General features: G+C 39.2%; 2 protein-coding genes and 2 long non-coding RNA genes across 4 annotated transcripts in view; 3 read left to right on the forward strand and 1 right to left on the reverse strand.

The window, feature by feature from the left end:
- The window catches only part of LOC131248995 (uncharacterized), a 5,367-nt gene extending 931 nt beyond the window's left edge, over nt 1-4,436 (reverse strand). Inside the window, exons 1-2 of the long non-coding RNA XR_009172579.1 lie at nt 4,225-4,436; nt 1-1,922 (exon numbers count right to left, since the gene is read on the reverse strand). The exon at nt 1-1,922 is cut by the window's left edge and continues 931 nt beyond it. This is a non-coding gene — a long non-coding RNA (uncharacterized LOC131248995). The remainder of the gene's footprint in view (nt 1,923-4,224) is intronic.
- Nucleotides 4,437-15,405: 10,969 nt separating this feature from the next.
- Nucleotides 15,406-16,850, forward strand: LOC131249685 (uncharacterized). The gene is made up of 3 exons (XM_058250461.1): nt 15,406-15,619; nt 15,717-15,797; nt 15,888-16,850. Exons 2-3 carry the CDS (start codon nt 15,729-15,731, stop codon nt 16,848-16,850), a joined length of 1,032 nt encoding a protein of 343 aa, XP_058106444.1. The 5' UTR covers nt 15,406-15,619; nt 15,717-15,728.
- Nucleotides 16,851-33,395: 16,545 nt separating this feature from the next.
- Nucleotides 33,396-40,060, forward strand: LOC131249686 (pentatricopeptide repeat-containing protein At1g12775, mitochondrial-like). Its single transcript, XM_058250462.1, has 3 exons — nt 33,396-33,725; nt 33,896-34,902; nt 39,880-40,060. The coding sequence occupies exons 1-3, from the start codon at nt 33,396-33,398 to the stop codon at nt 40,058-40,060; spliced, it is 1,518 nt and encodes a 505-aa protein (XP_058106445.1).
- A 660-nt stretch (nt 40,061-40,720) lies between these two features.
- LOC131248996 (uncharacterized) lies at nt 40,721-58,051 on the forward strand. Its single transcript, XR_009172580.1, has 4 exons — nt 40,721-41,314; nt 50,898-51,063; nt 57,133-57,300; nt 57,410-58,051. It is a non-coding gene; the product is annotated as an uncharacterized LOC131248996 (long non-coding RNA).
- The last annotated feature ends 14,038 nt before the right edge of the window (nt 58,052-72,089 follow it).

Consider the following 72,089-nt stretch of genomic DNA (forward strand, 5'->3'; position numbering starts at 1 on the left):
TAGAATATGACCCTTTTTGCACAATTAATAACATGTATCTGAAAATCAAGCAAAAAAAACAGTTACAGGATCATCGTCAATAACGACAACTGTGAGGCTCCATTGCAAAAAGGAAAAGCATCAAGGGCCTATTTGGTTTTCCAATTAAATGGTGAATGGCTGTAAATGGGTAATGATTTCTTGTAATTGTGTGGTGACATCACTTACATTTGACTGCAATGATGATTTTGCTACGTTGTTTGTTTCACCCATAAATCACTGTAAAAATGGTAATTTTATAATGTGAAAATGTAATGATTACAATTTCCTTTACGTATCTCCTTTTTATGAGCTGTAAAAAACAATTGGAAATGATAATGATGGCTCATTTACTTTGCATTACATAGGAAATTGGAAAACCAAACAGCCCCAAGCTATGAAAATGGAAATATATATACCTTCTAAGAGACCCTATGCTTAAAATGTATAGAATGTGTAGCAGCTCACATGGGTACGACAAACCCACAATAGAGAATGTTTATGATCTGCATGTGGCCCACATATGAATTTTCATCTCAACTTTGTACCTACGGCTTCGAGCATGAATAACAGCACATAGATATTTCATTTTGATTCTCAATATTCAGTGAGATGATGGATCTAGGAAATCTCACCAATTGCAATAACCTTCAACACACCGATGGATGCTCTTTGCAAAGAAGGGTGGGTGAACAGAGAAGGACAAATTAATACCAGTGATGGTTAATCATGTATGGTTATATTAATAAATTGATACAAACAAGGGAAAATGAATGGTGCAATAGAATTCTTTGATTCCATTGTGGCTAGTGGGGCCCAATCTCAAGTGCAACAAAGTGAATAACACCCATCTTGGAATGGCTCAACATGGCAATATATCTAGACATTCTTGTTCATATCATGCGAGCCAGTTAAATAAAACAGGAAGTGCATGCACCCGTCTAAACATTTCTCGGCCATTATCAGGAGAACTTATAGGTCGACCCAGTAGCCATTTTGCCCCATGTGTGAGAAATGCATGTCTTCTAAAACAGGCTTAATTTACTAAGACGTTGATCAACATACATAAAAATCACAATGGTGGTACTAGGCAGATGTGGGGCTCTTGATGTATTCACACTATCCAACCTATATGTGAATGTGATGTATTCACACTATCCAACCCACCTATCAGATTCATCACCTCCAAAAACCCATAGCATCTAAAACTCAGCCCAATCCAAAACTAAGGTTGGCTGCAAAAGACAAAACAAGCTGGGAGGGGGGCACTCAGCCTAGAATTTCTAAAACAGCTCAAATCTTGGCCTGACCCTTTATATGGACAGTTTGAAGGGTCTGAATGTCCTTGATTATATATACACAACATGGTGGGTCCCCCATGTTATTCAATGGTGGAGATTCCCCATCAATATGCTACCTAATGTGGCCCATGTGAGTTTTGGATAAGGCTGATTTTTCAGCTCTGGATGTTTTATGAGGTGAAGCATCTATGAACGGATTGGATCCCTTGAACACGTCTTCCCAGAAGTACTCTAAGCTTAAGGTGGTACAGTTACCACTGATGCGAACCTCAATCTGTGAGAGCTCACGTCCCATTAATGGTCCCAGTAATGGCTGTGCTCACCAATGAGTGGATACCATTAAGTAACAAATGAGTAGCAAGACTCTTAGCCACTATAGAATCAGAACATCTTGTGGATTGTCTATTTGCATTGATAGCCGTATCAATCCCTAAATATATTGTAGGTGTTTATTAAAACATCATCTGTGATAATTTTATACGCTTCCTTGACGATCCCTTCTTTTGCAAAAGCATCCATCAATACATTGGAGTTACTGCAGTTGGTGAGAGTTCCCAACCGCCATCTCATCTAAAAACATACAACTCCAGCATTTCCATTCACCTGCATTGCATACATAAAAACACGTGAGCAGAAAAATCTGGTGAAATCAATTTACAAACTCTTCAAAAATCAGCAAAACTCTAGACTAAATGATTTTTAACATTGAAAATAAATGTTAAGAGTAGAAAATCCAATTCATCCTTTTATATATATATATAAAGGAAAGTGATTGAAATGGAGCTACAATTTGTGATAAAGGGGTCGTCTAGTATACAACAATCCCACTCAGCCCATATGAACATAGAAATGTTTGACTACAGACATAACGTGGATCAGATGCAGTTTGAACCAGATGGTACTGACCACCAACATGCATGAATGAATGTATAGAATTATAGTAGAGAGGGAACTCTACCTTCTATGTGAATCACTGGAATTTCCACATAAACAAGGAGTACCAACAAAAATATATAAGCCAATCTACACCTCCACAACAATGACGCTTAGGAGATGAAATAAAGATAAAAGAGCAAGAGAAGAAAATCCTCTCAATCAAAGAGGGAAAACCCACGAAGCCACCAATGAACTCTATTATGCAAGAATGGGATTACAAGCTTTCTTCTCAAACCAACACTTGCTTGAGGATCGCCTTAAGCTTGTTAGTTGAGCTGGTAGAAACGTGTGTGGTGTGAGAGTGATCCAGGGTTCGTCCCCTGGTTGTCTTACCATTGTAAACCTGACTACCTTGGAAGTATCCAAGGCTACCAAAAAAGAACAAAAACACTTGCTTGAGGATTGCCTTAACATGCATACAAGAAACCCCCTCTTTCATTCAAGAAGAGAAAACAAGATCTCTCACTTCCTATGAGGAACTCTCTAGCTGGCATTTAGGTTCTTTGCCTTCTCTACTCCTCTCTCTACAACATCTCATTTGTTCTCTTGTAAAAGTGGGGAAAATAAAGGATATATAAGAGACATGCACTCACTCCCACACACATGTAGAGACACACATGTGTGAACACTACTCAAGACCAAGGTGTTCCAACATGGTAACGGTGGCCGTAACGGCCACCACCGTTACTGTTATGATATGGGCCATAATGGCCATCATGGCCTTATTTTTTGAAAAAACTGTTACAAGGCCGTTGCGGGGCCGTTACGGGGCCTTTACGGCCTATTTTTTCCGTAATGGCCGTTACAGCCATTTCGACCCGTAATGCGTAGCCATAACCGATTTTGAATACCTTGCTCAAGACACCACTCTACACAATAAGGTGGGCCACACCATAATGGTCACCTGTTATAAACTTATATCAAGAACAGATCATCTACATGCAAGGTACCACAACTTGTGGTACCATAGAATTATTCCCCCAAATATGCCACTTTGTCGGCCATCGATACCATGAAAATGGTGGGCCCAATCACAAAGATCACCTGGCACAAAATCAACCTGTTCCAATCATCAGGTGAGAAGTGACTGCTGGATTCAATGGACAGCCACAGGGCCCACCTAGTTGCATCTTCATGGTGATAATCTTATTAAAAAATGAGGCTGATCCGCCCATTTGGTGGGCCACACCCATAAACTGAATCATACTATCTCCCTAACAAGTGACTTGTGCAAAATATCCTATCTGTGTCCATTAATTTCTAAGTCGTGTCCTAGTCCACGAGTGCACCAGCTTGATTTTCATAGTGGGTGATCCTCGGATGCAGATTGCCTTCGACAGCCTGTCACAGAACTCCCAGCGACAGGAAGCTAGGTGGGGCTCACCTTCATGTTCGTGAGAAATCCATACCGTCCATTCGTTTTGCCAGATCATGTTAACATATGGGCCCAAAAATGAGGCAGATGGGAAACTTCAAGTGGTCCGCACAAAAGGAAAAAGTGGGTAGAGTAATGCCTACCATTCAAAACTTCCTTGGCTCCATGTGATGTTTATATGTCATCCATACCGTTCATAACATCATTCCTACTGTGATGAACTGAAAACACAAAAATATTAGCCTGATCCAAAACTTCCATGGCCAGACGAATGTTTCAACAGTGGATGATCCATCCTCACTGGAAATGATATATGTAAAAAAGATCACGTACAGCCTCTGTATGGGACTATTTTTAAAGTTAAAAATAAAATAAAATAAAATAATCTAGACCAATGATAATTGTCACATATCTACACGAATCTTTCATAAAGTGACGAATTAGATTATCTACATAAACTGACGAATTAGATTCAAACTTCAACATAACACAGGACTGATTCTTCACCAAAAATAAAAATAAAAATCATTTTGTAAGGACAAGAATCAGATCAAAGCAAAAAAGAAACGAAATGAGGAGGAAAATAATAAATACCCTTTAAGGGGAAGAATCAGATCTGAAAAGCAAAGACTCTTTCCTCTTTGACGACGATGGTACAACGCAGTGACCTAAATCCGCATCACTGTATGCTATATATATATATATATAGACGTATGTATATCATGTCCACGAGCGCGAATTACGTCTAGCACGAAACTCTGTGAGGCCTACCGCGATATCCGTGTGACATCCACTCCGTTCATCAGTTTCTCCGGCTAATCTAAAAATGTGGTAGATTTAGGGCGCGGATTAGATACTGACAAGGTCAGTATCCAAATCGCTCTTGTCAGTATCCAAATCGCTACTGAAGTGACGTCACTAAGCTTTGTGGACCCCACCATGATGAATGTGTTGTATCCATGCCGTCCATCCATTTGGAGAGATAGTTTTATGTTATGAAAAAATAATGAGTTAGATCTAAAGTTCAAGTGGACCCCATCGTAGAAAACAGTGAGGACAGTGACATCAACCGTTTAAAACTTCTTAGGGACCACAGAAGGTTCCGATCAAGCTTATATTTTTGTTTCACTTTATCTATCTCTACGTTAACTTATGAATAGGTTAGATCTAAAAAATAAATCATGGTAAGCCTTATAAATGTTTCAACGGTGGGTGTGACTGATCCCACGATTTTCTGTGGTGGGTCCATTTGTAATTTAGATCTATCTCATTTTTTTTCTCATGCCATAAAACCATCTCTACAAATGGTTGGACGGTATGGATATAACACACGCATAATCGTAAGGTCCACAGAGCTTGGTGACGTCACTTCAGAAGGGATTTGGCTACTGACCTTGTCAGTATTTAATCGCCCCCCGTTAAAACTGATGTGGCAACACCACACGAAACAGTGGGGTTGAACGCTTACCATTGAAACGTTTTTGAGATCCGAAGTATTTAATCCGTATTGTTATTAGTCCTAGTGGTGTGGCCCACCTGAGTGTCCAGTCTGTCTCGTTTTGGGGGTCACATTCTAACATGAGATGAGACGGATGGAAGGAGTGGATTTCACACTGAGAATTTTGTGCTACACCGGCTAAGCTGATTGTACCTCACACCAGCTATACAGCTGCTGTAGGAGTGGATTTCACACTGGATTTCACACTGAGATTTTTGTGCTACACAAGCACTGGCGCTCCTCGAGCTCGAGTTGTACGAACGGTTCAAAGGAGATCAAAGTTACATGGCCCCACAGTGATGTATTTATTATATCCAAGCCGTTTATTTATCTTTAGAAATCATTTTAGAGCATTATCCAAAAAAATAAATCACATCCAAAGATCATAATGTTTATTTTTCATCCAATCTGTTCATGAGGTCACAACGACATGAATTAAGAGGAAAAGCAAATTTCATATTGATCCAAAACTTCTGTGACCCCAAAAAGGATTTCAATGGTAAACGTTCAATCTCCGCTGCTTTTTGCAGTGTGGTCCACTTGATAGTTTGATCTATCTTATTTTTCGTCTCAAGCCTTAAGACAAGCTCGCCAAATGTATGGACAGCTTGGATATAACACATATCTCATGATAAGACCCACAGAACTTACTGAAGTAAATACAGCAGATATGGTTTGAGTTACACTAGCAATCCGCTTCCAATGTACCCGAAGGGGATTGCGGGATGTGCGGTTAACGTCACAAGTTCCGTCACCCACCATGATCCAAATTCTCCCTCCATTTGATAGGATCGTTTTACGGCTTGATCCCAAAAAAAAAAAAACAGTAGACATATCCCAACCTCAGGTACACCACAAGAATCAATGGAGATTTAACATTTATCACTGAAAACTTCTTCACATGAAATTTGTATCAGGATGATATTTATGTTTTTATTTCGTCGTAGCTGTTTAATAGGTTAGATTGCAAATAAACATCATGGTACGGTGGAAATCAATATCCCTGCTGCTTTCTTTAATATGGTTCATTTGAACTATGAATCCACTACATTTTTTGACTCAAGCCCTAAAACGGTTTGACAAATTGATGGACAGTTTTCCACATAACACATACATTATAGTGGGACGCAGATTTCCTGCAAAAGCATTTAGAAGGAAGTTTAGGCACTGAAAACCTTGGTGGGCCCACTGTAATGTTTATAAAGAATCACCCCATGTTTTAAGTTCATCTCAATATATAGTAATCATGATAGTAACATAGATGGCATGTAAACATATGTCTACGCTGGAGGGAGGTTTTAACTGTAGTAATTTCACTAATCACTTTTCCTTTAGTGCAGCCCACTTGAGTCTTATATCATGCTCATTTTTTGTCTTAAGTCTTAAAATGAGCTCACAAAACGGATGGATAGGACACATTATGGTGGGCCTCACTAAGGTTTCCACCTTGGGAACTTCATGTCATATACTAAGCCTTTCCAAGGAAGTTCCTGCACGAGATGTTGGGTGGGGCCCACCGCCGTTCATCCGTTTTGTGAGATTATTTTAGGACATACAACCAAAATCCAAGTGGATCCAAAATTCAAGTGGGCCACACTAGAGGAAACAACAGGGATTTAGTGAGAACCGTTGAAACATTTTTGTGGCTATAAAGTTTTGTATCATGCTAATTTTTTTTTTTTTTTGGGTATTTTCACTTCATCCTAATGTTAATGACGTTATTAATGGTTTGGATGACATATAAACATCAAGGTGGAGCCAAAGAAGGTTTCAACGGTAGGAATTTCTTTCCCCTATTTTCCCCATCGATGTGACCCACTTGATTTTTGAATCCACTTAATTATTTATCTCATATCCTAAAATGAGTTTGCAAAATGGATGAATGAAGTAGATTTCTCGCAAACATCATGGTGGGCCCAAACTAGCATTCTTAGGCAAGAGCTTCCTGCCAAAGGCTTTGTCAGGAAATCCGCCTCCCTGTATATCTCTTTTTCCAAATTATTTAAGAGCACTATCCAAAAATAAAATAGATAGAATTCTCAGATGTACCATGCTAAAATAGATGCAATTCTCAGTTGGACAATACTACAAGAAAGAATGGAGATTGACCATTAACGGGCCATGTGCTCTTAGTTTGGATGGATACTAAAAATTACATAAACATGACGATGGGCCCTAGGAAGTTTTTAATGATAGGGCACTCAATCACTACTGTTTCATTCTTATTCTTTTTTGGGCTCATACAATAAAAGGATATGTAAAATGGCAGGGATAAATTTTTATTTTTTATTTTTAAAAAACATACATCGTTGTGGCCCCCACAGTAAGTGATGCACTATCTTGGGTGAGGCCACTACGCCGCAACTAATCTGCTCCGTAATCTGCAGTGACGGTTGGTCCTTGTTACAATGAGGTCCATTAGATGCATCTCAATCCACCTGACCTAGAAAACCCCTCATCTTCACATTCCATGGTTGAAAATTATTTCTTTTAGTAAACTCTTCTATTTCACACTTCACGTTTGAATCTTTCATTAACATGCTTCAAATTCAAACTCAAAACCTAACATTAGCTCTAATACCACTTGTTGAGAAATTATGAAAGCAAACCCTGAATTCGAATCAAACATAAATGAAATAAACGTAAACAAGCACCATAAAGAACACATGACTTTTACATTAAAAATCCTTGCGTGAAAAAACTACAACACAAGGTGACAACCAAATCTACTATGATAAACAAATCACGAGATATGAATGCACTTAAACATATGAGAATCCCTTGAAAAAAAACATCTCAAGAACCCTAAATTTCTCTCTAGAACTCCCTAATGATGTCTTTAGAATACCTTGATCTTGATTACAACTATATATATAGTGTTACAATCAAAATAGAAAACAAATTGCAGAATTACGTAAAACTGCGTGCACCGCTGATTTAAGCATCGATCGATCGACATTGATTGAGTAGTCCTCGATCAATTTAAGTCCCACATGTTCGATCGCTCGAACATACTCAAAAGTATCCAGAGAGTTTTCAAGTATTTTTAAATTTTTTTGATCTATTGATTTAAAAGTTTGATCGATTGAGACAGCTCAAAACTATCTAAAGACCAATCTATATAATTTGGGGTAATCTCGATTAATCAATAATCGATCGATCGAACCCCTGTTACATGTATATATTGAAGACATTTGACAACACATCTCACTTGAGTTTTATCGGCCTCATTTTTTTAGCTAATATGGGCCGACGAAATGTATAAACAAAGTAGATTTCTAGTAAACATACAGTGGACCTGCATAGGTATCATCATTGGCTCTAGTAGGAAATGTTGTATTTTAAATTATTTCAAAATAATTATTATTTCAAAATATCTATTGGGACGGGTCGTGGCCATAGGTGCGCACGTGCCCTACGGATGTGTCCACATCAGTCCGAAAGGTTGCATCCTTTCGCATTTTGTTTTTAAAAATTTGTGTCTTTTTAAGCTTAAGGGTCACACCAATTGAGTTTTAACCTAATAGTCACAACCCTTTTTCAAAAGGTGCCTCTATACCCTTAAAGGGTGTCTTCACAAAGTCTATAAATAGATTTTTTCTCATCCGTTTTAAATTAGTAAGAAAAAGTTTGCTTTATATTAAAAATATGGTTTAAGTTTTTTCTAGTTCGAGTTAAGACTACAAGTGGTTTGAGCTCATGTACAGTGAGTGCACCACTGGGACCGGTTCATAGTCATTGTATCCAGGAGGTCGATTACTCTGGAAACTTGTTGCACTTGGGACGCTGTTCAAGGGGAGCAAATTCGATTTCAAACGGAGTGACTCATGTCACGTCTCGACTTCTATAAACCGATAAGTTTTCTCTTACTCTCAATTTAAAAATTATTTTGTTTAAATAATTTTCTAAAATCCATATGTCAACAGGAAATCCCCTCCATAACTAGTACACTTGTCTGTGACCCCGCCACATGAAGTTTTTGTGGTCTGGAGATATGTGGGGCTCATAGAGATGTCTGTGTCCATCACTTTTGCAAGACAACAATAGGACGTACTTTAAAAAATTACTTAGGTGGACCACACCACATGAAACAGTGAAAATGGAAACATCCACGGCTAAAAACCTCTCGTGAGCAGACCATGATGTTTATATGCCACCTAATCCTATAAAGAGTGGGCACAATATCATCGTGATACAGAACTTATATGACCCCACAAAGTTTCTAACAGGGAGTCGTGTAGTATGGCATAAGGCATTGAATTTGCATTAATTTTTTGGACTCCTTTAATATTGTGATCTCCATAAATGGATGGGGGTGGATTTATCACAACTAATTCTGTGGGCCCACATAACTTCCAACCACCCAAGCGAATAGTGGACTGAGTAAGTCTGTACAATAAACTCCGTTGGGCCTACCTTGAATATATTTGGCTTATCAACACCATACATCCAATTTTTTCAGCTCATTTTATGAGTTGAGTCCAAAATTCAAGTATACCCATATTCAAGTGGACCACACCATAGGAACTAGCAGGGATAATGACATTTATTTGTCAGCCAACACACAAACATGGATGAAGGAAAACACGAATATCAGTTTGATCCACATCTTTTGTGGCTCATGAGAAGATATCAATGGTTGGTGTTCAATTTACATTGCTTCTTTTAGTGTGGTCCACTTAGTTTTAAATATGCTTCAATCTTGGAGTCATATTGTTAAAATAAGTAGTAAGATGGATAGAAAACATGGATAAAACATTAAAACTAAAGTAAATTACGGTGTAATGCAACTCCGGCCACGAGAACTTCCTGCAAGTGGGAAGTGGATTGGCTGGTGTACCTTAGCAAGCTATGTGGGTCAAATCATGAGGTATGTGTTATATCCAAACCGTTCATCTATTTTGCGAGCTCATATTAAGGCTTGAGCTGAAGAATAAGCCAAATCTAAAGATCAAGTGGACCATACTACAAAAAGTGGTGGGGGGATTGAATTTCTACCATTGAAACTCTTTTAGGGGTCACAGAAGTTTCAAATCAATACTATTTTTTTTCCTCCTCATCCAGGTATATTTGACCTTATGAATAGATTGGATGGAAAATAAATGTTATGGCGGGCCCTACTAATTTTTTAACAGTGAAAATCATTATCCCTGCTGTTATTTTTGGTGTGGTCCATTTGAGCTATGGACATGATTATTTTTTAGGTAGTTCTTTAAAATGATCTCAAAAAATGGATGAACAGTGTGGATATAATAAATACATCATTGTGGGGCCATGTAACTTTGATCTCCTTTGAACCGTTCGTACAACTCGGAGCTGGAGGAGTGTCGGCGCTTGTCTTCGCACGACACGTATCTACATCAGCTATATAGCTTGTGTGTGGTACACCAGCCAATCCGCTTCCCTGTAAGTGGTGGGGCCCACCTGGAATTTTTATTTGTGTCATGTTTGGGGCCATGCTCCACAATATAGTTACAAAACATATGGACAGCGTGGATATATAATACATACATCGAAGTGGGTCCTTTAGTCAGGGTCGCACCCACATCAAGAGAAATTTAGGACTATGGACCCCACCTTTTAGCCAGTTGTTTTTATGAAAGAAGAAAAACCTTCTTTTGCAACTTAGACCTGCATGTGCGGATTACGAATTTCAGGATGAAAATACCCCTCCTTTTCACTGTTGTTTTTCTTTTCCCTTTCAACTGTTTCCTTTTCCTTTCCCTTTCCACTGCTACTTCACTGTCGTTTCACCCCTTTTCTTTGCCCGGTTAGAAAGACAAAAAAAAAAACCCTTTTTGTAGGCCCCCCTTATCAACATTTGTCTTCTGAAAATGGTAGGTCCAGCGAAGAAAGCACGCAGCACAGGTATATTTTAAACTCAGTTGGGCCCACATTGAATGTATGGGTATAGGAAACGGATTGGCTACTCCTCCGGTGCTTTGTGGGCCCCACCATGATCTACATGGTTGGTGGTCGATACTCTGTGGGCCCCACTATGGTATAAGTGGCTGGTGGTCGGTGCTCTTTGGCCCCACCATGGTGTACATGGCTAGTGGTCAGTGCTCTTTGGCCCCACCATGGTGTACGTGACTGGTGGTCGTTGCTCTGTGGGTCCCACCATGGTGTACGTGGCTGGTGGTCGGTGCTCTGTGGGCCCCACCATGGTGTATGTGTTTCATCCATTTCGTTCATCCATTTTGTCCGCTCAATTTCCATCTAATTTAAGGGGTTGAGCCCTAAATTAAATGGAAATTTGGCTGGTGGCCAGCTAGAGGAAAACAACAGTGATTGGATATCCATCATTTAAATCCTCCTGAGGCCCACTGTACTGTTTGTCTGAAATCCAATCTGTTTTTTAGGTGATAAAGACCCAGAAGAAGGCTAAAAACAAAGATCATCTTGACCCAATACTTTTATGGCCCCCAAAAAGTTTTTAATGGTCGATATTCATTAAACACTATTTCCTGTAATGTGGTCCAATTGAGATCAGGATATACCTCAATTTTTGTATAATATGATAAAATAATCTATAAAAATAGATGGACGACATGGATGAAACACATACATCATGATGGGGCCCACAGAGCACCGAACACCAGCCATTGGCTGGTGGCACGGGGAGTAGTCAATCCGTTTTCTGTAGTATATCCACGCCGTCCATCCATTTTTCCATCTAATTTAAGGGGTTGAGCCCTAAATTGAAGCATATCAAAATATCAAGTGAATCATACCACAAGAAACAGTGGGCATAATGATTTTCTAGTTTGCCTCGTTGATTTCATGTTTTCCTGCTCAATTTCATGTTTGCCTCGCTGATTTCATGTTTCCCCTGCTCAATTTCATGTTTGCCCCGTTGATTTTCCAGTTTGTTCCACTCAATTTCATGTTTGCCCCGCTCAATTTCATGCTTGCCCTGCTCATTTCCATGTTTGCCCCGCTCAATTTTATATTTCTCCCGCTCAATTTCATGTTTGCCCCGCTAAATTTCATGTTTACCCCGCTCAATTTCATGCTTGCCCTGCTCATTTCCTAGTTTGCCCTGCTCAATTTCATGCATGCCCCGCTCAATTTCTAGTTTGCGCCACTTAATTTCATGTTTCCCCCGCTCAATTTCATGTTTGCCCGGCTAATTCTCTAGTTTGCCCCCACTCAATGTTTGCCCCGCTCAAAACCTAAACCTAAACCTAAACTAAAACCTAAATGTATTCTCAAATCCCTAAACCTAAACCTTAACTTATTCTCTATTCCCTAAACCTTAACATATAATCTAACTTAAACCTAAACCTATATTGTACACTTGTAACCTAAAACCTAAATGTATTCTCAAATCCCTAAACCTAAACCTTAACCTATTCTCAATTCCCTAAACTTTAACCTATAACCTAACTTAAACCTAAACCTATAACCTACACTTATAACCTAAAACTTAAATGTATTCTCAAATCCTTAAACCTAAACCTACACTTAATCCTAATCTCAACTCCTTAACCTAAACCTAAACTTGAAAATCCAAACTTAAACCCGGTCTCGAACCTGATTTCCTAAACCTAAACCTTAACCTATTATCAGTTCCCTAAACTTTAACCTATAACCTAACTTAAACCTAAACGTATAACTGACACTTATAACCTAAACCTAAACCTGTAACCTAAATGTATTCTCAAATCCCTAAACCTAAACCTACACCTAATCATAATCTCAACTCCTTAACCTAAACCTAAACTTGAAAACTCAAACCTAAACCTGGTCCCGAACCCGATTTCCTAAACCTAAACCTTAACCTATTCTCAGTTCGTTAAACCTTAACCCATAACCTAACTTAAACCTATACCTATAACCGACACTTATAACCTAAACCTAAACCTATAACCTAAATGTATTCTCAAATCCCTAAACCTAAACCTAAACCTACACCTAATCCTAATCTCAACTCCTTAACCTAAACTTGAAAACCTAAACCTAAACCCGGTCCCGAACCCGATTTCCTAAACCTAAACCTTAACCTATTCTCAATTCCCTAAACCTTAACCTATAACCTAACTTAAACCTAAACCTATAACCGACACTTATAACCTAAACCTAAACCTGTAACCTAAATGTATTCTCAAATCCCTAAACCTAAACCTACACCTAATCCTAATCTCAACTCCTTAACCTAAACCTAAACTTGAAAACCCAAACCTAAACTCGGTCCCGAACCCGATTTCCTAAACCTAAACCTTAACCTATTATCAGTTCCCTAAACCTTAACCCATAACCTAACTTAAACCTAAACCTATAACCGACACTTATAACCTAAACCTAAACCTGTAGCCTAAATGTAATCTCAAATCTCTAAACCTAGACCTACACCTAATTCTAATCTCAACTCCTTAACCTAAACCTAAACTTGAAAACCCAAACCTAAACCCGGTCCCGAACCCGATTTCCTAAACCTAAACCTTAACCTATTCTCAGTTCCCTAAACCTTAACCCATAACTTAACTTAAACTTATACCTATAATCGACACTTATAACCTAAACCTAAACCTATAATCTACACTTATAACCTAAACCTATAACCCACACTTAGATGGGCCCACATTGAATGTATGTAGTATATCCACGTCGTACATCTAATTTTAGCGGTTGAGCCCCAAATTGAAGCATATCAAAATATCAAGTGAATCATACCACGGGAAACAATGGGCATAATGATTTTCTAGTTTGCCCCGCTGATTTCATGTTTCCCTCGCTCAATTTCATGTTTGCCCTGCTGATTTTATAGTTTGCCCCGCTGATTTCAAGTTTCCCCTGCTCAATTTCATGTTTGACCTGCTGATTTTCCAGTTTGCCCCGCTCATTTCTGTGTTTGCCCCGCTAATTTTGTAGTTTGCCCTGCTCAATTTCATGTTCGCCCCTCTGATTTTCATGTTTGCCCCGCTCAATCTCATGTTTGCCCCGCTGATTTTTTAGTTTGCCCCGCTGATTTCATAGTTTGGTCCGCTGAATTTCATATTTGCCCCACTGATTTTCTAATTTCCCCTGCGCAATTTCATGTTTACCCCGCTGAGTTTCTAGTTTGCCCCGCTGAATTTCTAGTATGCCTCGCTCAATTTCATGTTTACCCAAGTTGATTACATGTACTTATTCGATCTAATACGAATCCAACCCATTTCATGAAGAAATTGTGACCAATTAACCAACCAACAAAACCAATTACAAATAACATCTTCTTGTTGCATCGAAACATATATGTGTTCACTAATCTGGCTAACGTTGAACTTGGTAAAATGATATGGTTGAATAATTGAAAAATGAGATTAATCAGGAATACACATCGATCAGGAGATTATGCATTGAATTTTTTATAGTTTGCCCCATTGAATATATAGCTTGCCCTGCTCAATATGCAGTTTGCCCTGCTTAGTTTCATGTTTATCCCGATCAAATTATAGTCTGTCTTGCTTACGTTGGTAGTTTGGCTTGCACAATTTTTGGTATTTCCCATTCCAGTTCTATCTCCATTTCATATGAAGCTTGTTCAAATTAATGAAATGCTACATTCTTTTCAACGTAGTCTGATTTTGTCCACAACGTTTATCTTGTGAATTTTATGTTTGATATGTTTTTAAATTCATCTTTGCAGGCGATGAATATTCTGCCATAATCCCGATGTAGGTGTACACTCACATGGTGGTTTGACAAGGTGAAGGGTGGAGTGGTTAAGCATGATAGTCGTCTAAATTTGTTTAGGCAATCTCCTTTCTCGTTTCTATTGCATGTTACATCCTTTAGATTTTTAGGGGCTCTATTTCACCTTCATTTTATAAGATACAAAGGTGATCTAGTATTTGAGATCAAGGGGAGGCGATTGCACTTTACCGAGAAGGACTTTGCCCTCATTACCGGTCTTAAGATTGGAGATCTAACTGTACTGAAGAATCATTGCAGTACGAGTTCATTAAGAGACAAATACTTCAAAGAATATCCAGTATTAAAGAAGCAACTAATGGAGGTGTTTGAGAGATTAGTTGACACCAATGAGCATGAGGATGTCGTGAAGGTTGCTCTACTTCTAGTTGTGGAGCACTTTCTTAGGAGAACTGAACCGAAAACCATGTGCAACATGGATTATATTTACTTAGTTGACTCTCTAGATGATTTCTATAGGTATCCTTGGGGTAGTTTGGGATACTATACAATGTTGCAAGGAATCGAATCTGCTGTTGCTGCATCAAGTTTCCCTCGGTACACTGTATGTGATTGTGTCCTTCCTCTATAAGTAAGAACACCTTTTACTTTATAAATGTTTTCCCTCTATAGTCAATTATGGATTTTTAACCTGGTGCAATTTCATTCTAACAGGTATGGGCAGTAGAGATATTACCGGCCCTACAAGACTGTGTTGTTTCGTACGTTTCGCATCAAATTCTACGCTTCATTCAATATCGAGGCTGGAAGGGTTGGAGGTATAACAGAATACATGCTATTTTCGAGAGTAAAACTGTAAGTTTATATATATATATATATATCCCCATCATTTACTTTGCTTAACTTAATGTATATGCTTTTTTATTTAACATTACTCTTTGTTCTTTTGTAGACAACAGTAGTAATGAAATTAGAACCAACGCTACAAGAATGGGAAACGGATGTCGTTCACTCTGTGCATGACAGTTTTCAGGTGAGATGTTATGGAAAATGAACTATAATTTCATGTCTGCCATTGTAAAGTTATCCTTACTCTTACATATCCATCTATATATTTTTGTAGCTTACTGAGACCCAGGAAGATGATGAGGAGGGTAATGAGATTGATCACGAGGAGGGTGACGAGTCAGATGTTAGCGATGAGAAAGGCGTGGAGGGAGAGGGACCGAGGGGTGGTATACCGAATGTTGTTCTTATGGAGGAATTTATGATTGAGAGGGAAGAGTTCAAGAAGGAGAGAGAGGAATTGAAAAATGAGAGGGACAAATTGAAAAAAGAGAGGGCAGAGATGAGAAGGAAAGAAGCACTGTTTGATGACAGCGAAACGTTACTGAGGAGGGAGAAGGAATTGTTCTTTGTGGACAAGGAATGGTTCTTTAAGGACAAAGAAAAGTTAGCGAATGAGATGGAGGAGTTTAATAAGGAGAAGGAAGGTAATCGTACACAGAGGGGACGTAATGTGATGGAGGAGGAGGGTGAGGAGTTGAGGAAGAGAGTGGAAGTAAATGATATTGAAGATAAAGAACTTGGACATGTGGATCTTGATGTACAATCGTATAGTAATGTCAAAGGTAATGTATGGAATGAATCCACTTCTCATGCCGTTTATGAAAGGAGAGCCAAAAGGATACCGAAGACATCATATTACAAGATTTCTCTATATTTGTCCTTGTCTGCATTCGATACAACCCCTGGGGCGAACAAGGAAAAGTTAGCGAATGAGAGGGATGAGTTTAATAAGGAGAAGAAAGGTAGTCCTAAACAGAGGAGACATTTTGTGATGGAGGCGGAGGGTGAGGAGTCAAGGAATAAAGTGGAAGTTAATGATATTGAAGATAAAGAACTTAAACATGCATCCACTTCCCCTCCCATTTATAAATGGAGAACCAAAAGGATACTGAAGCCATCATATTACAAGGTTTCTCCATACTTGTCCCTGTCTGTATTCGATACAACCCCTGGGGTGGTTCGTGAACCCAAGCAAGTAACAGCTTTTGCTACTTCTCCGATATCATTTCCTGTATAGATGGATCCTTTTAGAATACTATCCGCACAGGAGGTGAAAGAGGCAGAGGACTGGTATGAAGCAAACAAGGATATGTCAGAGGGGAAATAGTTCAGAACGATATGTATGAAGGATGCCTGGGTTGATAGCGAGGTAAGCATTACTAATTTATTCTCTATATGCATCAATTACCATGTAATTAATTGTTATATGAATCTATGACGAAATCGTACTATCTTATTAATTAGGCTATTGACACATACATCAACTTCCTTGAGAAAAGGCATAATGCCCTCTCAATAGCATATCCTCAGGATTGCAAGTTCTGTTCTACGTATTTTACGGTAAATGTTTATTACGACAATCCTTAATCTGTTTGAAAATTTTATTTTATTACATGTATTGAACTTTGATCATGTTTGTAACAGCAAAGCCTCGAGGGGTGTTTGCCGGTTTTGATCGCATACCGGGCCTCCAATTCAGCGTCAGAACGGTCGTCGCTAATAGGCCAGCTGACCACAGCCTACGCAATTGCCAAGCAGCAAGCTAAACCATACGCCAGAGCGATTTGGTGTTATGAATGGCTAATGCACTCGTCACAAAATATCATCTCTTACTGTTATATGTTCTATCATGTTTTGACAAATATATTAATTTGTGAATCATGGACAGGTTTATGCGCTAATAAATCATGACAATTCACATTGGTTTTTGCTTATCATCTATCCTAGAGAAAGAGAAATCGTTATTGTGGATAGCTTATACACATATCTAACGCCGAAGTTCAAGCATAAGATGAAGAATATGACCGATGCACTCCCCATTCTCTTCCATGCCACTAGAAACAGTACTGCACTTGAAGGGAAGAAGTGGACTGTCAGATTCGATGAATCCGCACCAAAGCAAGACAATGGTTATGACTGTGGCATATTCGTGATGAAATTCATTGACATTTTGTGTAGCGGTCTCACCTTGGAGGGAATAGACATGCAAAAATTCACCTCTGATTGGAGGAAGTCAATGACATATGATTGCTTGTCTGTAGTCAGGAGGTGATATTTATGCAGTGCAAGGGAGAAATTTTTTGTAAGAATGTTTTATTCAGAGGTTTATAGTAATCTTGGAGTGCTAAAAATATTCAAGTATGTGCATTTAGTGCGAGTTCCTTCTCTAATCACGATAGCCTTGGGAGGGTTGATCCGAATTCCTCTCAAGTCTATCGTGATTAGAGAAAGAACTCGCACTGAAATGCATATACTTGAAAATTTTCTGCATATTCACTAGAAGTGCAAGTTTCGATGTATAGCATACTCTATAATTTTAGTGAATGATGACATGAACTTGATACTGTCCCACAATATTTTCAGTTTGTCTCGATATGCTCGTCGATCAAGTACAATGCATGTGGAACTCGATGCTTGGCAATTGCTCTAGATCAAGTTCAATGTTTCGATATTACACATTGTATGGATTTTATGCACAATGATGCAACCACTGTAGGGCACTTCCTACTCTTTTTTACTTCAATGGGGTGATTTTTAAAGGATGGTCAAAGATGTTTGTGTTTTCTCTAGGCCATGTTTGGAAACTATGGGTTCATGCCAAACTGCAGCAGGGGAAACTGGGTGAGTATTATGTGGGGAATATTAAAATTGAAACCTATATGATCATTGTGCTCATTCTTCCATTGCACCTAAGTGGAATTGTATGATCCTTGTATCCATTTACTCTTAGTTGGATGCTTTTATTCACTTTTGAGATGGGACGAGGGGTTGTCATTCAATCCCATAGACACATGACAAGAGTGCAGGGGATTAGGTCTCAGGCTATAGGCTATATTAGTTCTCTGAGTAACCCCTTGGAACTAGCCTATCAAGACCTTTATTAGGACCTGTACAAATGATGCTCTCCTCAGAGGTATCCTCGATAATATGATCCTTGCCAGATATTCATAGAAATTGATGAATTTCACATTTCTGCCTTGGGCATTATTTTGTTTTAGATTTTTTTTATTTTTTTAAAAAAAACTGATATGGTCCTTGATAGAGTGGAATGGTGGAACAGGATTCATGTTGCCAGCCCAATTAGTTGGGATGAGGCTTATACAAACTGAGATTTGTTACTTGGTTCATACCATTACAAAATACAACCTAAGATTTTACCTTCACAATAGAAAAGTGATCTTCAAACAACAAAAGTATTCGAGAAAATGTAAGGATTCTGCACTTCTGTTTGAATTTTGATTTTTACCTTTCTCATTCAAAAAAGCTCTGATTAGTATTTTCAGATTTAAGGAATTGTTTGATACGCCTTTTCACAATATACATAAGTTTTAGAGGCTGATGTTCGAGCTAGGGGTAAGGAGCCAATGCATTCTCTGCTTTTCTTTCTCTCTTGAGTGTGTATGTTCAGTAGTTCTGTTTTGGCCAATAGTTGTTGGCTGGGGCTCATCTTCAATTGGAGATTTACTTAGTGTTTCTCTTCAACAGTAGTTGGCTATTCATTAGTTATTAAGTTGGCTGAATTTGATGCTTTTTTTTTCACTAATAGTTGACTGGATGCAAGTGAGCTTTGTAAGATTACAAGTTCTAAGTAAGGAAATCCAAGGAAAATAAGCATGCTTAAACATCAATGATGAGCCTACACAACTTGAAAGGATTTTTATTATCATGATTTCAAATTCATGTGATCATTCCCCAATGAAGACTTTTGAGATTTTTTTGATTTTTTCTAGAAAAGTGTAATTATTACCATAAGCTTAAATTACTGTAATCATTCCCTAATGAAGATTTGGGCCAATCTATCACAAGCAGTATCATCCTATCTATCCCCTTAAATGACAGGATATAAACTTATTTGTATTTGGAACTATTCAATTGATTGCCCATGTAAATATTATTTTAATATTCAATCTATCACAGCATCTTTCTGATGTTTTGAATATACGTCACTTCGACGTATGTTTTTCTTTTGTGTTTTGCATGATCAAGTTCAGGCGAGACCTAATCTCTGATCAAATAGCTTGTGGGGCCCACTCCTGGGCTTTCATGGAACCAACTCCTAGGCTGCACCATCACGCGTCATCGAGTTCAAAATCAAAATGGAGATTTCCTATTACACATTTCTTAAGTTGCTTATGTTTTATAGTTATTTGCTCTAGGAATTGGCATGCTTTGATTCCTTTTCTTAATCAAAGGAACCAACTCCTAGGCTGCAGCATCACGCGTCATCGATTCCTTTTCTTATTGAAAGGAATCGGCATGCTGTGATTGGTAGGGCAATTGATGATCATGATAAATGGGGGGGAGTGGTGCATATTATTTAGGACTGTCCATCCATCTAGTGGTTTCTACTGTGGGTAGACAATGGCTAAAAATCAATACGGATGGACTAATCCTACCTAATCTGATAAATGGCCTTCAAAGCTAATGGTAGAAATAAAAGTTGCCGCCGACTATCAACCATTCGCCCATGCAAAGCTAGTGGCTAGGGCTATATGATGCGTTCACAAGAATGAAGAAAACGGGCTTCGGTGAGTGTGTAGCACGCTGCTGTTGCAGAAGACCCACTCATCTCATGCAACTATGCTTGTCATTCCTGCAAAGAAACATTTTCAATTTGAACAATCACAAGCATGCATTCCTATAATTTGGCAATTGTATATGAACCCTTAGATTTCTTAACACCCAGTACATGTCCCCATCGCTTTCAACAATACATCTAATAGGTCTTAAGTACAAAACATACCTTTCAATGCAATGTGCTTATTGGAACGAACATTTCGAGCATCATTCAAAGCATTGCTCAGAAGATCCATCAAAATTTTCTTTTGGGACACCTCCATAGTTTAGTAGTGAAATTAAAGTGATATTTAGGTATGTTTTCCTTGGCTGGTTGCTAAAAAATACAAGCAGTAAAAGCAAAAAAACTAATCTAAACATAAACAATGATAGAATTTATTCATGTTCGTATCGATCCCTAGTGGGGGTGGCTAACATGGAGGGTATGTTCAACAAACTAACCCAAACATAAACAAAAAAATACACCAACAAAAAGGTACATGAATAAATTCCCCAAAAAAAAAAAACACAAAAAAATAGCAAAATTTGCATAAGTCGATATGATCTACATATCATCGATTTTATCGATGTAAGTCATAGATAATATCGACACATTGTCGATAATATCGAATATAGATGACAGCAGTCCAGCAAGCTTTGCTGAAATTGCAGTGTATATTGATATATCGACAAAATGTCGATATATCTATAGCAGAAGACATGTCGATATATCGACATATTGTGGATAATATCGAATTAAGTCCTCATTTGTCCAGCGACCAAACCCAAAAATTTCGAATTTAATCGATATATCGACAACATGTCGATATATCGATAGCAGATGACATGTCGATATATCGACATTTTGTGGATAATATCAAATTATGTCCTCATTTGTCCAGCGACCAAACCCAAAAATTTCATATTTAATCGATATATCGACAATATGTCGATATATCGATAGCAGATGACATGTCGATATATCGACATCTTGTGGATAATATCGAATTATGTCCTCATTTGTCCAGCAACCAAACCTAAAAATTTCATATTTAATCGATATATCGACAACATATAGATCATATCGACATAAGTGACGATACATCGACAATATGTCGATGATATCTACGAATTTAACAACCAGAAATGTACGGTCGATGTTATCGATATATCGTCGATATGATGCACGTAAGTTGTAGATATGATCGACATATCATAGATATAATCAACGTAAGTTGTCGATAATATCGACAAGTATCGAAAATATCGAATATGGAGTGCAAATGTGCAGTGAAGTTTTGATCCATTTTCATATTATGTCGATATAACGATAGATTATCGATATATCTATTGTAGATTTTTCGCCACTTATCGATATATCGATAGATTGTTGATAATATCGAATTACGTCTGAATGTATCTAGTAACAAAACCCCAAGAATTCCATTTTTACTCAATATATCGACATGTTCTAGATACTATCGATAACATATTGTCGATATATCGACTAGTGGTCGATAATATCGATTAAAGAACTGAACTCTCCAGTGCTCTGACCGTTGAAATTCCGATAGTGTCGATATATCGACAACTTGTCAATATTATCAACGATGATCCGTTTTGAAAAAAAAAAAACAACATTAACTGCTTTCACCAACTATCCTTTATTTCTCTCAAATTCCATTTTTAGAATCCTTCTTCCAAAACGTTCCCTCCACTTCATCTCAATTGGATTTCTCCACATTAGCAACGGGGCTCTTCGAGGAATTTCTTCTTTGATGATCTCGGTATGTTTGTCTTCATTGCAATCGATATGAAATGCTGTGTTGTGTTCTACAGGTTCTTGAAGCACTGATGGTGGATAAGTTCTTGATCTTCTTATCATGGTTATGATTTGGGAAACGTGCCATACAATATATATGATGGTCGTGTCCCCACCATTTTTGAAATGGTGGTGAAGTTTCATTATAGTCTATCTCATTCATCATTCCTATAGAGAGATGCCCCTATTACAAATCTATGAGCCTATGATGATGGTCTTTGGTTTAAGAATAGAGGAATGTGGTCTAACATACCTTTGTCGTTGTAAGTTATGTGAAGAAAATCCAGAAATAAAGGAAAAAAAATCATTGCTGCTGTTGGGTGTGTTTGGTTGGACCAAATATTTGAAATTCGTGTGAACTGTGATACCGACGCTGTCAAGATTGCAAACATTAATCATACGATTTGGGGAGCAATGAATTGACTATGTGTCCCCGGATTACCTTAATTGCCTTGGCCGGCAAATGAACAGTTTGGCAACAGTAGGGGCACAGATCTTCATTGGGCTGATAGGATGTGAATGTTGAATATGTACCATTCTTTTATTCTAACAATCTGTTTTTCTCGTATATGTTATGTCAATCTGCATGCATATGTTGACAGTGCATGTTTTCATCAATATACTTATTCACAATATTTCAGAGGTGAATTAGTTTATTTAAAAAATAGAGAATTATTTTCCAACCGTTGTGTTCTTTTGTTACAATTTGAATGTATTGAATGATATTGTTTAATTGAATTGTTTCTGCTTTTTCATGTCTCAAGTAATATGGGTGGTGAGTGACCCATTAGTATTGTCGATCACTAACTGTGGGAGTAGGTGGCTCATAAACATCATTGATTCATTGATTGAGCTTGCCACAGGCCAAAAGTTCCAAATTAATAGAAATATAATTAGGGTTGTTGGAACCAATCCATTTCTCTTTTAAACTTTGGTGATCCAATTCTTTTTTTTTTGAACTCCTGGTGATCCATCATTGGTTTGTTATGTTTTGATTCACCAAGTGTTGTTTGATCTGTTGTTTTCGAAGGGACTAATTTGGTTCGAGGGTGTGATGGAAAGTAGTATTTGACCATTGCAAGGATCCATGTGAAGCAATGACGATCGTGTTTTGTAGAGATGCTCATCAAATGGCCAATCTCGTGGATGGGGGATTAGCCATACCTTCCTTGTCATTGAGAATTCTTTCCCTCCATTGTGATGTGTTTTCCTTTCTTTAATGAGAAATTTCTTAATTGAATATAAAAATCTTTAAATGTTTCTTTTTTAAGAATATGGTTGCAATCAAATTTTATGCATATGAACCACTGATTGACTTTGAGTAAGTATTGAAAAAAAGGAACATTCTCACACATAATATCGACAGATTTCCTTCAGATGGTTTTATTACCTTAATTACCTTAATTGCCTTATTTTATCATTTTCTTTGTTTGTAACAGGCACTATCATCTCAACCGTCGTAATGCCTAAGGATAAAGGAAAAAAAGGTCATGGTTGGAGAGTCATCCAAGGGAGATCGTACCAAACTCTATTCAAGACGTAGATCGGAATGGGCAGAGGAACGGACTTCCCCGAATGAATCGCCGGCTAGGCGAGCTCGTACTCAAAGGAGTACTCCAATTCAGGATCCCCCTCCACCAATACAACCAGAACAATTGATCCTACAGGTTCCTCCTCCCTCTGTGAACATGTACGACAAATATCGCGTCCGAAAAATAGTATATGAGAAAAATGTCGAGCGAGCGTGCATCCAACAATTTGGGATTCCATAGATTTTGGAGAATGTTGGGTAGAGTAACCTGTTAGATTTTAGAGGGACAGTTAGAAATGAGCAAGTGATCATATTTCTATCATACTATCACTCGCCGGTAATGCACCCTGCTTCATTTCAGGTGACCATTAGAGAGACAACCACCACCATTGATACTGGGGTGGTTGCACAGCTTTTAGGGATTCTAGCCACAGGTCGAGGCTTAACGGATCACGACATTGATGACCCAGCTGTGCGGCTAGAAATGACAAAGTATTTTTGTAAAGGACAAAATGTTCCTTAGCATAGGGGTAATGCACTGAGAGCAACACACCTAGAAGACAAGTATAAGGTGCTATACAATATCTTCACCTGGAATGTTTATCCGAGGGACTCGAACAAGTCTGACATTACTTCGTATATGTTAGATATTCTATACAGCATCTGTCATGGTATTCGTCTGTGTCTGCCCACCATCATTACTCAAATAATTGCAGACAGCATAGTAACCACGAGAAGGGATGTCATTCCATTTCCACACCTATTATGTTTACTCTCTCGTCATGTTGGCCTGATGCCCACCACTAACTGACCCAGACCCGTGAAAATATTTACACAAAACAACATCAAGCGCATGAAACTGGGGTTGAAAGGGGCTTCGACATCAGTAAGGCACAGTGAAGATTTTATGGGAGAGACAGAAGCAGAGGCAGAGGAGACAGAGGCTGTAGAGATGAACGCGGCTGAGACAGAGGCAGCCAACACCGACTATCCTACAGAGGGAGAGCAGCCACGATCCTCGTATGGTCATTCTAGTCGAAGGATGCCATACCGTAACCGCAGGGCATACATTATCAGGCACATGGATGAGCAGGACAGACGACTCACGCGACTAGAGCGGCTTTCTGAGGCCATCCAAAAGGGTATGGAACGGGTCGAGCATAAGATTGACACCCTTATTACCACAATCACCTGCCGGCGTGATGATGTCGCTCCACCAAATGGCAGTCCATCCAGCTAGACTGCATTTAGTCATGTCTGTTGGCTTGTGCATCAAGTATCTTTTTAGGATGCCATGCCTATCGGATATTATTGTCGAACTGTTTCTTTAAATAGTGGCATTAATTTTACTTTGACTGATGTAGGGGACTATGATTTTAGTGTCTAAACTTGGGGTACTTATTTTGATTATAGTATTTGGTGTTATGATGAAATTTATTTATGCACTTCCTCTGGACTGTAGATGGACTCAAGAATCTCAACCATGCCATTCACCTTTATCAAAGAATTCATTATTCATAAACTATCCCCTCAATCCTCTACCACACTCGACTGCCACTCTTATATCTATCTGCCCATTTGGCAAAACTGAAAAAAGAACTCAGCCTAGCCTTAAGTTTACTACAGCCCGCCATCTAAATTCTTTTTTTGGTGAACCATGTTGCCCATGGCCTCACCATGTCCCCTTCAAACTATTTATCTCTGACAACAACCAAGTGTGATTATAAATGAACTTCCTCGCTGGCCTTGCATCTTCACCTCATGACTTTTGTGATTACAATACATGGTGTTATGAATTTGTTGTCTACTTGGGAATTTTATATGTTTTCTCATGATATGTGAACTTGTTGCATTTGATGCCATTTGGATGCTTATTATCTTCTGGCTCTGATTGATTCCAGTCAGGTTTCGGATAGTTATCAATGTGCATAATGAAGTGCATATATGATTTCTTTCCCTGAATTTGGTAAAGATTCAACTTGTTCGTTTCCCTTACATATTTTATATTTTTATTATACAATGAGAAATTTCAAATTTGGATCTGATCACAACAAGATTACTTGATACATGCTATATCTCCTGTTCATGCTCTCGATCTCTTCTCAGCAGTAGACAAATTACCCATCTAGGAACCCTACTACCGAATCAGTTACAAGTTTGCTTGCTTTCGTGGTCTAGGAATGCCGATTATAGCATTTTATTCTCCATTAGGAATGCCGATTAATGCATCAACAGCAACAATGGTAGCAGCAGCAATGGTGAGCTTCAAAACCCTCTTCCCTTCCCCTCCTACTAACATGCGCCTCGGGTGCATTGATGTTTTGGTTATCTCTCATTTTTCTCTTAGCAAGGTATTTCCTTTTTTTTTTTTTGTATTTTTTTTTTAAAAATTTTTTCATAAGGATAGAGTTATTTTGGGTTTCTATTCTTTTGTCATGGGTGTGCAAGTAATGGCCATTTTTGCTTTGCCTTGTTATTATTATTTTAAAATTTTTTGGAGGTACAAGGGTAGAGTTGTTTTGGGTGTGTCTTAATTTGTATTGGTTTGAATTTGATTCATATAGGTTATTGTATGTTGTCATCAATGTTTTGGTATCTCTCATATTTTTCTTTTGGTAAGTTATTTTCCTTTTTTTTTTTTTTTGAATTTTTTAAATTGTGAAAAGGATAGCTGTTTTGGCCTTTTGGGTTCTGTTATTTTGTCATGGATGTGGAAATCTGACATGTGTGTGGCATGAAAACTGTCCTGTAGGGTCACATCCCCACTGTGAAATAGGATGCCTTAAAAGACGGACCAATCCAATCAGCCAGACCATACAGAACAGTGGACAACGGCCCAAAAACCTTCAAATTCATGTGGGGCCATTCAATAGTTGTACTGGCCAGGTATTTAAAGGTGTCCTGTTATAATGGTGGGATGACCCACTGGAGGATGGGTTATAGTTGCAATCACCTCATTAGCATTTCCATCACCCATCCAAACTGTTCATCAGGGCTAGTGAACTCTCTAAGGCTTCCTCAAAAAATTAGACTAATTGATGATTTATGTAGAACAAGTGACATAACTTCATGGATGACCATGATCAAAAGAAATCATGCAGGAAAGCTGGATTTAAGGCAAAATTAGCCTAAACCCGAATTATAACTTCAATATGGAATTGATCCTTCTATCTGTTATAAGCAATTCATTGAAGTAGTAATTTGGTATCCTACTATATATCAAAGGTGTTTTCTTTAAAGCCATGTCATATGTTCCTTCCTGATTATCTATACTCCACATTAGCAAATGATTTCAGATAATCTTTATGTTAATCGTGCATTCTGATGCAATAATGTGCATAATGATTCTGTACTGAATGATGTAATGTGGCATAGAGAGATGCTATTATGTTGTGCTTCGTGAAGTTCTATTAGGTGTTGCTCCACCACCACACCCATCGCAAACATGTATGCTGATTGGGACCATTGATCTGGTCAGATGCCTTGCTGATGGGGCACTCGAGACCTAATTTAAATCTCTCTATCTTTAGGTATGAAGGAGGTCCCATTTATCTGTTGTTATAAATGCAGTTTCCTAGTTGCTTCTCAATGTGAAATTGTTAAGTTGGATTCATTCTTGAAAACTTTTAATCGAATTTTTTTTCCAAAGTTGAGCCAGTGATCAAATCTGCCTTTGATTGTTACAATGCCTGCATCTTCGCATACGGACAAACAGGTACCGAAAAATGGGTGGAAAGGTGTGGTTGCCCATCGATGAGAACTAAATGGTTTATTTGAACTTTCAATTAAGTTCATCCAATCAGTTTGTGGAATCCCTAGCTAATAAGAGCGTAAGAAATCTTCTAATTGGATTAATGATCTGTTCTTGCTTTTAACATATGCATGGATAGCAATGGGCTAAGTGGTGAGATTCCTTCAACATGTTCTAACGTGAGAAACATGAAGATCAACTAGGAGCAATACAATACTTTCAATTGTATGTATCATACAAAGTATGAGGAGACACACTCACAGGTAAAGCATATGCATGATTTCTTTTTGATTGGTGATGTCAATTTTTTTTAGATGGGTGGTTCAACCAATTCAGTTGCTTTTTCCATAAATATTTCAATGTGGACTGTGACTCAGATCAGACAGACACATTTAGTTGCCCCTCTTGACATGCATTTTTCGGAACTATTTAGTATTCTCATAGAGCATATATCAGAGGATATTGACCATAAGGTATGCATCATTACTTCGTAACAGTTGCCGGAATCAATTTTACTCCTCTTGCCAAAATTCTTCAGTCCGCAACCTCTAGTTTATACCAGTCGAAGTTAATTGCAGTTTCTTGTCTTTTGTACTACTGCAATGGTCACAAGACTAGTTGCTAACCTTCTTTCCAAGTTGAACCTGAGTGTGCAGGAGATCCATTCTAGAAAGCCGCAAAGCTATAGAACCAGGGTTGGAGATGAGTTCCGGAAGTCAAAAGGTCTTATTCTTGTGACTTCTGATGTATTTGCACGTGGTGTTGATTATCCAGATGTCACCCTTGTTATGTAGGTAATATAGTGGATAATTTCTTTTTACAATACAAGGGGGCATTATGGAATGCATGGATAGATAGGGCTGGCAATTAGTGCATTTTTACACAATATGCTATACATGAAGATCAACTAGGAGCAATATATAACTTTCAATTGTATATATCATACAAAGTACATAAATTACACGATATGCTACACACCGGGTATCAGAAACTTACACGATTGGCGATTATGCCCAGTTTGTTTGCATTACCCACACTTTACTGTTTTCGATTCCTCTCCACGTGATGAAATTCTAAGCTGTTGGGTCTTCCAGCTGACCTCCTCTGTCTTGGGGGTTTAATCTGCGCACAATACTCCTTCATCCCTGCTGAACTTTTCCACTCGCTATTGTCGCGTACTAGATACACCGATTTACTATATGTGGCCAGGTAATTATGCGCCATGTAGAATGGGGAGCAGTATAAGTAGTGATCCAAATTGTAGTTTATGCAGTCTGACAGGACATGCATGCAAGGGTACCCCTTCACGCTAAACTCACGACATGTACATGAAAACTCACTGAGCTTCACCATATCGTTATAATCTCCAACGACATAGTACTCATCTCGAGAAATAGCATGGCAGCGAACATCTCGCACCTTCTGCACGATATCCTTTAACTGTTTCTCCGCCCATGGCGTCAATGGACCCACAAATGATGCCGCAGATTCTTGTCTCTTGTAAAACAATTCCTGTATCTTCAGTATTACAGCCTCTATCAATTTCGTAACGGGGTATTTGCGTGCTTCTTTGAAAATGGCATTAACGCACTCAGAAATGTTCGTCGTGACCAAGTTAAATCTTCTTCCTGGAAAGTGCGAAGATGCCCATCTCTCGTACCCAATTTCTGTCAGCCATGCATGTACTGGGGGATTGGCCATTTCGATATCATGCATTATTTTTTCAAATTCGGCCCTCCTGCAAGTTTTCACAGCCATCCAGTAATACATCTTCAACAACTTGTCCTTAAAAGTGTCCACCAAGTTTCTGTAGATGTGGTATGCACAATACCCATGGATCGCACGCGGGAAGACTTGGGGAACCTCTTTCATTAGACCTTTATGTCGGTCGGATATAATGGCAAGACCCTCCACAGACCCTAACATATTGTTAAGGTGGGTAAGGAACCAATTCCAACCACTGTTGTTCTCTGATTCCCCAATGCCAAACGCAAGTGGAAATATATGATTGTCCCCATCTAAGGCTGTGGCGATGAATAGCACACTCTTGTATTTGCCCTTTAAGTGTGTCCCGTCAAAAGCCAATACCCTCCGCAATGATTTCTGAAAACTTCGTATGCATTGTCTGAGAGCTAGAAAACATCTCTCGAACCTCCAAGTCTGTTGGTTTACAAAAACGGCAGTAACTGTCCTTGGGTTGGCCCTCTTCAACTCATGCAAATACAAAAGGAGTTGATTGTAGGAGTCTTCGTAAGACCCTATCACGTGATTAATTGCAAGCTCCCTAGCTTTCCATGCCTTCCAATAACTGATACGAATATTATATTTCTCTTGTATGGTGAAGATAATGTCAGCTGGCCTCAATCCTAGGCGTTGTTCAATGTGGCTAATAACCAGATCACACGCTAGTTTACTGCTAGCTTGTCGGTGATCGCTTTTCATCCATGCCATGCCGCACGGGTGTTTTGATTCATAAATCCGTATTTTGAATATACCCGTATCATTTTCCCGATATGCATGAACTCTCCATTCGCATGCATATTCGAAGCACACCACGGTAAATCTCCTGGAATTTGAGTATATTACTCTATATTGAAAATTATTTCGAATTGCAAACTGACTTAAAACATACTGGCACCGACTCTTGTCCTTAAACGTTTGCCCAACAGCTATATCGGTCGGTTCACATAACAAATCAGCATATTCCAACATTTTTGCATTGGTGAATGCATCATCATCAAATGGCACAAGAACTTGACGACTTATGAGGTTTGATGTGTCAGGAAGGTCTCGAAGCGGAATGTCGCTTACACGCACAGATGGGATGGTGGATGATGATGGTAGATCCGTTGTTGATGCTAACGGTGGTGTCTTGTATTCATAATTACTTTTAATGTCAACTGCACTACTAACTTACGTAGTCACGACGTTTAATGTTTGCGATGGCTCGGGTAATTAATCATTGCTTACTACCACTTATAGTGGAGAGGGATTGTATTTGAATTTCACGCCATACTCATCAGCCACACTATCCACGTATGTTGTGGTATTGATGTATTGGATTGTTTCGATGACTAACGGGATGAATTTATCCGAATGCTCAAACTGGTAAAACAAGAACTCTTTTACGTCATCGTCATCTTCGATTTTGATTGGAGGTATTGATTCGTTAGTGCAAGGATTCAATACTTTCATCCTAATATCACAATCTTCTAGTCTGTTCTTAATAATCTTGTAAATTCTAGATCGAAGCTCCTCGTACGTAATCTCGAGACGTAACGTCATTTGTTTTGATGTTCCACCCGTGTACGAGTATTGCTTGTTTTCAAATTCTAACTCCCTGCCAAAAGAGCACATGATTCTTGCAACCATTATCTGAAAACCAATACAATGGCACATTATCAGTGAATCATAAATCAATGGAACCATGACATATGACAAAACTCGATTAAATAATGAAGGATCTTCGTCGTTAACAAATGGTTTCAAGTGGTGCTTGTTTAATTTTGTGACGCTATCTATCATGCCATTGAGCGAGGGAGGCATTATCAGTTTGAGCGGAGCACACATGAAATTCAGCAGGGCAACCTGAAAATTGAGCGGGTCAAAATAGAAATTGAGCGGGGCAAACTAGGAAATGAGCGGGGTAAGCATAAAATTGAGCGGGGTAAACAAGAAATTGAGCGGGGCAAACTAGGAAATGAGCAGGCCAAGCATGAAATTGAGCAGGGCAAACAAGGAAATGAGTGGAAATGAGCGGGGTAAGCATGAAATTGAGCGGGGCAAACTAGAAAATGGGCGAGACAAACATGAAAGTGAGCAGGGCAAACTAGGAAATGAGCGGGGCAAGCATGAAATTGAGCATGGCAAACTAGGAAATGAGCGGGGCAAGCATAGAATTGAGCGGGCCAAACTAGGAAATGAGCGAGGTAAGCATGAAATTGAGTGAGGCAAGTATGAAATTGAGCGGGCCAAACTAGGAAATAAGCGGGCCAAACTAGGAAATGAGCGGGGTAAGCATGAAATTGAGTGGAGCAAACATGAAGTTGAGTGGGGCAAACTAGGAAATGAGCGGGCCAAGCATGAAATTGAGCGGGACAAACTAGGAAATGAGCGGGGCAGGCACGAAATTGAGCAGGGTAGGCATGAAATTGAGCTGGGCAAACTAGGAAATGAGCGGGGCAAACTAGGAATTGAGTGGGGCAAGCATGAAATTGAGTAGGGCAAACACGAAAATGACCGGGGCAAACAATATTTCAAGGCAGCATAACGTGATATTGAGTTGGCTAAACATTTCTTCAAGCAAGCATAGCATGATATTGAGCAGGGCAAACATTAAATTAAGCGAGCATTGCATGGATATTGAATGGGCAAATTGTAAATTGAGCGAGCATAGGATAATATTAAGCTAGGCAAACAGTAGATTGAGCAATCCTAACATTATATTTATCACGGCAAACATTAAATTGACCTTATCTACCATGAAATTAAGCTGGGCAAACATTACATTGAGCGATCCTAGCATGAAATTTATCGCGGCAAACATTAAATTGACCTTATCTACTATGAAATTAAGCTAGGAAAACATTAAATTAAGCGATCCTAGCATGAAATTTATCGTGGCAAATATTAAATTGACCTTATCTACCATGAAATTAAGCCGGGCAAACATTAAATTGAGTGAACCTAGTATGATATTTATCGAGGCAAACATTAAATTGACCTTATCTACCATTAAATTAAGCTGGGCAAACATTAAATTGAGTGATCCTAGCATGAAATTGAGCAGGGTAAACATGGAATTCAGCGAGCGTAGCATCAGATCAAGTGAGCCCTAACATAGAATTGGGTGAGCTTCAAATTGAATTGAGCAAGTTTGACATGGATTCAATCGATCAACACATAAAATTAACTAAGCCTAACGCATGAAATTGACTAAGCCTAACACATGGAATTGACCAAACTTCGCATGCAATGCCATTGTACGAGTGTAGCTTTTTTTTTCAAGATCTATACCTCCGACTGCTGCAGTACTGGTCAAATGTAGGTTGAAGAGAGGTGCTTTGGAGTGAGGGAATATTTGAACCTTTTCAAGGAGATGCAACCAGTTCGTTGGATTTCACATAACCCTAGCCAAGATGAAATATGGAAAATGTAGAATAACAATATCTAGATGGATATCTAGATGCTTCACTGAGATTTCAGTCAGGAAAATGAGAAAAAAATCCTTCGTACTTCACTTCTTTGTTTGAAGAGAGTGTACCTATTTTTTTCATTAAGGGGAGTGAAAGCAACACTGAAAAGTAGCAGCAGTGAAAAGAGTACGAAAAAAGGAGGGGTATTTTCATCCTGAAATTCGTAATCCGCACGTGCAGGTCTAAGTTGCAAAAGAAGATTTATCTTCTTTCATAAAAACAGCTGGCTAAAAGGTGGGGTCCACAGTCCTAAATTTCTCCCACATCAATGGTTCTGGGGTTGCAGCCGCACTCCACAGGACCACAACAGCTACCATCCCCTCTTCTGTTCTCTCATTAGGAGTCGTTTGGCACCCACAAAATCTTCGATTTTGTAAAATGTCATCGAGAAGAGCTGCCGCTGCTGCTGCTGCTGAAAAGGGTAAAACTCTCTCCTCTCCAGCTTCTATTGAAATTACCATTTCTGCCCATGATTCTAAAATCATAGAGAACGAGATCCCTACTCCCGTCAAATTCAACCATTTAGTGAATGATCTATCCAATTCGATTCGAGCCGGTGCTTTTGTGAGGTTAGAGGATGTAGTGGGCCTCTTCAATCGTATGGTCCGCATGCAGCCGCTGCCTTCAATCCAGACATTTAGTAACCTGTTAGCTATACTATTGCCAGAATGAGACACTATTCAACTATAATTTCTATGCATTGAGAAATGAATCGGTTAGGGATCCCATCCGATATCTATACTTGGAGCATTCTTCTCAATTGTTTCTACCGCTTGAATGACATCCGTTTCGGTTTCGTTGTTCTCAGCAACATCCTGAAACGTGGCCATGAGCCGGATTCCATGACTCTGGCTACTTTTATTGAGGGGTTTTGCATGGAAGGGCGGATTAGGGAAGCGAGTAATTTCTTTCTGAAGACAGTAGAAATGGGATATCCTTATCATGTGGTGATGTTTGGGATACTTATCGACGGTCTTTGCAAGTTGGGGAACATCGGAATGGCTCTTGGGTTGCTTCGAAAAATGGAGAAGGGAGCGGTAAATGTAGTCCTAGCCTTACTATTTATACCACAATCATCGACAGTCTATGCAAAGATGGGCTCACAAGGGAGGCACTTAACCTGTTCTTAGAAATGGGTGGTAAAGGGATTCGGCCGGATGTTTTCACTTACAGTTCTTTAATTCATGGACTATGCAATTTAGGGCAGTTGAAAGAAGCAATGAGTCTGTTTGAGGAAATGTTGGTTGGAGGAATCTCTCCAAATGTGACAACCTTTAGCATAGTGGTGAATGTTCTTTGCCAAGAAGGAATGGTTAAAGAAGCCCATGGATTACTAGAATTGATGACCCAGAGAGGTGAGGAGCCTAATGTAATCACATATAGTGCATTGATGAATGGCTACTGTTTTATTGGCCAAATGGATGCCGCCTTAAAGATATTTGATTACATGGTGTGTAAAGGGCATAACGCTTCTGTCGTGACTTACACCTTGTTAATCAACGGCTATTGCAAGAATCAGATGGTAGACAAGGCTATGCAGCTTTTTCGAGAAATGCCTTGCAAGGGATTGAAGCCCAATATTGTTACTTATACCACTCTTATATGTGGGTTGTACTGGGTACGGAGAATTGTGGCTGCACAAGAGCTCTTCAATGAGATGCAAGCTCATGGACAATGTCCGGATCCCATCACATACACCATTTTGATGGATGGGCTGTGTAAAAGTGATTGTCCTGTCGAGGTAATGAAACTACTTAATGAGATGCAAATTAGAGGAATTCAACCAAATAATAAAGTTATTGGTGTCCTTATCAATGGGATGTGCGAAGCTAGGGAACTTAAATATGCGAAGAAGCTTTTCAATTGGGCCTCTGCCAAGGGCTTGGGGAATAATGTTAGGACATATAACACGTTAATCAATGGGCTCTGTAAAGAAGGGCTTTTGGAGGAAGCTAATGGATTGTTCTTGCAAATGGAAGAGAAGGGTTCCCAACCAGACAGTGTCACCTTCAATGCTTTAATTAGGGGCTTTCTACAAAAGAATGAGACCCTCAAGTCAATGCAACTTCTTGGGGAAATGGCTAAAAGACATTTTTCTATGGATGCATACACCGCAACTATGTTAGTGGGCTTGCTCACAGAGGATGAAAAAGGTCAAGAATACTTGGGAATGCTTCGTAAATTTATGCCCTATGGAGAATGTGAGGCGATTTGGTGAACCTCTCTCTCTCTCTCTCTCTCTCTCTCTCTCTCTTCATAACGGCCCATACCATAATTTTAACAATAGTATCTGTTATGACCATTATTACCGTTAGGGATTACCTTGTTATAAGAGGTTGATACACATTCAACTCCTCCCATGTTCCTTTGAGTTTCTAGTAATATTCACCTAGCGATTTATCTCCTTGTTGGAAAGTAAAAAACCTCTTCAAATAATTGGTGTGGATTGAGTGATGTTTTTATTTTTATGAATCCATCTCTCATGGATAGAGATGTACACGAGTCAAGTTAGCTCGGTCAGCTCGCTTGACTCGTCTCGGAAAAGCTCGACTCGCCTTGGCTAGAAATTGGATTCGGACCGAGTCGAGTTAGTTTTTGGAGCTTGAAAAAATTTCAACCTGAGTTTGATCTTGCCCGAGCTCGACTCGACTCGAATCGAACCTCAACTCGAATCGACTCGGATCGATTCAGCTCGATGACTCAGTTATTTTTTATATTAATGCTGCTCACCGAGTGTTTGATGAAATGACTCAACAAAGTGTTGTTTCGGGTGCATACATTCTCCGCGGGATCAGCTGGTGGCGAGGAAGGAATGGATATGAAACAAATCACTAAAAAAAAAAGAAGAAAGTTTACATTATAAGATTGCCCTCATATCTTGATTTTGATGTTGCTCGCCGATGTTTGATGAAATACCTGTAAAGTGCTGTTACTATTTTGCATTATGTGTGATTTGAAGATGCACCCTATGTGTTTAAGAAAATGTCACACAGGCTCAAACTGGCCCGCACTATTGACCAAATTGAGCCGAGTTGGCCAGTCAGGCTCAAGAACCGAGCCGAGCTGAGTTTGAGCTGGGGTTAGCTACTGGCAGAACTGAGCTGAGCTGAGTTGTGCCAAGCTCAACTCGGTTTGACTCATGTACAACTCTACTCATGGAGAATTCTAAACCTTATTTGCCATATCTAGAAACATCTCTAACAACATTTCCATACTATTCTACAAGCACGTCATAATCTGAGCATTGTCCTAAATCCATTCATCATATTTACTTCTTTTATCCAATTTCTCCTATTGTTCCCCTTGGCTGTTGAGAGTTGTATAGGTTTAGAATACTAGCCATTTAATTTGATTGTGGATATTTGAACCCTCAAAAAGTTAGATAGATTTATGAACCTGATTTTTGCGTAGCCTTCATCTCCATTACAAATAGAGGCAATAAAAACCAGAAGAAATGGATGTACAATGCTTATAGAAGTAAGGGCTAATGCTTTTAGAAACTTGAATGCTTCAGCCACACAATCCAACACAATGCATACATAATACAGGATGCACCAATCAGCCCATACACCTTAACCAAATACTAGAAAGAATTATGATCGCGTACACATCACCAACACCATTCACACATAGGCCGTTGAAGAGGCGAGTGCACTAGAAATAACCCTAAGTTTCTTAAAAAGCTATGAACACAAGAGAACATGAAAGAAAGGAAGAGGAGGTTTTTGATAGGTACGGGAAAAGAAAGTGATTAGAACTTGATCGATTACCGCTCTAATACCATATAGTTTGATGTAAGAGAGAAGAGAAAGAAAGGGAAAGGAAGAGAGAGTTAGTGTTGGACGCCCCCCACCCTCTTGCTTATATTTACTCAAATCATAAAATAATGTTTGGATCCAAATTTGGGACCTCCCTTTGGAATTTTGGATAAACAAAGTGTTCACGGAAATCGAGGCTTGTATTGAAATGGTAGTGGAGATTGATCTACTGTTCGAATATTGTGAGAAAATTCAGGATCTAAATAAGGAAGAAAAAACTACAAATGCTGCCAAAAAATATTCGAATTAGAGTCGAAAATGATAGCATTTTTGTAAAGTTGTAGAAGGAATCTCAGGAGTTTGTTATAAGTGTAGAGGAAGATAGCTCGAGCTCGTCGTTGATGGAAAATCAGGATGTCGAAGATGATGGAATGATAAATCATTGTGCTGTAAGTCCCTCATTGATGGGCAGAAAGGTAGGGGGAATAAAAGAGAAGAGGTGTTGATGCATGGCAATAATCAGGGTTGTACATGAACCGAGTTAGCTTGGTTAGCTCGCTCTACTCAACTCAAAAAAGCTTGATTTGAAACTGAGTTCGACCCGAGTCGAGCTGATTTTTTTAGCTCGAAAAAATTTTGAACCAAGTTCAAGCTTGCCCGAGCTTGACTCGACTCGGATCAAACCCCAACTCAAATCGAACCAGTTAGATGACTCGGTTACTTTAATATTGATGTTGCTCACCAAGTGTTTGATGAAATGACTCAATAAAGTGTCGGCTGGTGGCAAGGAAGGTATGTATATGAAACAAATACCATTTTTTCTTGATTTTGATGTTGCCTACAAGGTGTATGATGAAATTCTTGTAAACAGTTATTGTTGTTTTACATACAGTAAGAAATTGAAAGTGCACTCCTCATTTGTTTGTGAAAATGCCGCACAGGCTCGAACTAGCCCGAGCTGCTGACCGAACTGAGCCGAGTTGGCCAATCAGGCTTGAGGACTGAGCCAAGTCAAGTTCGAGCTGGGGTCAACTAGTGGCCGAGCCGAGTTGTGCCAAGCTTGACTCGGTTCGACTTGTGTACACCTCTAGTAGTTATGATACCAATGTCAGTCATGGTCGAAGCTTTCAACAGGTGTGGGTCTCTTTTTAAAGCGCTGGGGGGGGGGTGGGGGGGGTGTGTGAAGATGCTTTAAATGAGAGGTCAAGCAGTAAGCTTACTTTTCTTGTTTTAATGAAGGAGAAGAGAATGGTGACATCATAGGAAAAAAGAAAAATGCCTTTTCAACGTAGTGAAGTTTCAAAAGGAACTTTTAATGTGGGCCTCTCATCGCATGTGGAAGGTGTCTTGCGAGTGGTTCTGTTAACACAACTGGGAGCCACACGTGGTTTGCTTCACATAGATGGGGAAAAGTTTAAGTGATGGCACGTGCTTGAAATTAATATATAACGATATGGTGGTTTGTCTCTTTCTATTCTTTTTCGACTTCAGATTACTAAGAGAAAGAGAATATCTTCAGGAGCAATCGAACGTTTCCATCTCAAAATTATTGGAGGATTAGATAGAGTTAGGAGAGTGCAATGGGGTCTATATTGAGCAGCAGTCAGTTAAAAGTTTCGACCAAGCGATGATGATTCGTAAAGGTATAGTGTCGTCAGTGTCAGATCTACAGAGGCAAGAGGAAGATGAAGAGGCATTGACAGGGAGTTTCGCAAGGGTTGATCCAACAGTTTCTCATGAGGTGAAGAAGAAAGAGAGGAGCTCAACAAAGAGAAGGGCAAGCGTAGTTTCTCTATCAAGATAATAAGTTGGAACATGCATCATCTGGGGTGTCCATAAAAGGGTACAAATGAGGTATAATTGTAAACAATACAAGGCTCAGATAGTAGCTTCCAGGCAAGGTATTTCGTATAGGTAATGGTGGCTGTAACGGTCACCACGATTACCAATATGGGCATAGGCCTTAATGGCCGATACTAGGGGCATAACGACCGTTACGACCCTTGTAACGGCTGATTTTTTTTTTCCTGAAAAGTTATGGAATAATATTTAAACAATTTAGAATAATATAAACATTCCAATTATGTATTCATTTTTTAAAACATGTTTATGATAGCATAACGGTCTACTCTTTGGTGAGAGTGTTGTATCTGGTTGTTTGGTGAAATTATGAACATGGTTTTGTGTATCTAATATTTACTCCTCATAATCAAGCATTAGAACTAGAAATCGAAAAAAGGCATAAATAGAAATTTATTTATTTTTTGAAAAAAATGACCCTCAGAGCTTTTATTCACCTAAATCAATTCAATCTATGATTTTAATCCTAAAAAATATAGTAAGAGTGGTGGAAATCTGTTGTTGAATAATATAACATTTGAAAGAAAGTTACAAAGTTAGAAGAGAAGGCACTTGTGTTTGGGAGGAGGGTTAACGCTAATTAAGGCGGCCTCTTTGCAATAAAATCATCAAAGTTCATGAAAAAAAGAAAAAAAAGAAAAGAGAAGAAAGAGAAATAAATACCACCCACCTATTGCAATTTAACATGTACATTGTAAGTGTACCAAATATGACTAGAGGCTGCATGATAAATAAAGAGACTAGGTCGGTTGTACAACTTTACGGTACTTATTACTATCATCTAGGTGGGCTATACGATTGTACGCTCACATTCATCAACGTTAACATAATTGATGCATGCGGGTTTCTTCTTCTTCTGTTTGCAATAATTTTTGTTTGTTTTAATTAGTTTATGCATGTTTAATATCCTTCAATGTGACGAACAATTGATTTTCATGTTTGGTTCGAAGTTACAATCTAGTGGTAGTAATCGGCCACTCCAATCTTTCCCTCTCCATCTTTGTTTTGGTGATTCTCTCTTTGTTGAGCTAGAATTTATCTCCCCTTTTAATGTTTTTTAATACCTTTTTCTATTGAATGTGATGTCCATGATTTTGATTATGATGATGGTAGTGGTGAATATGGTTATGATGATAATGTTGGACTATGATGAAGAACGTAGCATTGGGATGTGCATGTTGGGCAACAAGGAGGGGGATGATGTGGGCCTTCTCCACCCCACCCCCTGCTCTCTCTCTCTCCTCGTTTCCAAATGTGGTAGTGATCAACTGTTGTATTGTATATAGTGGCTGGAATTTATCATTTATTGTTTATCTCTACTGCTATTATTTTTCAGATTCATGATGAAAGTCAGGCCCTTGATTGAGTGGAATAGCTGAACATTATCCATGTAGCCATGGGAGAGGGCGTTAAGTTCTGAAATTGTGTTAGTCATGAGTTTTGGTTTTGATGAGGATAGAATGTGGCTTTTGGTTTAAGGCTCCATATTTGATTTGCAGCTTCTTGTTTTGACAATTAAAGAGCTTTAATTGCCCTTTTCAAGAATTTGCACTTCTATGCTTCATATGCCTAGTTGGTTTGCTGTTTGCTGTGGGCTTCTATCCTTCAATCCTTCAGCTCATGGGAGTGAATTTGGTGGTGCTATGCTTGCCATGAGCGGTGGGGTTTTGCTGGGCAGTATCCTATCAAATTCCATGGTTTTAAGTTGTGGTGCAGAATTTCAGGCCAGTAACATCCCCAAGGATCTGTTCTAATTTTGATTAATTTATAGAGTTTGGTTGTTATCATCAAATCGAATTGCCCCATGCGTTATTTGTATGGGCTGCTCAGATGTCAGACACTGTTTTGGTGATTCATGCCTTGCAGTATCATTTGGTTTTCGAATTAATGCAGCTGGAGCCGGTTTCTTTCTTTCTTTTCTTCTCTCTTTTTTTTTTTTTATATTAGCGGAGTGCAGATGATGTCCAATGTTAATGGTCAATCTATGCATTAGTGGCTAATTGTTGCCGTCTGCTCGGGATAGTTTATTTTGCAGTGGATTCATTGATGGAGACTAGGTGCAGGCCAGTGGCAACTTGATTTTTCTCCAATTTTCGGTGCATCCATGGCCTTCTGATGTTGTTATGGCGATGTCTTAGATATGGGCATTTTGTCTAACTTTCGACTAATCAAAAGCAGGTCACTTGTTTATGCATTGTCAATTTGCAAACTTCATGTGAGAAGCTTTTCCAATCTCCTTCGTATAGGTTTATATCCAGGGCTAGCAGCATGTGGAATTAGGTGCTCTTGCTCGGGTGGTAGACTGTCAGGAGTTTCCAACTCCCGGTCAAGGGTTCGAGTACCCATAGGTGGTGAAATTCCCCCTAGCGTGAGTGTGTGGGGTATGTGTGCGTGTGTTTAAAAAAAAAATGGGGACGGAAATGCTCATTCCCACCGTTATGATCATTTTACTATTAAACTCAACTACTGTGGCTTCTAGTGACCAACCAACTCCTAATAATAAGTCATAGGTAGTAGTGGACGATTCAAAACAACTCTATCTCACATCTGTTTGCTTTGCCTGTCTGATTTTTATAGGAAAACTCTGCATGTCCCACTTCCATGGTGATTGGAGTAGATTGATCTGGAAGAGATCCTGACTACTTAAGGACCTGTTTGAGTCCAATCACGAACTGTTTATGATGAATATATACAGCTTTGTTACTCAGTTCAGCTCACATCAAAACAAGCTTTCTATTCCTTTCATTATTCCTACATTCCTTGACTGTTGCTCGTTTGCTGATTTTATACAGAGAAATTTAAATCAATACAGAAGTTATTATGTTCAAACCAGAGATGTTTCTGATTCAAGTGCAAGCGTGCATTTGCGTGCGTTTGACAGAATTCATGCTGCCTAGTAGAAAATTTCCAAGAAGGCTGCATGCATGTAACATCCAGTTTCTCTGACTACCTCAATCAAGAAATAGTTCAGAATTCTCAGATGTACTGAAGAACATGAAAGAATTCAGGTGGTCGATGGTTTTTTTTTTTGTTGAACGAAACAAGATGATAACTCTCTCAACCTGTCAAGATTAGTAATGAAAAACTCAAAAGTAGAACCTCTCCAATGTATTTGTCTGAATAACTTCCGACCATAGTTCTAAAACTTGTTGACTCGACTTGAAACTTGTGAGATTTCTGCAGGAAACTAACACTTGTTGACTTGACTTGAAACTTGGGAGATTTCTGCAGGAAACTGGAATTTGCCGGTGACTCGGCCCAGTTACATGGAAACTTGTTGAGTTTTCCCACTAATTCTGTCAACTCGACTCACCCTGACTCAGTCTGTGTCAATCATCTAGTCAGAAGTATTTTTAATTAAAAGTAAAAAAAGATTACTAATGCTAGATTCAAACTTGCAACCTCTTTAACATGGACTTGGATGATTGGATAGTGACCCCTCGTGGACTGACCCAGGTACTGGCAAAGCTCTGTTGGCCCCACCATGATATATGTGTTTTATCCATGATGTCCATCCATTTTGCCATGACATGAGTTAAAAAATTAGCCATTTTGCCATCTCATTTTAGGACATGAGTTAAAAAATAAGGTAGATCCGAATCTCTGGTGGACCACACCACAGGAAACAATGGCAGTTGAATGCCCCCCATTAAAAACTTCATGGGGCGTAAAAGTTTTCAATCAAGCTGATATTTATGTTTTCCCCTCATCCAGTCCTGTCCCATGAACATGTGAAGTTTTATTTATTTATTTATTATGGTGGGTGTCAAGCACCACTGTTTCTGCAGTGTGGTCCACCTGAGATTTTTGGGCATGAGCCGGCAAAATGAATGGACGCCATGGATAAAATACATGCATCATGGCGGGGCCCACATAACACCGACTACTACTGACCTTAGTACTGTTAAGGGTCACTACCAAATTCCACTCCCCCACAATCGGTGTCCATATCTACCAACGCGATGAATGCGGCTAGTATGTTGATGTGTTGCAAGCTGTGGGGCCCAACATGATGTATGTGGTTTATATCCAGATGGTCCCTCCATTTTTCCGGTTCATTTCAGGGCCTGAACTCAAAATGAAACATACCCTTAAACTTTCTAAAGCCCCGTTTGTCTTTTATCCAACTTCTTGATAAGGTTAATGTGAAAGCCTCTTCCCATGCCCACAAGGCGGTGGCCTCACTTCCTTAGCTTTGGTATTGATTTATTCGTATACCAAGATTATGTTATTGACTCGGGTGTAAAAATGTATTTGATTTGGAGTCGCCACTATCCAAATGCAGCTTAACATCTATGGCTGGCTAGAAACCGTAGAATTGCTTAGGGATCGAGGAATTACACGATTCATTAATTCAAGTGACTCTCACGATTGGATCCTTACTCTTGCTCAGGTGGTAGAGTACTCTCGGGAGTTTCAACACCCGGTCAAGAGTTCAAGTATCCATAGGTGGTGAAATTCCACTAGTGTGAGTGTGTGGGGTGTGTGTGTGTGTGTTTAAAAAAAAAAGTGACTCTCACGATTGGTTTGCGATCGAAAATTATGAGTAAGGGCCTCAATGATGAAAAAGTAGAGGTGGGCATGGGACGACTCGATTCGGCTAACTCGACTCGTCGTACTCGTTTAGATCCGACTCGACTAGAATCGAATGGGTGAGTCTGTCTGAACCGAGTAGGCTTCGCCCAATCCAAACTCAAACCAAGTCGAGTTCGAGTTACCTAGTAACTCGACCCGAAACTTGATTTGGTTAGAACCGACTCGATTTGAAACCCGTCTCCCTAACCCTACCCGCTGCACCCTAACTCGACCCGATCCCAAACTCTCTATCTCCCTCCCTCATCCTCCTCATCTTCCAAGCTCGACCTCTCTTTCTCTCACTTCCTCATCTTCCTCATCTTCCAAGCCTGACAACCACCCACCACCATCACCCTCCTCCTCTTCCTCATCCCCTCTCTCCTCTCCACTCTCTTGGTCTCTCCCTGCCTCACCTCTCAATCCGACTTGGTGCCAACTCGACCTGACTTGGTACTTCTAACCAGATTGGACTTGGTCCGGATCAGTCCAGGCCAGACTGGACTCGGTATCGAGTTCGGGTCAGGCCTATTTCAAAACCGGAACGAGTCGAGCCAGCCCTAACTCGGTCCGACTCGACTCGTTGCCCAGGTCTACAAAAAATGAAGGAATTAAGTATTTTTTCTGCCCGCACAATGTGCGGTCTCTACTTTACAAGATTTTGCAGTTTTTTTTTTTTTTTTGCAGATTTTACAGATTTTAAAGGGAAACTCTCGACTTCAATGACTTCTTTAATGACCGTTTTTGCCTCATATGTCGGACAACATGTTAGCATGTTGGAAATCTTCAAGATACCTCGAGCAACACCTTTGGATAAACTCTAACTCTTGGACCCTCTCTGTATTTTCCTCTCTATTTTTACTCTCTCTCTCTCTCTCTCTCTCTCTCTCTCTCTCTCTCTCTCCTTCTCTGTCTCACTTTCCTCGTTCCTCTTCCTATTTCCCTTCCTTCGTCCTTCGGGTTCCTTATATAAGAGTTGGCAGCCGCATTATGCTGCCAACGGCCACAACTCATCGGGTTACGTTGTGGGCGCCCATAGTTCAAACCATAATATTATACACACACACACACACACACAAAAGTTAAAAAGTAATGATGACATATATATATTAAGAAACGTAATGATTAGTTTTTATTTTTTTCTACAAATTGCTTCAATACTTGTTTCTTATTTGCTGTCTATCCATTTTTCGTAATCTTAGTTTCGTTAGAAAGATAATCAGATAAGCTTATTGACAAGACTAAAATAACTTCGGTCGGATCTCGTTTGACGTATCAAAAGTATGACCGTTTTCGACCGTTTTGTATATGAAATCGCTTGTTTATAATTTGACCGATAGTCTGTTTTCAATAATCTTAGGCTCATTGGAAATGTCACTTGATAATCTTTTCAATGCAATTGAAATCACTTTAATCGGATCCCGTTTGACTAGTCAAAAGTCCAGTAAGAAATTTTATGGCTTTAGCTGCTCGGCAAGGCGTGGTTTCGGTGAATGGGTTGGTTCTTCCTCCTCATAACTTGGATCGGAGGAAACTTAAGTTCGTTAGGTAGATCATTTGACTTCATTTTTAATGAACCATAAATTATCTTGATCGGTCAAAATTTGCTCTCAATAATACCATGGTCACTTTATGTACAAGGATGACCGTACTTTCATCAATTTTGAATACATGACCTCTCACACCTCAACACAACATTATTCAGAAAGACTAAGTAGTACAGAGAGTGATCATTGGGTAGAGTAAGTTCTTTTTATCCTTTTTCACATATCAGTTACGATGTATAGAGAGTTTCCGGGGTTTTAGAATTCAGATGCACAGCCATGACCGAATTGCTGCTGGATTTGACGCTAGCCGATCGAGTCCATTGATAAATCGCTGCTCATAGTTTGACCTGTTTGGATTTTCAATGATTTCTAAGTCAGTAAGAGATAATTTATTAAAGTAAAGCTGAAGCTCAAAGACTGGCTTGTCCTCATTTTAGGTGTGGTGTCTACAATCGTTCATACCCTTGCGAAGAACATACAAATATCAACATTTTTGAAGTTTTTATTTTTAATGGTGGGCATTTGATCACTATTGTTTCCCATTGTGTGGTCCACTTGAGCTTCGAATTTGCTTCCTTTTTGAGTTCATGCCCAAAAATAAGGGGATAAAACGGATGAACGGCTTAGATATAAAACACAAGCATCACACATTAGGTCCCACTGTACCCAACACACTGACAACTAGGGCTGGTGTTGCCTGGTGTCCGACCAGATGGGAAGTGGATTGCGTACTCAATAATGCAGTAGGATATATCGTACAGAGTAAACTTCATGGGCCCACCATGGATGCATGTGTTTTATAATCGTGAAAAAGAACTTATACAGCCCCACAAAGTTTTCAACAAGGAGTCGTGTGGTGTGGCCTATTGTAGCCTTGAATTTACCTTAATTTTTTGGACTTCTTTAATACTGTGATCTCCAAAAATGGATGGGGTGGATTTATCACGAGTACCTCTGTGGCCCACATAGCTTCTAACCACCCAAGCGGATAGTGAACTGAGTAACTCTGTACGATAAATGATAAACTCTCTTTGGGCCTACCTTGAATATATTTGGCTTATCCACACCTTACATCCATTTTTTTAGCTAATTTCAGGGAATGAGCCCAAAATTGAAGTATACCCCATGCTTAAGTGGACCACACCACAGGAAACAGTGGGAATAATAGAGTGACCCGGATAACTCTAGCAAGCACCATTGATCTCATGGCTAACCATTTGTTTTTGCCAACCCTATTCATAAGGACACATACACATAGATGAAGGAAAAACACAAATATCAGCTTGATCCACAACTTTTGTGGCTCCCGAGAAGATTTCAATGGTAGGTTTTCAATTCACATTGTTTCCTTTGGTGTGGTCCACTTGAGTTTTGAATATGCTTCAATTTTGGGCTCATATTCTTATAATAAATAGTAATACTGATGGACAACCTTGATAAGCTACATAAATTAGGTGCAATTCCCTTCCTCTGGCTACAATACTTCCTACAGCTAAGTAACTTCCTGCCAGTGGTGTTGGTGTTACCTTTTTTTTTTTTAGCTTGTTAGCACACCCACTGTAAGATCACACTTCACTATTAGCCACCCCCACTAGGGAATCGATGCCAAGACCTCATTGTTGAAACGAGGAATCTTTCACTCAGTCTACCACTTGAGCTATGGATCTGGTGTTACCTGATCCTAGGCACACTTCCATATATACATTGTATATCTACATCATCTTATTTTAGTGCATGCACTAAAAATGAAACAAACGGCTGTTGCGCAGTCTGTGCAACAAGAGTAATCATTCTCAGAACTGGTTTGATTATTGAAGAAAAGGTTGATCCTTACCTTTGTTCTGTGGGGATTAAACAAAGGAAGGATCAAAGGGGGCATCTGTTAGAGTATAAAAAATGAAGAAATGATGAGAAGAATCAGACAAAGAAGAAGATAAAATTTGAGATAGCAGGTGTTGCGCATGACCACGCAATGAAGAGTGGTTGCGCCGGTACGCACAATACTATGAAAGAGGAAAAGTTGTTGCCCACCAGAGAGGGTATTGTGCAATGTGAGTCCCATGGCACAAAAATCAAGGGCTCATGCATGTAAATGCCTATAAATACCCCATTACTTCCTTATTTGGAGGGACAAAAGAGAGATTAGAGCTCCTCTCTAAGTACCCCTGGCAAGTACTTGGATAAAAAAAGAAGGAAGAAGAGGCAACAGTGGGTTAAACCCATTGTGCTGGACCGTGCAACAGGGTCTTGTTGTGCTGATTAGAACACACAAAAAATTTTATTTTATTGAATAACCTTCCACATAATTTTTAATGACCATCCAACGTATTTATAAGAATATAAAGACAGATAAAAGGAAAAAACAAATATCAACTTGATCCAAAACTTTTGTGGCCCACAAAAGGTTTTTAATAGTCAATAACTATTGTTTCATGTGGTGAGGTCCACCTGAAATTTTTATCTTCTTCATGTCCTACAATATACTTACAAAACATATAGACGGCGTGGATATACAATTCATACACGAGGTGGGCCCTAATGGACAACAATATAAAATTTCATTTATGCCGTTCATCTATTTTTCCAAATCATTTTATGGTATGATACCGAAAATGAGCTACATCCTAATCTCAAGTGGACCACATTACAAGAAACAGTGTTGAATGAGCGTCAACCATTAAAAACCTTTTGGGGGCCATAAAAGTTTTGGATCAAGCTGATATTTGTTTTTTCCCTTCATCTGGGCCTGAATGACTTAATAAACAGATTGGATGTCAAATAAACAGTATAGTGGGCCTTAGGAGGATTTTAATGGTGGATATCCAATCACTATTATTTTACTATGGTGTGGTCCACCTGAGATGTATATCCCTCTCAATTTCATATCAAACCCTAAAATGATCTTTAAAAATGGATTAACAGAATGGATGAAACACATACATCATGGTGGGGCCCATAGAGCACTGATCATCAGCCATCAGGCTGGTGGCAGGGGAGTAGCCAATCTGTTTCCCATCCATCCCCTCGTCTCCCAGGGGTCGTTTGGCACCCCCGACAAAATCTTGGATTTTGCAAAATGGCGCCGAGAAGAGCTGCCTCTGCTCAAAAAGGTAAAACTCTCTCCCCTCCATTTTTTATTGAAAGTACTATTTCTGCTCCTGATTCTAAAATCATAGAGAACAAGATCCCCACTCCAACCCAATTCAAACATTTGGTGAATGATCTATCCAATTCGATCCGAGCCGGTGCTTTTATGAGGTTAGAAGATCCAGTCGGCCTCTTCAATCGTATGGTCCGTACGCAGCCACTGCCTTTGATCCAGACCTTTAGTCACTTGTTAGCTACGATTGCCAGAATGAGATACTATTCGACTGTAATTTCTATGCATCGAGACATGAATCAGTTAGGGATCCTATCTAATATCTATACTTGGAACATTCTTCTCAATTGTTTCTGCCACTTGAATGGCATCCGTTTCGGTTTCACTATTCTCGGCGACATCCTAAAAAGTGGCCATGAGATGGATGCCACGACTCTGGCCACTTTTATTAAGGGGTTTTATATTGAAGGGCGGATTGGGGAAGCGAGTAGTTTCTTTCTGAAGTCGGTAGAAATGGGATATCCTTATAATGTGGTGTCATTCAGGATACTAATCGACAGTCTTTGCAAGTCGGGGAACATTGGAATGGCTCTTGGGTTGCTTCGGGAAATGGAGAAGGGTGTGGGTAAATGTAGGCCTAACCTTACGGTTTATAACTCAATCATCGACAGTCTATGCAAAGATGGGCTCACAAAAGAGGCCCTTAACCTCTTCTCAGAAATGGTTGGTAAAGGGATTCGGCTGGATGTTTTCACTTACAGTTCTTTAATTCATGGACTATGCAATTTAGGGCAGTGTAAAGAAGTAATGAGTCTGTTCGAGGAAATGTTGGTTAGAGGAATCCCCCCGAATGTGACAACCTTCAGCATACTGGTGAATGCTCTTTGCAAAGAAGGAATGATTAAAGAAGCCCATGGATTACTAGAATGGATGACCCAGAGAGGTGATGAGCCTAATGTAATAACATACAATGCATTGATGAATGACTACTGTTTTATTGGACAAATGGATGCTGCCTTAAAGATATTTGATTACATGGTGTGTAAAGGGCATAAGCCTAGTGTTGTGACTTATGCCATGTTAATCAACGGCTATTGCAAGAAGCAGATGGTAGATAAGGCTATGCGGCTTTTCCGAGAAATGCCTTGCAAGGGATTGAAGCCCAATATTGTTACTTATAACACTCTTATATGTGGGTTGTACTGGGTAAGGAGAATTGTGGCTACACAAGAGCTCTTCAATGAGATGCAAGCTCATGGACAATGTCATAATGTCTTCGCAATCACCATTTTGATGGATGGGCTATGTAAAAGCGAGCGTCCTGTCGAGGCAATGAAACTACTTAATGAGATGCAAATTAGAGGAATTCAACCAAATAATAAAGTTATTGGTGTCCTTATCAGTGGGATTAGCGAAGCTAGGGAACTTAAATATGCGAAGGAGCCTTTCAATTGGGCCTCCACCAAGGGCTTGGGGAATAATGTTAGGACATATAACACGTTAATCAATGGGCTCTGTGAAAAAGGGCTTTTGGAGGAAGCTAATGGATTGTTCTTGCAAATGGAAGAGAAGGGTTTCCAACCAGACAATGTCACCTTCAATGCTTTAATTAGGGGCTTTCTACAAAAGAATGAGACCCTCGAGGCAATGCAACTTCTTAGGGAAATGGCTAAAAGGCATTTTTTTGTGGATGCATCCACTGCAATTATGTTAGTGGGCTTGCTCACAGAGGATGAAAAAGGTCAAGAATACCTAGGAATGCTTCATAAATTTGTGCCCTAGGGCGAAGGAGAGGTGATTTGGTGAACATCGATTCAACATCGACTCTCTCTCTCTCTCTCTCTCTCTCTCTCTCTCAAGCTATAACGGCCCATACCATAATTGCAACAATAGTATTTGTTCTGACCACTATTACTGTTAGGGAATACCTTACTTGTAAGAGGTTGATACACATCCAACTCCTCCCATGTTCCTTTGAGTTTCTTGTAATATTCACCTAGAAATTTATCTCCTTGTTGAAAAGAAAAAAACCTCTTCAAATAATTGGTGTGGATTGAATGATGTTTTTATTTTTATTTTATTTTTTATGAATACATCTCTCATGGATAGAGCTGTATACGAATTGAGTTAGCTCAATCATCTCGCTCGAATCGACTTGGAAAAGCTCGAAATTGGATTCGGACTGAGTCGAGTTGGTTTTTAGAGCTCGAAAAAATTTCAAGTTGAGTTTGAGCTTGCCCGAGCTCGACTCGACTCAAATCGAACCTCAACTTGAATCGACTCGGATCGATTCGGCTTGATGACTCGGTTATTTTGATATTGATGCTGCTTGCAAAGTGTTTGATGAAATGACTCAATGAAGTCTTGTTTCAGGTGCATACATTCTCTGCAGGATCGGCTGGTGGCGAGCAAGGAATGGATTCGAAACAAATCATTACAAAAAAAAAAAAAAAAAAACTTTACATTATAAGACTGCCCTCATATCTTGAATTTGATGTTGCTCACTGAGTGTTTGATGAATCCCTGTAAAGTGTTGTCATTGTTTTACATTCTGTTTGAAATTGTAGATGCACTCTATGTGTTTGAGAAAATGTCACACAGGCTCGAACTTGTCTCTAACATGTCTGAGCTGTTGATTGAATCAAGCTGAGCTGGCCAGTGAAGCTCAAGAAACGAGCCGATCCGAGTTCGTTTGTTTGGCATTTTCTTGGATCTTACTGTCTTGTTGAACAACTTTGTCAACCAAGATAATCTGGTGTCCTCCATAAACTACCAAACATCTACTGGTCTACCATCTGGTTCAGGGGCCTTTCCTACTTTGTTCTTTCTCAAGCTTCTTTCACTCTAGATATCCCAATCCTATGAAAGTACCTATGGCATCCAAGGTTGTTTGAGTTTATGGTTCCTTCTATCCCCATGCTCTCAGAGTGGTTGTCATTTAACATGTTCTGAAAATAGCTTCTTCACCTTTCTCATTATGAAAATAACTCTTTGTAATTGTGGCTTGATTGTAGATTTTGAGTAATGAAATTGTTTAGTGGACCATTTCTACATCAGAGATGTTTAGACAAGCTTGTATTCTCCTGAACATCAAAGAAAAATATGCTATCTCATAGTTGGATAATCTTTATTACTCAAAAGCCTTTTTGAATTCAACTAGTGCATAAACGGTTATGCCACCTTCATGTGATATTTGAAAACATTTGGATCTTTAATACTCTTTGATAAGTCTTTTCTCATTGATCCGAATTCCTGGAGACATCGATAAACCTCTGATTGGAATCATATTACACTTTCTTGGTTCCAGTTTGTTAAGTTTTAGCAGCTATGTGGCAGAGGAATAAGTTTCTGCTATCTGCATATTTTCTGCAGCACAACTAGTGAAGCTACAGCTAGCGAGCAAGATATGGTCACACAGAAAGACTTGGAGCATCTACTGCGTCTCCTAGATGGTAAAGTTGGAGAATCGACATGGCAAAATTTGATGGAACGCTCCACCCCTAACATGTTATACGAAGCTTGGCGTCATGAACCTGAGGTACATGTGTTTTGTCTGGACTTGCATTTTTCTTTATTACAGTCAGTGAATTTGGGCACTTTTTTTTTTAAACATCCAATTTGATGGCCACTGTTTCAAAGTTAGGATAATTTGTTCATTATAATTTCTTTACCATGAGCCATCTATGATGGGAACCACTCTTTGAATGGTTCTGATTCAGGCACACAAATGCCCTGTGTTCGGCGGTCACCTGCATGCAATTGGAGTATTGGACAGTCATAGTCCGCCAAAGTATCAAATAACTCCTCATTTTGGAGAAGTGTTCTTGGATCTTCTATAATTAGGGTAATAAGCTCTTGTTAGCAAGACATCCAATCATCGCACAGGGTGGACCCCACCATGGCCATGACCTGACCCAGTCATCATAGAAAACTCTTGAATATTGTTTTCTTCTTCTCCAATGCGCATCGCGTGTGCCACATCCTACTTTCATAATGTTAAAACTGCGCACAGTTATAGAGTTGTTATAGAATGTAAAAACATATCAGCATGTGGTTCCATACACAATCTCGAGAGCAACCTGGCTTAAGGAGGGGAATAGCAACACTAAATTCTTCCACTGGTTAGCTAGTGCAAGAGCCAGAGTTGATAGAATATAGAGTGTGGTGGTGGATGGGGGGAGGACAAAACCGAGGTTTGCGAAGCCATTATGGGATTCTATAGGGACTTACTCACAAGCAATGTTTTAAATATCGACGATAGCGGCCAATATATCCCACAATATATCTTGTATCCCACCTATGCTATACGAAATGCACAGGTAGTGCCGATATATCCCCCATGTTTGATCTAGTGAGCATTTTCGATTTTCGATCCCTTTTTTTTGTTGAAATTATGTTAAGTCGGTGTCAAATGGTTATAAACCCATTGGTTCTTCATGTTTTGTATGAAAAATCACGGACTTGGAGTTTTGATTTCAATATCCATTGGTTCTTCGTGTTCTCTATGTTTTTTTTTTTCCAAAACTTTCCTTCAACCAGCTATCAATTGAGACTAATTTCGAAGTATTTAGGAGTATTTGATGAAATGATCATCACATGAACTCTAAGTTTGAAATTTGATGTAGGTGGTCCGATTCGAGAAAAATTGAGGAAAATTTAAAAGTTCCCCAAATTTTCCCAAATTGCTTGGATTGTTGCACTCCAAACATGAAATCAAGCATGTATGAGGGTTGATCTATTGATTTGTTATGTCCTTGTTAATTTTTAGAAAATAATATATATATATATATATGAAAATTTCCTCCAACTGGTTGTCAATTGAGTCTAATTTTGTAGTCTTTAGGAGTGTTTGATGAAATGATCTTCACATACACTCTAAATGTTTTGCATTCAATTTGAATATAGTTGATTAGTTTAGTCAGACAACATAGCTTAGGACCCTACACAAAGGAAACCTATTGTGTGCACTTCTTTTTTGAGATGTTATGATTTAAAAGTATGTATTAAGGTCTTTTTTATTTTTTATTTTTTATTTTAACAATCCCTGAAGTTTCATTGAATAATTCAACAATTTTCGCAAATTTCCCCATGTTTCCCAAAAAAGTGCGATAAATTATCCGATACAAACAATATATCCCATGTGATAACCGATACATATCTGTATACTAAGGATGTGATACCAATATTTTGAACATTGCTCATAGAACCAGGATTTACTAGACTAAGGTCAGAGGAGGCTGCTTCACTAGAAAGAGAATTTATAGAGGAGGTTGAGGTTAAGTTAGCAATCCAGGGATAAGGGAGGGACAAAGGAAAGAAAAGAATGTTGTGGTGAAAAAACAGGAATTTGAAAATGGAAATTGAGCGTAGGAATCTTCGAGAGGAGATGTTCGGTTAGCAGCTACAGGGTTGCAACAGGTGGAGAAAGGAATGAAAGTAGTATCAGATTGTGAGATAGAAGTGGAAGCAAGGGAAGAAGGGGCTGAGGGAGCTGGACAATAGGTTACACAAGAAAGACTAGAGAAGGGAAGAATGGGAGAGGCCTAGACTAGATAATCTTCCTTTTGCTTCATTGTCAAATTGTGCAACGGCCTTGTTAGAGAAAAAAATTTCAGAGGAGGAAATTAAGATGAAAGTTTCAGAATTTGGAAGTGATAGAACTCCCGGTCCGGATGGATTCCTGATTATCTTCTATTAATTTTTTTGCGAGATAGTTAAATTAGATGCAGTAAAGTTTATGAATGAATTTTTCGGTAAGGGTTGTCTTGCATTAGAACTAGGTGCAGCATTTGTTGTTCTAATCCCTAAGAAAGATGCGGAAAGTTTGCGAGATTTTAGGCCAATCAGTTTATTGAGGGGTCCGTATAAGATCTTGGCAAAAATTTTGGCATCTAGATTTCAAGTGGTTCTAAGCAAAGTGATATCATCATCTCAAGGGGCTTTTGTGGAAGGAAGGTAGATTGTGGATAATGCATTAATAGCTCACAAATGTATTGATTCTTACAATAGGAAAGCAAAGAGGGGCGTTATATGTAAACTTTGATATTGAAAAGGCCTACGATCACTTGAATTGCGATTTTCTCAACTATATGTTGGGGTGGTTGGGGTGCATGGAAAAATGGCGGGCGTAGATTTGAGTTTGCATCAGTTCGGCAAAATATTCAGTTTTAGTTAACGGTTCACCAAAGGGGTATTTTTCAGCTTTTAGAGGATTGAGGCCAGGGGATCCATTATCTCCATATCTGTTTGTAGCGGTGATGGAGGCCCTAGGTAGGATGGTAAATAGAGGAATAGAGGTGGGTTTGGTGGAGGGATTTCAGCTTGATAATTCAGAGTTTCAAATCTCACATTTCCAGTATACGGATGACACATTGCTTCTATGTGAGGCAGATGAATCGAAAGTGGACAATCTGGGAAAGATAATAACATGTTTTGAGGTAGTTTCGGGGCTAAAGGTCAACTTAAGCAAGATTGAGTAATGGGGGGTGGGTCTTTTAAAGGAGGTAGTTGGTGATTTTGTGAGGCTATTCGGATGTAAGGCGGGCTATTTTCCTTCAGTATACCTCTGCCTCCCCCTATGCATAAGTAAATTGGCTAAGGGTCAAGGTGGTGCCGGTTTAAGAAGTTTAGAGTTAATGATTTCGACTCTGTTAAGAAAGTGGATTTTGAAGTGTGGAGTGGAAGAGGATAGTCTTTGGAGAGAAGTGATGAGTAGGAAGTATGTGGTAGAGGAAGGGGGTAGATGGACAAAATCTTCATCAATGTATAGGGCTTCTTCACTTTGGAAATTTGTGGCCTTGCTAAAAAGCAAGCTTTGGGAAGGAGTGGGTTTCTCTTTGGGAGATGAAAGGAATATCAGGTTGGTTTTGGGAGGATGTCTGGTTCTATTATCAAAAGTTGAGTCATGTATTCCCCTGACTAGAAGGAATCTTCGTAGAGGCAAATATATCAGTTGCCCAATGTTTCTCTTCACATGGGGAGGAAACTATTTGGGTTCCTCCTTGCAAAAGAAATTTGAATGATGAAGAGGTGAAAGAATTGATTAGGCTATTAGATATGCTGAGCAAGGTGCATCCATTAAGTCTAGAATAAGATTCGTTGGTATGTTAAAAGAAAAGTTGGGCAAATTTTTGGTAAAATCATTATGCTCAGTGGGGAATCTTCAATGCATGGTGTGTGCCATACAGCTCACATGTGGATTGTTGGTGCTCCTACAAGGGTGGCAGCGTTTGCTTGGCTAGTGGATAGGAACAAGGTTCTTACTATGGATAAATTGAGCAAGTGAAAAATGGTCATTCCAAATGTGTGCTTGATGTGCTATAAGGATGAGGGATCTATTGACCATCTTTATATTCATTTCCTTTTGCCAAAAATTGTGGTAGTGCTTCCTCAATTTGTTTGAAAATAGCGGGTTTCCTCGGGTGCTATTGAGCAGTTTTTCTTTACTTGGCATGGCAGGGGCACTAGGAAAAGTGGGAAGAGAGTTTGGCGTCTTTGCCTATTAGCTTGGATTGGGTTCATTTGGTTAGAGGAACAATTGGTGTTTCAGGAATTGGAAGTGTCAAATATTGGAGGTCTTCAACATGGTGAAACTGAATGTTATGGAGTGTGCTAGAATACCTTCCAAAGATGTTGTCCTTTTCCTTAAATATGGTTTAGTTGTAAACGGTTTTTGTATTTGTTTTTTTCCTTTTTGTTTTTATTTCTTTTTTTTTTTTTTGGCTTTGGCATGCATTCAATAAAGGTATCATCGTTTAAAAAAGGGGGGCCGGTTTTCCCTTTGCATTTTTTTTCCATATATATTGGGATTTGGTGAAAGATGTGATGGGCTTCATTCGAGAATTTTGTAAAAATAGTATGCTCTTAGTAGAGTTAGGAGCATCCTTCATAGTGTTGATCCTGAAGAAGGGGTATATTGTCTAAAAGATTATTGGTCGATAAGCTTGATATGTGCTCCTCACAAAATACTTGTTAAGGTCCTAGCATCCAGGTTTCCGGCTATTCTTAGGCATAACATGTCCATGGTGCAAGGTGCATTCACGGAAGGAAGGCAAATTTTGGATAGCTCTTTGGTGGCCCACAAACATATAAACTTGCAACACAAGGAAAAAGCGGCATAGTGTGCAAGTTAGATATGGAAAAAGTGTATGATCATGTAGATTGGTCATTTATGGATTATATTTTGAGTTGGATAGGATGTAGAGAGAAATGGAGAAAATGGATACAAGAATGCGTCAACTCGGTCAACTTCTCAATCCTAGTTAATGGATCATCCCAGGGGTTCTTCAGGTCATTTAGGGGACTCAGGCAAGGGGACCTGCTATCTCCTGATAGAAACCCTGAGTAGGATGTTAGATAAGGGGGTTGTGGAAGATCTGCTTTGTAGCTTTAAGGTGGACAAAGGGGATTTTAAAGTGTCCAGACATCATAGTAGCTTGGTGCTTCTCATCCCAAGGGGCCAAGGGGGATTGGACACCCCCATGTTGAAGAAACCTACAAGATGACGAATTTGAGGAACTCGTGGCCCTATTGAAACAATTATCATGGGTGATCCTATCAGCAAAGGCCAACACCTTGCATTGGAGGGAGGACAAGTCAGGTAAATTCTTGGTGAAATCTCTCTACAAAATGCTAAGCGGTGCTTCTCATGATACTGACAAGGTGCATACCTCATTTCCTTGATCCTACGGTGCTCCTTCATGCTGCCTTCGCTTGGCTAGTGGGCTGGAACAGGGTGCTAATGGTTGACACTGTGAAGAAGAGGGGTTTTATACATCATCAATGCTTGCATTATGTTGGTGCAGGAAGGAGACGGCCAAATATCTCATCATGCACTGTCCATTTGCAAGGGAGGTGTGGGAAAACTTCTTTAGGATTTTTGGAGTGTCATGGGTGTTGCCAAGGACACTCGAGGGGTTTTTTAGGCAATGGCATGGAGGGGGTAATGGTAAGAAGGGTGGAGGAGCGTGGAAGATGGTATTGCTAGCTGGGCTATGGGCACGGGGGGGTATTGTAGGGCGTGTCCGGAAAGCCACGGGGGGTATTTTATAGGGCAAAAGTCAATAAATTTGAATTGACATCAGCATCCGCCAGTGTTTTCAGTAGCGAAAACGCTACGTAGCGTACACATGTAGCATAATAATTCTTTGCGTTGTGCCCCCCCAAAAAAAAAAAAAAGAAAAAAAGAGTCAGTGAACAGGAGCAATTGCTTTCTTATCTATGAAACAGTGAGGCACATGTATCCCGTAGGGGGCTTAATCTCTGTCGTAGGTTTGAAATACATTTTGGAAGCATGATCTGTGTGTTTGTTTTCAACTTAAAAGTGTTTTCTTCACAATTTGATCTGCACTTAATGCAAAACCAACGGGTATGCTAGCCAGATCATAATCTTTCCTGGGTTCTTCTATCTAATTTTTACTCATTCTCATCAGAAGTTATATTACTGCGATGTCTGAATATCAATTGAAGCATCCTCTTCATTTCATTCTCAAGGATCTATCAAGTATCATATTCATTCAAACTCTGAATATGTTTCTTTGAAGTTTTTTTTTTTTTTTTTTTTATTGATAATCTGCTTAGTGTTCTCAGGATGCTTCTTATTTTTCAGGTGGGTCCCACAATATACTGCAGCAGAACCATTTTCGAGGATGCAACTCCAGAGTTGGTTAGAGATTTCTTCTAGGATGATGATTTTCAAGCCAACATGCTTGCGTACTTTAAACTTTTGGAGGAATGCCCTCTTATAGGGATGACAATTGTTCACTGGATAAAGAAGGTGAGTTTAAATTATCATCTATATCATTAGACTTCTGCATTCTTATTCATGTTTTAGGTCTCTGGAGTTTTCTGTTTTGGTCCTTGATTTATGTGTCTACCATTTCCAGTTCCCTTTTTTCTGCAGTGATCGAGAATATATCATTGGTCGATGAATATGGGAATCTGGGAAGACATTTTACTGTGTGACAAAAGTATGGGTTGAGACATAATATTCCTCTAAACAAATCTTTCTTCAAGTTGTTCATCACTTGTACTCCAGATTTATGGATTATGCCCTTTGTATTGGTTATTTTAACCCCTTATATAAATACACACCTGGACCATGTTCTCTTTTCTTGTTGATGGTACTTTTCTGCTCATGGATTGAAAGAATATCAATTTGATCAGTGACATGGGAGATGTGCTTTATTAGAAATGAGAAATGCATTTAAAGGAAATGGAAGGGGACAAAGACCCCACAACCTCCTTTTCTAATTCTAACAAGAAAGGTGGTCAGTCAACTTCTAGATCATAATGAACAAGGTGTAAGGCCTTGGGTACCAGTGGTGTTAGGGATATATGGAGCCTGTCTCAAATATCCAAGTACGTAAGTGCCGATATCTACATTATAAGGGTATAGTGATTCTGCCCACTGAGAATAGTTAAGGGTGGTTTAATGACTCGGCAATGGTGGCCGACAGCTACATTCAATCTGATATGACATTCTAAGTTCTTCTAGGTCCTTTCTATATAAGAATTACAAAAAAAAATCTTGTAAACAGAGAAATATGAAAATGAGAACTTTATAGTAAAAGAGAACGTTACCACCTATTCATGTACCAATTGTTTCAATAAATTCACCCAAAATGCCATTGATTTATGTGAATGAGCTTTGTTTTCCAATCTTTCCACTCATGAGTTTTTTTTTTTTTGAAGAGCTTTGTGTGTGTGTGTGTGTGGGCGTCCAACTACTTGGCATGTGTGGCCCACCATGGTGTCCGTGAAAATAGGATGCTCCAAAAATAAGGTTAATCCAACTATTAGGTGGGGCACATCATTGAAACTATGAATGGCCACCCAAAACAACTTACATTCATGTTAGACCGGCAAGATGTCATACAAACACCATCTCTCAAGGATGTCCAACAAGTAATGTGCAAGCATCTCTGTGTGTGTGCGTGCGTGTACAAAGGAAGAAAGAGAGTCAAGGCAACCCAAAACAAAACAGCCACAAACCTCTCCACTCATGAGTTATCGACCCAAAATATTGAAAGTAGTCATTTTGGGAAACTTCTTGGTCATCAATCTTAACAAATTCCTTGTTTCCACTCCTTTTGTTACTAAAATTCTATTCCATATTCCATATACTTTGTTCTAAGCTAAATTTAAATCCTTTGGATTCTAAAGCACCCCTCCATAAATCAATCTTTGTTTTATGCCCTCCTTGGCTTGTTAATCAAAACTATCTCGCCTGCAAACAACATATACAATGGGATCTCTTCTTGCAAATGCCTCTTTATTCGCCCATAACCAATGGGAAAAGGTATGGGCTCAATGCCGACTCCTAGTGTAAGCCTATAGTAATTGGCAACTGACTTGTCTCTCCACTAGTGGTCTTCACATTTGTTACACTCCCTCATACATATCCTTAATCATGTCAATGTTATCCTCTTGAAACTCCTTTCTTCCCAAACGCTCACCGGATTAACTCTCTAAGGACCCTATCGTAAACTTTCTCTAAGTCAATAAAGACCATATGGAGATCCTTCCTCCTCTCCCTATATTTCTCTGTCAATTGTCTAGGTAGAAAATAGCTTCAATGCTACACCCTCTCTAGCATGAAACCAAACCGATTTTCTGCTACTTTTGTCTCATGCCTAGGTCTTGGCTCAATCATTCTTTCTGAAAGTTTCATAGTATGGTTCATAAGTTTAATCCCATGATAGTTAGTGCTGAAACCCAAGAAGCCTACATACCTTACTCTAAACTGAGGAAGAAAATTGGTAATGTAATAGAATATGCTTAACAGATTCTTCAGCCCTCAAGCGTGAGTAACAACCATTCATCAATATTCTGTTACGGTGCCAGAGATGATCGATGGTTAGGATCTTGTCCTTGCCTTGAACTCAGCAAAAAGCCACAACAACATACAAGCATTTAGCTTTCCCAATAGCCAAAACAGAAGAATTATTTGGATCCCAACCACACATCACATCATAAAATCATTTCACCATAAATCTTCCCAGATCCGATGATTGCGAACCCAGATTGCTTTTTCCAAACCTGATCTCGGAATGAACATCTCTTCAAACCAAGCTAGCAGATCAGTGTAGTGATGATTTCTTCATCCCTGAGATGCCTTCTGAGCTGGATATTCAACACAAAATGTCCACTAGATCTTAACAAGCAGCTTGCCATGGAAGCACAGCCAATTCGTATAAAGCCTAAAACTGGGCCAAGAGAAGCCTGTCCCAACACCAAACGTCAGACCAGAAAGAAACTCTGTTCCCACTGCCCAATTGATTCCTGATTCCAGCGCTAAGTACATGCTTCATCTGATGGATAGACCTCCACATAGCTGATACATGATTATGTGGCCTGTCGGGAATGTCCCAACCATTTGTCTCATCCATACTTCTCCACAAGGAGTTGATTCCGCAGATTATTACCCTCTGTGGACACTTTCGAAGCCATTTTCCTAGGAGAGCATTGTTTAATTTTTGAGGCTTCTGATGTCTGGGCCCTCCAATCTTTTAGGCTTGCAAACCTCTTTACATTGAACCAGGTGATACTTGCCCTTTTCTTCTCTTTCTTTCCACAGAAAGTCCCTTGGAATATTTTCTATATGCTTGACTACACTTATTGGACATTAGAGTAGTGACATAAGTACACGAGCGTATTTTCCATGGCTACTTTGATCAGGGTGATTCTCCCACCAAAGGAGAGATATTTGCCTTCTGAGCTGATAGCCTGCACTAGATACGCTTAATTACAGGATCCCACAGCTTCTTTGAAGATCGATCAATTAGCAGAAGCCCCAGGCTTTAAATGGTAAAGATCCAGCTTTGCATCCAAGAATACCTGCAATAAGGGAGACAACACTATCATTTAGCCTCACCACCATAACTTCCGATTTCGCCCAATTAATTATTTAGCCAGAGATAACTTGGTACCAGCAAGGATGATTTTCAAGGTTTTTTTTTTTTTTGAAAGATGAAGGATGATTTTCAAGTTGCCAATGTATTCTTCCTTTGGATCACACAGAAGCAAAGTATCATCTGCAAACTGCAAATGAGAAGCTTGAAGACCCTTCTCCCCAATTTTGAATCCCTTAATTAGTCTCACCTCTACACCTTTAGACAACATTCTACTCAAAGTTTCAGCTACAATGATAAACAGGATCGGATAGGGTATTTCCTTGAAGGAGGCCCCTTGATCCCTGGAAGAAACCTTTTGGGGATCCATTAGCGAGTACCAAAAAAGATGACGAAGCAACCCATTCTCTAATCTAAGCGCTCCATCTGATGAGTGTTGAAGTTCCGGCATTGAGAACATTAAATAAGAGTATTCTGAGTGTCCAGATTTCAGAGTTGTGTACGCGTCATTATTAGAGAGTTTGTCAGGAGCTAGCAGTGAGTATTTGATTTTAGACGGATATTTGTTTAGGAGTGACCGTTTGTGCATACCACGCACCTCCCTCCGTAATTTTCTTATCTGGGAGTTACATTTAGGAGGGTTGCAGGTCATTTCGGTCAAGACAAGACCATTGCCCTAGTGGAGGATAGGTTTTATTGGCCAAGCCTCAAGTGAGACATGGCCAAAATTATAGGGCAATATCGTACTTGTCAACTGGCAAGGCAAAAGAAACAGAATACAGAATTATACATACCTTTGCCAGTCTCATTCATCCTTTGGCAGGACATTAGTATGGACTTCGTGCTTGGACTTCTGTAACACCCCGCACGTTTTAGTCCTCAAGTGTTACCATGAATTTAACCTACTATGTACACATATACGGTACCTATATAGTCAATCTAACCCTACATCCATCCTCCAATATGAATCAGACCAATTAAGAATGATTTTCATCCATAAATCAAGTCATCTAACTGTTGATCATGTGATATGATATACGTACTTTCCCTTGACTAAATTGGTGAAAAACTCTTTATCTATAATGAGTTAGATGTAACTCCTTTTATAAGAATTGTTTAGAAATGGGCATAGGACCATGTAGAACCATTGGATTTCACAAAACTCTTAGATCCGCAATAATTACGAAAATGCCATTAATATAGGCTCCTGAATTTTAGATCACATAGTTAACATGATCTGTTTCATGTGAAATTTTATACCAGGCCTAATTATCATAAATTAACCATACAGGTCGAATTTCAGCCCTTAGATCGTAGTAAATCAGCTACTTGGACTCTACATCTGTCCGTACACTTATCAAATCAAAATTCTAACACATTCATCTTGTTCACATCACATGAATATGCTTAACCCACTATTAGAATTACAAGCAGAGAAAATTACATATATGAACAAGTCACTCGAATCTAACAGTATACATGTCACACCCCTAATCACTCTAGAAACACACCTTATGACCATCCATTAACAAAACTGACTGTACATCCACTAACATACATGGCTAGAGTGCTAACCATCAAGTCCCCTTATTTTTAACAAGTCATCTGACCATCCGTCATGTTTGGATCTGCCAAACGGGCCATGTAAACATCATGGTAAACTGATCATCATGAAGATCTTAAGATTTAGGTCGAAACTGCCCGGTAACTTATCAATCAGGAGTGTACAAATATTATTTTAGAATTTCGAAATATATTAGTCATTAAAAGAGAATCTTAGTCATCCTTGAAAGATCAGGGCTCAAATTTGGGCGACGGAAAGAGCGCATAAAATAACGATCACCCGTCAAACTTCACTTCGTTTAGAGGGAGGTTACAGAGTACGGATGGCAGAAGTCTGGTGTCACGACCCTAAATCTAGTGTTGGTAATCCATGATTATGGGACACCAAATTTTGGTTGACAGCCTCTGTAGAACTCTGATTTTGGGACTTCCAACTATCACATCCTAAGTCCCATAAGCAGGGCTCGACAAGGAGGATTTCTGAAAGTAAAGACAATAAGCATGTATGTCTCAAAATTTCATCATATTCAACATATAAAAGTTCATCATATTCAACATATATTATTGTGTACAACAGAGCACATCAAGGCAAAAACAAAACATAAACCATGTCATATTTACCATACCTGATATACATGTTTAGGGTATTACAAAAAAAATATATACACTGATATGTATAAAACAAAAAGGACAACTGGAGTCAGCCTCTACTCCTGCAGCTCCCTACTTTCACCTTTAATAAAAAAAATAAAAAGGAAAGCTTGAGCTACTAAGCCCAGTGAGTGCGTGTGTGCAGTGAAAATGCATGTTTCATGTCATGTTCCTCTAATGCACATGCTTTCTGGCTCGATAACAATAAAATAAAGATACAATGCCTACTCTTTCAACGTTTCCACAACTTTCCACATTTCTCAATTGGATCACCAGGGTCTAAAACAGAGGTGGGACTCGCATATGATTACTACCCACTTGTGTAGACTTTTCCACCGTGGTCAACTACAGAGGTGGGACTACATAATTCACAGGCCGAACTAGTCTAACCCACTCATGTTAAACCTCACTATCTGCTCAATAGCGAGAAGTAATAAGTCGCCTGGCAAAACAATAGTGGACAATTTACGAGCTCGTCACACACAACCTATCTTTGCTTGCCCATAAGCAGGTCAGGTCAAACCTCTCAACCAATCGACACGCGTCGGTGGGAGTCGCTGCCTACTTTGGTATTTCGGCATTCCAGCGCTCTGTTCTTCCACCCGGTCTAAGCATTGGTCGCTCCCAATGGTACCAATCGGGGTTTAGGGACTTTCACCCACGGACCCTCTAATCATGTCCTGTTGAACTACACATTTTCAGTGTGGTGTCCAACTCAAATTATAACAAGGTATGTTTCATTGCATTTACAATTACCATATGCATAAGTCCACATACAAGCACAATATGTCATGGTTTTCAAGGCAAACATAGGACGACCTTCCTCATGTGGTCTCCTCATACATTTAAGTTCCACATTTAACTTCCTCATAAGGGTCTCATGTAAGACATCATGTATCTAGACGGTTTACATACTCATCATAGACACATCGTGTGTCGCACCACAACCCACTATGATCACCATATCATGATATGAATCATTCACTCTCAAGCATACAATGATACAACAACTATGAGTCATGCATATGATATGCACATGACTTAGCCAATCTAATTCCAATCCGGAATTTATTCTGCTATGAGACTTCATGCTACAAGCATGCTTTTTCTCAAGAAGTAACTACATGAAAAAGATGTAGGACATTTCTTTGAAACAATTTGTCAAACAGATAGCGGGCGGATGTAAGGGACAAAGAGAAAACCCGTTTGTAAAGGACAAAGAGAGAACCTATTAGAAATACGTATGCCTTTCATCTAATTAGCCATTAATAACCTAGTCAACTAACGTAGAAAATCCACTTTCATCTAATCAGCCATAATCCACTTTCATCTAATCAGCCATAACCTTAAGAAAGTCCAGCAATAACCTAACGAATTTAAATCAGCAAAGCTAGTCTTCTATAGGGTTTTGAAAGAAAATTAGCAAAGCTAATCTTCCATAGGGTTTTGAAAGAAAATCCAGCAATCTATTAACCCTAAATACAAAGCTAGCGAAAACCTAACCCTAAAACAAACAATCCAGCAATTGTTTAACCTTAAAATAGAAATTTCGACAATTTTCTAACCCTAAATGAAATTCCAACGAAAACCTAACCCTAAAACAGAAAATCCAACAATTATTTAACTTTAAAATAGAAATTTCAGCGATCTTCTAACCTTAAATGAAAATCCAGCGAAACCCTAACCCTAAAACAGAAAATCCAGCAATTATTTAACTTTAAAACAGAAATTTCAGCAATCTTCTAACCCTTAATGAAAATCCTGTGAAAGGGTTTTGAAGAAAACCTCAACGTACACATATACGTGCTCCTAATCTATACACTCACCTGGAACTATCAAAGGATTGACTTGCAATCTCAGTTTCTATTTCCTTTTCTTCTTCTTCTTCTTCTTCTTCTTAACTTCACAGTCAACAAGAAAGAGTGCTGAAAAATAAAATCCTGTAAGAGGGTTTTCATATGTGTGGACTTGAAATTAGTTTTAAAGAGTTATGGGAAGTTTTGTGATGATTTTAAAAAGTTTAAGCGTATAGTAGCAATATAACAATGTTATTTAAGTAGTTGGAACTAACGTATTTCAAGGAGTTTAAAAACATCGAGGTCATTTGAGTATATTTTCTCAAAATATACATGTACATATCTATGCATAACTTACACTCCGAGTATCCTATTGACATGCCGTTTTCGCCATTAACTCCGTAACTCGACTATGGTTACAACGGTTAGGCTCTCTGACCGAACGGATTTTGAAAACTCGATGGTGGGGCTCCGCCAGATAAAATATGGACATAATTGTCATTTCTTAGATTGTTTAATTTTAAGTCCATATCTTAAACTCGGACATCGGGTTGAAATACGACTTGCGGCTTGATAACAGAACAACATTATGATCAAGTCAAAACATTCTCGATGCCAATGGACATATAGTCAACGGCTATCCAGTGTACAAACCAAATTTCGGGGTCACGGGTCTTACAACTTTTTTTGTCACGGGTCTTACAACTATAACTGTCACGGGTCTTACAACTCTTCCCTCCTTAAAAAATTTTATCCTTGAAATTTCAAAACATACCCGGTGATAACAGTACAATACAATAATACAACAATAACCATATCATATTTATACGTACCTAGGAATCAAATAGATGAGGGTAACGACTGCGTATCTCTGCTTCCCGTTCTCAAGTTACTTCTTCTACAGAATGATAACCCCATTGGACTTTAACTAAGGGAATGACTTTAGTACGAAGAACCTGTTCTTTTCTATCCATGATACAAATTGGCTGCTCGATATAGGATGATCTTCCCGAACTGCAAAGGATTGCCAGTCAATAACAGGTGTTATTATCTTCGGATCACATTTACGAAGCATCGAGACGTGAAAAATATTATGAACTCCAGATAATTGGGGTGGCAAAGCGAGACGATAAGCTACGGTGCCAACTCGTTCAACAATATCAAAGGGCTCTATAAACCTCGGGGCTAGCTTTCCCTTAACACCAAATCGTACTACACCTTTCACTGGTGAAACTCGGAGATATACACGGTCTCCCTCGACAAACTCTGAGGGTCTACGCCGGCGATCTGCAAAACTCTTCTGCCGACTTTGAGCTGTAAGCATACGTTGTCGAATAAGATCAATCTTTTCAGACATTTTTCGGACAACATCAGGACCTAAAAGACATCGCTCACCAATCTCAGTCCAACAACTTGGGGACCTACAAGGTTTACCATATGACGCCTCATAGGGTGTCATGCCAATAGTAGCCTGAAAACAATTATTATATGCAAATTCTGCTAACACAAGTGATCGTCCCAACTACCAGAGAAATCTAAGGCATATGATCTGAGCATGTCCTCAAGAATCTGGTTAACTCTTTCGGACTGCCCATCTGTTTGTGGATGATATGTTGTACTAAATCTTAAAACCATCCCCATTGCTTTTTGAAAACTCTTCCAAAACTTTGATGTAAACCTCGGATCTCGGTCAGATACAATCGACACAGGTACACCATGTAATCTAACAATTTCGTTTATAAACAAAGCTGCGAGCCGATCTGTAGACCAAGATACACATATAGGAAGAAAGTGAGCTGTCTTTGTTAAACGGTCTACAATAACCCATATAGCATCATGTCGACGTAAGGTTCTTGGTAAACCCACAATGAAATCCATAGTTACATGTTCCCACTTCCATACTGGTATCTCCAAAGGTTGCAATTCCCCTGCCAACTTTTGATGCTCTGCCTTTACTCGTTTGCAAACGTCACACTCTGACACATGCCTAGCAACTTCACATTTCATTCCAGTCCACCAAAATTGCCTTTTCATGTCCTTATACATCTTCGTAGAACCTGGGTGGATAGTAAACTGAGTGCGATGTGCCTCATCCATAAGGGCCTTCTTCAATTCTGAGATATCTGGAACATATAATCTGCCCTGAAACCGAAGTCCACCATCCAAACCTATCTGCCACTCTAGTTGACTTTTCCCTATTATCACATCTTTACAAAACAACGCCCATTGATCAAACTATTGGGCTTCTATTACTTGGGAGGGCTGAATCGTCAAGTTTGCTAATTGGACAACTGAGGACTGTAGAGTCATCTCAAAATCAAATTCAGCTATATCTTCTACCATTTTCCACTCTCGCATCATCAATTGTGCCACTTGGGCCTGTGGCTGACGACTTAAAGCATCCGCCACCACATTAGCTTTTCCTAGGTGGTACTGAAGATCAAAATCATAGTCTTTCATCAATTCCATCCAACGTTTCTACCTCATATTCAATTCGGCTTGGGAAAAGAGGTATTTCGGGCTCTTATGATCCGAAAAGAGTTCAAATCTAACCCCATACAAGTAATGCCTCCATACTTTGAGGGCATAAACTACCGCTGCTAACTCTAGGTTGTGTGCGGGATAATTCTGATCATGAGGCCTAAGTTGACGAGATGCATATGCTACTACCTTGCCCTGTTGCATTAGGACACACCCCAAACCTATAAGCGAGGCATCTGTATACACAACGAATCCCTTACTCCCAGATGGAAGAGTGAGAATCGGTGCCGTCGTAAGATGAGTTTTTAGTTCTGCGAATGCCTGTTCACAGGCTCCACTCTAAACAAACAATGCATCCTTTCGAGTCAATCGAGTCAGTGGGGCAGCTATACGAGAAAATTCTTTAATAAAACGTCTGTAATACCCTGCTAGACCTAAGAAACTTCAAATCTTAGATGCATTCTTCGGCTGTTTCCATTGCAAAACTGTTTCAACCTTAGCTGGATCAACTGAAACTCCGTTCTTTGAAACTGTGTGCCCCAAAAATTTCACTTCCTGCCAAAACTCACATTTTTCCAGTTTAGCATATAGTTAGTGGGCACAAAGGGTTTGCAACGTCATCTCTAAGTGACACTCATGATCTTTCTTTGTCTTTGAATATATTAAAATATCATTAATAAAAATAACAATAAACTGGTCCAAGTAAGGATGGAATACCTCATTCATCAACTGCATAAATACTGCAGGTGCATTAGTCAGACCAAATGACATGACCTGAAATTCAAATTGTCCATAATGAGTCACAAAAGCTGTCTTCGGGATATCTTCCTCTTGAACCCGAATCTGATGATACCCAGATCGTAAATCTATCTTCGAGAAATACTGCGCACCACTCAACTGATCGAATAAATCATCTATTCTTGGGAGCGGATACTTATTTCTAATCATAACTTTATTAAGTCCTCTATAATCGACACACAGCCGTAAAGAACCATCATTCTTCTTTACAAAAAGCACAGGTGCTCCCCAAGGTGAAGTACTCTGGTGAATAAACTCCAACCGACGTAATTCATCTATCTGCCTTTGCAACTCATGTAACTCTAATGGTGCCATACGATAAAGGGGCTTTGGATGTAAGGGCAGTGCCAAGGATAAGATCTATTCGAAACTCTGTCCGTCTAACGGGTGGTAAACCTGGAATTTTCTGAAAAACATCTGAAAAATCACGTACTACTAACAATTGTTTAATACATACACCTTTGGACTCGTTATGAAGACAGAACATCAAGGTCTCTATAAACTTATCTTTAGGATTAGCCACAAACTGAAATTGAAGATGGTCATGTATAGAAAAGGTGACTGTCTTAGCAGTACAGTCCAACACTGCATGGTACTTGGATAACCAGTCCATTCCTAAAATCACATCATACTCTAACAACTCCAAAACATAACAATTGATTGGAAGGGCATTCTCTGCTATGTAAACAGGACAGTCCTGGCATATAGAACTCAACACCATTCATTTCCCTAAAGGTGTCAAGAGCTCTAATCCCTTGGTCATCGATGTTCTCGGCAATTCCAATGACTGACAAAAATTATCTGCTATAAATGAATGTGATGCGCCAGAATCAAAAAAGACATGTGCGAAAAGGGATGATACTACAAGTATACCTTCTATGACTCCTCCCTTAGTCTAAGCATCTTTCTTCTGAATTGCATAAACACGAGGTTGCGTCTGAAGGGGTAAGGTTTATCTACTTTGCTGCCGCTGTGACTGTTGTTGAGACTATTGTTGTTGGGGCCTATACTGTGTCCTATATGGTGGCCTATGCTGCTGGGGCTGCTGATGTCTAGGTGGTTGATATGGCTGTTGTTTCTGCGGATTGAGACAATCCTTTTTATGGTGCCCTACACCACCACAATTATAACAGGCTCCGAAAAACTGTCACTAAGGAACAAACGATGATACTGGGGATCTGACAACAGGTCTAGTTACAAATTGTCATTGAGGAACAGATGGTACTACTGGGGGTCTTACATCAGGTCTGGCTACATTATCATATCTGACTGTAGGCCTCTTTGGGGATGAAAAATGGCTGAAAACTACTACCACTCTCTGAAATAAATCTCCTCTTCCTTTGTTGATTAGAAGTAGATGGATGCGTACTTTGTTGTTAGTTCCAATCAGACTCAAAAACTTGTCCCTTCGCTACTACTCCCTCAAGAGTCGACAACTCAAACCCAACTCGAGATCGCAAACTAGGACGCAAACCATCCTCAAATTTCCTTACCTTTAAATCATCAGTGGCTACTAAATGCGGAGCAAAATGAGATAATTCTATAAAACGAGCCTCATAATCAGCAACAGACATCTCACCCTGAACCAAAGAATCAAATTCATGTGCTTTCTGACGACAAACAACTATGGGAAAAAACTTACGATCGAACTGGTCTTTAAATGCGTCCCATGTCCACACAAATTTTGGATCTACTGAACAAACAACTGACTTCCACCATTGTTCTGCCTCTCCTTGCAATTGATAAATCGTTAAGGTAACACATTACTTAGAAGTACAACCCATAACTTGAAAAATTTTCTTTATTTCTGACTTCCATAACTCGGCTGCCATAGGATCTGGCTTGCCAGAAAAACAAGGTGGATTTAGACGTCTAAACTCCATAAAAAGAACACTGGCCCGCTCCTGCGCTGATATCTCAGGAGTATAACTAGATCGTTGTTTTTGATTAGCCGTTATAGTTGACATAGTCTGCAACAGTTGTTGAAGTTGTGTTGCAGGAATAGGATTAACTGGATCTGGAACAGATTTTGACGTAGATTGTGACTTAGACTTGGGTTGTACTGGAGGAGTCTGAACAGATTTCAATGTAGAATTTGACTTAGACTTAGGTTGCATTAGAGGAGTCTGAACATGATTCCTTCTAGGCAGCATCTTATAGACAAAACACCGAATTAGCCTAAAAAGAACTAGGAACGAGTAAACTAAGACAATATACACAATAGTAAATAACCATACAACTCCTCTACTTCACAAAATATGAACCTAATAACTCTCATACAACAACATATAGTAAATACATTAGGATTTATGTAGATAGTTCCCAGATCATGCTCTGATACCATTTTCTGTCATGACCCTAAATCTAGTGTTGGTAATCCATGATTACAGGACACCAAATTTTGGTTGACAGCCTCCGTAGAAATCCGATTTTGGGACTTCAACTATCACATCCTAAGTCCCATAAGCGGGGCTCCACAAGGAGGATTTCTGAAAGTAAAGACAATAAGCATGTATGTCTCAAAATTTCATCATATTCAACATATAAAAGTTCATCATATTCAACATATATTATTATGTACAACTGAGCACATCAAGGCAAAAACAAAACATAAACCATGTCATATTTACTATACCTGATGTACATGTTTAGGGTATTACAAAAAAAATATATACATTGATATGTATAAAACAAAAAGGACAACTGGAGTTTGTAGCCTTTACTCCTACAGCTCCCTACTCTCACCTGTAATTAAAAAAAATAGAAAGGAAAGCTTGAGCTACTAAGCCCAGTGAGTGCGTGTGTGTAGTGAAAATGCATGTTTCATGTCATGTTCCTCTAATGCACATGCTTTCTGGCTCGATAACAATAAAATAAAGATACAATGCCTACTCTTTCAACGTTTCCACAACTTTCCACATTTCTCAATTGGATCACCAGGGTCTAAAACAGAGGTGGGACTCGCATATGATTACTACCCACTTGTGTAGACTTTTCCACCGTGGTCAACTACAGAGGTGGGACTACATAGTTCACGGGCCGAACTAGTCTAACCCACTTGTGTTAAACCTCACTATCTGCTCAACAGCAAGAAGTAATAAGTCGTCTGGTAAAACGATAGTGGACAATTTACGAGCTCGTCACACACAACCTATCTTTGCTTGCCCATGAGCAGGTCAGGTCAAACCTCTCAACCAATCGATATGCGTCAGTGGGAGTCACTGCCTACTTTGGTATTTCGGCATTCCAGCGCTCTGTTCTTCCACCCGGTCTAAGCATTGGTCGCTCCCAATGGTACCAATCGGGGTTTAGGGACTTTCACCCACGGACCCTCTAATCATGTCCTGTCGAACTACACATTTTTGGTGTGGTGTCCAACTCAAGTTATAACAAGGTATGTTTCATCGCATTTACAATTACCATATGCATAAGTCCACATACAAGCACAATATGTCATGTTTTTCAAGGCAAACATAGGACGGCCTTCCTCATGTGGTCTCCTCATACATTTAAGTTCCACATTTAACTTTCTCATAAGGGTCTCATGTAATACATCATGTATCTAGATGGTTTACATACTCATCATAGACACATCGTGTGTCGCACCACAACCCACTATGATCACCATATCATGATATAAATCATTCACTCTCAAGCATACAATGATAGTACAACTATGAGTCATGCATACGATATGCACATGACTTAGCTAATCGAATTCCAATCTGGGATTTATTCTGCTATGAGACTTCATGCTACAAGCATGCTTTTTCTCAAGAAGTAACTACATGAAAAAGATGTAGGACATTTCTTTGAAATAATTTGTCAAACAGATAGCGGGCGGATGTAAGGGACAAAGAGAAAACCCATTTGTAAATGACAAAGAGAGAACCCGTTAGAAATTCGTATGCCTTTCATCTAATTAGCCATTAATAACCTAGTCAACTAACGTAGAAAATCCACTTTCATCTAATCAGCCATAATCCACTTTCATCTAATCAGCCATAACCTTAAGAAAGTCCAACAATAACCTAACGAATTTAAATCAGCAAAGTTAGTCTTCTATAGGGTTTTGAAAGAAAATCAGCAAAGCTAATCTTCTATAGGGTTTTGAAAGAAAATCCAGCAATCTATTAACCCTAAATACAAAGCCAACGAAAACCTAACCCTAAAACAAACAATCCAGCAATTATTTAACCTTAAAACAGAAATTTCAGCAATTTTCTAACCCTAAATGAAATTCCAGCGAAAACCTAACCCTAAAACAGAAAATCCAACAATTATTTAACTTTAAAACAGAAATTTCAGCAATCTTCTAACCCTAAATGAAAATCCAGCGAAACCCTAACCCTAAAACAGAAAATCCAACAATTATTTAACTATAAAATAGAAATTCCAGCAATCTTCTAACCCTAAATGAAAAT

The sequence above is a fragment of the Magnolia sinica genome, chromosome 6 (genome assembly GCF_029962835.1).
Source record: "Magnolia sinica isolate HGM2019 chromosome 6, MsV1, whole genome shotgun sequence".
Taxonomy (NCBI): Eukaryota; Viridiplantae; Streptophyta; class Magnoliopsida; order Magnoliales; family Magnoliaceae; genus Magnolia; species Magnolia sinica.

Excerpts from the sequence above, each read along its gene's own strand:
- LOC131249685 (XM_058250461.1), top strand. The coding sequence starts at position 15,729 with ATGAAATTAGAACCAACGCTACAAGAATGGGAAACGGATGTCGTTCAC. Across the intron at positions 15,798-15,887 it reads CTGTGCATGACAGTTTTCAG|CTTACTGAGACCCAGGAAGA; the intron begins GTGAGATGTTAT and ends ATATTTTTGTAG.
- LOC131249686 (XM_058250462.1), top strand. The coding sequence starts at position 33,396 with ATGAATCGGTTAGGGATCCCATCCGATATCTATACTTGGAGCATTCTT. Across the intron at positions 33,726-33,895 it reads GAAAAATGGAGAAGGGAGCG|TTGAAAGAAGCAATGAGTCT; the intron begins GTAAATGTAGTC and ends AATTTAGGGCAG. Across the intron at positions 34,903-39,879 it reads GGAGAATGTGAGGCGATTTG|TTGGTTTGCTGTTTGCTGTG; the intron begins GTGAACCTCTCT and ends TCATATGCCTAG.